The 72,089-nt window shown below is 43.6% G+C and overlaps 1 long non-coding RNA gene across 1 annotated transcript; it reads left to right on the top strand.

Moving 5' to 3' along the window:
- The first annotated feature begins 37,281 nt into the window (after positions 1 to 37,281).
- Positions 37,282 to 63,644, top strand: LOC309651563. Its single transcript, XR_014258241.1, has 2 exons — positions 37,282 to 43,055; positions 43,347 to 63,644. It is a non-coding gene; the product is annotated as an uncharacterized lncRNA (long non-coding RNA).
- Positions 63,645 to 72,089: the final 8,445 nt, after the last annotated feature.

Raw genomic sequence — 72,089 nt, 5'->3', positions numbered from 1 at the left:
TGTCATTATATTAAAATCTAATTGCAAGACAACTCTCCTCACCTAAGTCATCAACAAAGCCCAATTATTTCTAATGCGTGCAGAAGAGGGGAAAAGTGCCAACAATAAAAAGGCAGGCAGTAACCTAAGCCTTTTTCACAGTCAGGCTTCAAGTTCACATGTGAATTTACGCCAGTTTTGACATTAGCCGAAAAAATTAACAGTTCTCAAAAATGAAACTCTCACAAAAGGGGTTTTGTGTTTCAAGCAGAATAAATTATAGTGTGATGTTATTAAAACACTTAGTTGTTAAGTTGCCAAGAAAATCCAGTATATTCACACAGACTCGAGGACCTGTCTCCATGCAAAGTAATTAAATTAGATTTATGGGCTGCATTACATCAGTGTTTGATAGTTCATTTTTCCTTTCTTCATATTTTGCCCTGCTTTATTAGAGCATGTGACAGATGGTAAAAATAGTGTGAAGTTTCTTGGGCCTGTGCTAAACCCCCTTTCGGTAGTATATCTCTCTTCTGTCAGTTCTCCCCAGTGATGATAAATTAACCTCTCTCTTCGTATCCCAAGTGTGGCAGTAAAGCTCTCTTTGACACAGCACCATCACTTTATCTTAATCTGTGCTGTTTCGAGGAGAGAGGGAGATGATGCAATCACCACCAGGAGTTTAAAGAGAAGATTTATGGTGTCAGAAAAAGGGAGGTTGATTAATATAATATGCATCATTATATTTTTCATTTTGTCTCATTTGTCGCCTTCTTCACATCCAAGGCAGGGAGTTCGCCGGGGTGGGCCGTCCCCTGGACAGACTTTCACCTCAGGCTCTGTTTAGAGGGCTGAGCGTGGGGGCCGGAGGTGGACGGTGGCCGGTCCTCCTCCTTGCTACCCAGCATCCTCAAGACCTCCATGAAAGGGGTGAGGTTTTTCTCTCTGGTGACCAGAGGCAGCTTCCTGTCTTTCCCAAAGGGAGGTGGTGGCACCTGGGTCTGACGGGCACAAGGCTCCCCTTTGGGAAGGGGACGTAAATAAGGTTTCAGGGCCCTATGTGAGGTGGATCAAGTCCAAGTACGCCCTGAGACTAAACAGGAGCTGGGGTCATCCAGCCCCTAAGAGACCTGCTGGCAGAACCAGAAGAAGCAGTGCCATATATAATGTTTTTGCAGGAAAGGACTTATGCCTATTTCCCTCGCTTACAATAAAGCTATATTTTCCTTCAGCTACTCCTTGGCTAGGAATTACTTATATCTGGAAACTGGCTTTATTCATGCAGCTCAGTAAGTGTTCATCAGCATGGCCGGGTGACCAGCACTGAGTCAGACACTGGACAGGTACAAAGGAGCCGAGGGCCTATCCCTGCCCTGGGGAAGCTCACGCTCTAGCCGGTGGGCAGCCATTGGCCAAACGCCATGAGCATCACTTCCTCCCAGGTCCTGCCAGCAGTGAGGGTGCCAGGGGAGGGATCCTGGATCCCGCTGAAGGAAGGTCCCCAAATCAAGGGAAGCAGACACAGTACAGAGGAGATGAGCATGATTAGAGGCATAATGGGAAAAATATTTGAAGTGGAAAGGAATCCTGGTACATCTCCCCCAAAGTGAATAATCCCCTTTATGAAGTGAGTGATCACAATGCAATTCCTCTGCTTTAAAAATCTGCATTTTTCAATATTCGTGGAAAGTGAGGTAGCCCCCTAGAACCCCAGCCAACTCAAATATTTTCACGCGATTTTCCTCAAAGACTGGAAGAATCGAATGGCAGGAGGCCTGTCTTAGCCCATTTTATTCACTTACCCGATCAATTCTTTCCTCCTTTTCTAGAGCTGCTCCACCCACCCCCCACCCACAGGAGGGGCACCAGCAGCTCTGTTTTCTCTTGTGCTATGTGAACCCTCCCACCCCATCATAATTGATTGGACCAGACCTAGACCACTTGGGTTCTCTCTCTCCCAGGAATTTGGAATTGAGGCAGAATAACAGCCAGTAGGCTGCAAGGGAATTAGAAAAGATGCTGAGGGCAGCGATTATCTGCCCCAAGAATGCAAAAACAAATTCAGAGAACTGGAGACCAGAGGCACAATAAGAGCCTCCTGGGTCCTGGTACGATTTTCCTTGCACCCGTGAGTCCTTCGGTCCCATGAGACTCCCTCATAGCCTTAAAACAAATTCCCGGGGCTTCCCTGGTGGCGCAGTGGTTGAGAATCTGCCTGTCAATACAGGGGACACGGGTTCGAGCCCTGGTCTGGGAGGATCCCACATGCCGCGGAGCAACTGGGCCCGTGAGCCACAATTGCTGAGCCTGCGCATCTGGAGCCTGTGCTCCGCAACAAGAAAGGCCACGGTAGTGAGAGGCCCGCGCACAGCGATGAAGAGTGGGCCCCGCTTGCCACAACTGGAGAAAGCCCTCACACAGAAACGAAGACCCAACACAGCCAAAATAAAATAAATAAATAAACAAATGTGGGGTTAAAAAAAAAAAAAAAAGAAAAACCCAAAGCCAAAAAAAAACTATATTAAGATGTATTTAAAAAAAAAAAAAAAATTCCCTTCCTTTCTTTTCTTTTTTTTCTAAACTTATAAGGTGATTGGGCACCATTTGGGGAGCTTAAGCAGAAGAGTGACAAACTCAAAGCTCTCTTTTGATGTAAAGTATAAACAAGTGGGGATCCTACAATTAAATCATTATAATTTTAGAGTCAACTTGCTAACAAGCTCAGCTCACAATGAAATGGGATGACTTACAAAGCAATGAGCTCCCAATTGTTCAAACAAAGGCTGAATTTCAATACCATGTAAAGGAAGTCTTGTGTTGACTACAAGATAAGATGCTTGCAGTATTTTCCTAATATATTAAAAGAGTAGGAAATACCAGTTAGTCAGCAGAAGGAGAAAGAAAGAAAACATAATGGTACAAAATGTGTTATCCAAATGGGTCTCTTTCTTGAGATTTAAAGAAATATAAAAAAATAAGTTAGGAAAGATGGAGAAGTAAAATTATAAGGATAAAAATATACCATAAACTATATTAATATGTCCAAGTTCAAATTGCGGTGAGCTGGACTCTTCTTGTCTCGGGTCCCAGGAGACTCCCTTGTAGTCTTAAAATAAATTCCCCTTTTTTCTTAAAGTAGATCAGATTGTTTTCTGTTGCTTGCAACCAAAAGAGTCTTAGCACACCTGTATTTCCGACAACTCCCTTCCACAGTACTGCTCTTTCAGATAGGCTGACTTCTCTTGTCTACACCTGCTCATTTCTACACATTTGTTCCGGTTGACTCTTTCACCAGAAACACCCCCCACACACACACTTCCCACGATCTAGCCTGCTCCTAACTCAGATGCTTCCTCCATCATGAAGACAAACCCCGTCCTCACAGATGGTCGCTCCCTGGAGTTTCTCCTTAGAGTCTATGCCACCCCATTCGGCAATTAATTTTATTCTATGATGTGTGTTATACTGCCACGCTAATCTTGTCTCTCCAAAGAGACTCTGAGCTCTTTGAAGGCAGCAGCATATCTTTGGAGTCTTGATTGTATCTCTTTTGGTGCCCGCCCCTGGTTTTACTGGGTCCCCTTTCCCCAGCTAGGCCCCTCACTGTCTGGCCAGGCTTGGTAGAGGGACTAAAGAATGGAGGAGCCTTGGTTGAGACAGAGCTGCTCTGTTTGTTGTCTTCTTCTCCCCAACACAGAGGCGTTTCTTCTCCACCATCTTCAGCAGGGCTCGTGACCTCGCTTCGGCAGGATGAGAGAGTAAAAACATCACCCTGGGGTATGGAAAAGGTTACAAGAAAATCAAATTTATCGCTGCCAGAAAAAAAGTAGGGTCAATTAGCAGAGATATGGGGTGATGTGTATAAAGCCCAAACTTTGGATGAACTAAAGCATCATTTCAACTTAATTTTGGAAATCTAAATATATGAAATGCATTAGCTGATTTTATTTTTGGCAGCAGACTTAACCATTCTAATGGTGTTTTGCTCCAGCGAATTTTAAAATTACTTTGCATTTCCTAAGCACACATCAGCGGGGTGAGGGCTGAGGGAAGGAGAGCAGGGAGAGGGGGTGCTAGGAGAGAGCCCGTTTTGGATTAAAAATTTCCCAGAAGATGCTTCATCAGGTGGATAATCCCCATGCAGGTACGTGAAAGCTAAGGAGTTGAGTCCTTGGCCTTGAAAAATCTGGCTGTTGTAGTGCAAATAGACACCTGCCCACCTCCCCAAGTTAATTATAAATAAGATGCCAAGTAGAGGGGGTGGGGGAAGGCTATTTATTTACTGTCTGCATACCTTCTGGCCAAAGAGGAAATTTTGCAAAACAAAATTTCTGGGTGATGGTAAATTTTTCCCTAATTATTTGTAGGCTTGATTAATCTATTATCTTTGCTAACATGTTAGCATTAAATGACAATAAAATCCATGTTTCTTTTGAGGGTTCAGTGTGCTTTGACAGTGGTTTCTTTATCCTCAGTCAGATCTGGAAGGTGGGGACGGACCAGGGTCTCTACTTATTAGGTGGTTGACATGCGTCAAAAACTTTTCCCAAAGTCTACCCTCAAGCTCAGGCATATAGAAATAGCAATTACCATTTGTGGGACCCTTGCTATGCCCTAGGAAATTCACATTCTATTTGATATCTTCACCACAACCCTGCAGGTTTGGTTGAATTAGCATCCCCATTTTACAGGTGAGGAAACTGAGTCACAGAGAGGTTAAGTAACCTGGATATAGTCACACAGCCAGTAGTTGAGTGGAGACTGAAATCCAGTGTTTTGTCCCCAGAGTCTGTATCCTTTCAACAGTGTCTGTACCTCTCAAGAAATACAGACTATGCTTTGGGCTGGAGAATTGAACAGTTAGATGTCACTCTTCAATCCCCTTTTAGGCAGGATGGAGATGAAAGAACGCCAAAGGCAGCACACTCACCAGTGCTCCTGGGACATCTGTGCTAATCTCAGCCAGACTAAAGGACTGTCCTTAACGGACACCCATTCCTTGCTGGGAGCACAGCTCTCTGGGATCTAAGGAAGGGCCGACAGAGGAGTTCATGGAGCTGCTTTGGCCTTGAGACTGACAGCAGCCATTGGCATTGACCCACTGACCGGCAGCCAGTTCGAAGGGAAAAAAGACACCACGCAAGCTAATACATTCCAGCCTTCACCTCCATTAGAGCCTGTACAGCCTTTGGGAATCTGTGGACCAACCGTAGGTAGAAGTTCTTGGAGGGCTGAGAAAAGATAACCAAAGAGGAGTCTAGTGACAGTAAGGACAGAAGAGGCTATAAAGAAATGATGCATGATAAAACCAACATTAAATTAAGGACTGTTTAAAAGAAAAAAGTTTAGTAGGTGAATCAGTGCAGGTTCTCCAAAGAAACAGAGCCAATGGGAAATACTTGTGTGTGTGTGCATTTCTCATAGATATATATATGAAATAATATATAATATGTAAAAATATAATATATATAATAAAATATCATATATGAATATATATTAAATAATATAAATAATAATAATATATATGAAATAAAGAAGTATATTTTAAGGAATTGGTTCACACAACTGCGGAGGCTGGCAAGTCTGAAATCTATAAGGCTGGCCAGCAGGCTGGAAAGTCAGGCAGGGGTCAATGCTACAATTTTGAAGCAAAGCTTCTCTGGGAAACCTCAGTTTTTGCTCCTAAGGCCTTCAACTGATTGGATGAGGCCCGCCCACATTATCAAGGATCATCTCCTTTACATAAATTCAAATAATCTTACATGTTAATCACATCTACAAAATACCTCCACAGCAGTCCCACCATTAGTGTTTGATGAAATCACCAGATGTGAGAACCTGACCAAGTAAACGCATAAAACTAACCATCACAGAAGGATTACCCTAACACAAAGATTTTCACTGTTTTGTGTTCTCTTCCAATAATTATATATATATTTTTACATAGTTGTAAAAAACTGTATTACAAGAATTTACTACTTTTATTATACATATAATACGCGTTCATTATACAAAATTTGGATATATAAAAATTTGCCATTCTCATTTCTTCTGTAATTTGTAAACACTGTTTCATGTTTATAAGGCCATCTCTTCCATGGGATTATAGGCACCGTAAGAGCAAGGAACCAAGCCCCATTTGTCTTTTTATGCCAATCATTAATTACGGTGCCCAGCACCTACTAGGCGCTCAATATATATTGGTTGAAAGAATAGATTTTGTTCCATAATGCCAACATTTATTATTTGTAATAGCTACATAGTAGTCAAAATAATACACTAAAATTCTCTTAGCTCATCACGTATTATTAAACATTTAGATTGATTTCAGGTGTTTTTTCTTTTCCTACAGTAAGGTTTACTGCTAAAAACTTCTTTGTACACCTGCGTTTTTCTTTCATTGGAGTCATTCAAAACTTATTTGTACGTGTCCTCCTTTAGAGTACCTTGGCCTTAAATAATCACACTGATTAGTCAAACTACTGATTAATTTAGAGGAAAGTATGGGTTGAAGTGATTATTTGAAAGATCCATTGAGACTAGAATAAGAGCCTCATAATAATAATTAGTAATCGTGAAGATCTTTACAAAACTGAACCCAAACAAAACTGAGCTTTATGTGTGGAAGCTTTTTTGCTTATTATCTCTCAGTCCCACAACTGCCCTCTAGGATAATGGGGCTGGAAGTCTGCAAACTACATTTCCCAGGTTCCTTTGGCTGTGGGCTTCCTGTTAGGTTTTGCCAAACTGACAGGAAAATCAAGATATGAAGAGAGAGGAAATGTCTTTGTTTCCCATTTCCTGTCTCTCTCTCTCTCTCTCTCTCTCTCCCCTCTCCCCCACACCCCACTCCCCTTTCTTTCCTTCCTTCCTCTGATACTGTTTCTTCTAATATTCCAGCTTCTGAAGCTGTGATTCACCCTCTATGATCTTAGGTTCTGGAAATCTAATCTCTGACTTACCTTCAGCTCTCCTTTTTTGCTCTTTGATTTTCTAAGATCTTTGTAATCTATGCCCTGTATTAAATATCCTCTTTTGAAATACCTAGGTTGGTTTCTGTTTTCCTGACAAGACCCTGATTGATACAATAAAGACAGAATTCTTTATGAGGAACTGCTCACCTGGTTTTGCCCACCTTGGTCTCCAAAATATTGACTTTAGGAGTCAATCTGGGTACACCCTTCTGAAATATCTCTACATAACTATATTAATCATGGTTTTGATTTTCTGTATTTCATGATGTTTTGACATCTTAAAAAGCAGGGAGGGCCTGCTCCTCCCAGAGCTAGCCTTTCCTTAGAGATAGTAAAGGGCTCAACAAGAGCACATCTCCCATATTCTAACCAGCCAATCCTGAGATAGTGACCAATTCTTATATCACTTGTGTCTTAGCAAGGACTTCCTACTTTGCAAGCCTCATTCTTATTTCATTTCTATGTAGATATGTAGAAATGCTCATCTATAGCAACACTTCAAAAAGTTCTTCTAGTGTCTTCATAAAGAAGATGTTAAAAGCCTGTTAGTAATGACTGAACTTATACTTTGTAGTAAAAACCGAACACTACGCAAAATAGCTGACATATTGATATGCAACTGACTATAAAGGTTGTGGGATTATCAGATTTCAGTTCCTCTCTTTCCCTAAAGATTACTCTTAACCACCTAAGGGGATGGGTATCGTCCAGGCAGTATTTTCTTCTGCACCTACACTTGCTGTCAGGGGAGACTGTCAAGCTCCTTCTTTGACGACCACTATTATAAATCTCAGATTTGACTTATTCACTTTAAGTAAGAAATAGCTTTATTTTTCTTTCTTTTCTCAGGAGATTAAATAGAGGTTAGTGGTAAGAATACATGCAGAACCTTAAAAGGAAGTTCATGCAAACTTAAGGAGCTGGGCAAGCATCACAGGAACAGAGTATGAGAAAGACATCATGAATTAAGTGTTTCTCTCTCTCTCTCTCTCTCTTTCTCTATCTATCTATCTATCATCTATCTATCTATCATCTATCTATCTTTCCCTTTCTGTCTGTCTCTCTTTGTCTCCCTCTGTCTCCCTTGATCACCCCCTCCCTCCTTCTCATACTGTATCTGCTTCTTTCTGAGGTTGCTTTCCTTTCCTCTCCCCACTGCCCGGCTCTGTGTGACCCCAGCGTACACATGACCTACTTGACTCTCCAGCCTCAGTGTAGTCTAATTCCCATCTGCCATCCCCAGTTGCCCCGTCTCTCGATGTTACTGTCACTTGATTTCTGTGGGTGGTTTCACTTCCCCCGTGCTCAGCCAAATGCTGACTGTGAACTTAGTGATAGTACAACTCTTCTTCTCAAACTTGAAAGCTGCATTTTCTCTCTGAGCAAAAATATTCTGAACACTGGGCTATGGGAGAAGAGTTTTCAAGCTCTTTTAACCATAAGATATTTTTTCCTACCTTCCTGACTAAAGTTTGCTTCAAGTCCAAACTTAAAATGGCTCCTTGTTGGCATGATCTGCTACCCCCTCTGCCTGTCCCCAACGGTGGCTCCTCCAAGGCCCTTGCTCTCTCTCAGGCCCACCCACCTGGCCTGCCTTCATTCTCTTCTATTGGTGCATCTGCAAGGCTGCCCCCTCCACTGGGAACTCTCACCCTCCCTTTTTGCCTGTTTAGATCCCACTGATCCTTGAGATCTCAGCTCAGTTGTTACTTCCTTGGGGAAGCTTTTTCTAATCTCCCTGATTAAGTAAAACCCCATCCCAACCCATCACGGGCTCTGGTAACATCATATTCAGTTTTAAATCTCTCTTGTTAATGAGTCCATAGACATGTCTGCTTTCATTCATCTTTGTACCCCAGCACCCAGCACCTGGTGATCCCTTAATAAATATTTATCTATATCCATTCTGCTCAACAGCAATCATTTGTTCATTTCTAAGCTCTCCTCATGGTCTTTTGTTTAAAAAATGTGTTTGTTTCATAATTTCCTGTTCTTGTTTCATTGATATAACATCCTCTTTTGTCTCCTTAAGGATATCAAATATAATTGTTTTAAAGGCCTGCACTGATGGCTCTATTATTTACGTTTCCTTTTAGGTAAGAACTTATTTTATCATCTCTCTCTCATTTTGATGGCTCTCCTCAAGTGTTTGGTAATATTTCAACGAGTGTTGGTCATCTATTGCAGAGGTTTCTCACATGTAGCCAGAGAGGTAGCTCCCCTCTGCAGTCTTACCTTCCCTCACTCACTGAGGCCATCTCTTCTTTTGCCTTTCCCTACAATGTCATGGCCAAGGAATTGCCCTTTGTGGTCCAGGCATGAGTCTCTTTATTAAGCCAGCCTAGGCATCACTGTGCCAGCAGGAGACCCATTGTTTTGAGAAAGGCAAATCATAAATGTGCTTAAAGAGAGTTTCCTTTCTTCTGTTTGTGCATCTCATTCTCCAAGAGCTTGGTAGTTGGAAAAGAATTTACCTGCTTGAGTTTTTTTGATAGGTTAAGTGAACAGAATTGACAGCTCTGCCACAGACACAAATAAATATGGACAGTGCACCCACAACACACCCCAAGGGGAGGAGCTGCCAGCCTGAGGTGAGGGGGAATATCAGATTTCCTTCCTTCTCAGATCCTGCTTTTATTGGAATGGAACTCAGAAGTAGAGCCTCAATTTTCAAATCTATAAAATGGGGATAATAATGTTTACTTTACACAGCTGTTATAAAGACTAAAGAAATATGTAAGGGACTTATCAAACTTAGGCATTCAATACAAACAAATCCACTTCCCATCCGTTTCCTCATTTGACAGAGAAAAAAAGAAAGAAAAGAATAAACTCCCCACCATTACAGGGACAGGATCAAATGGCATCCTATATGGGAGAGTGTTGTATAAACTGCATAATAGCGTCCCTGTGGGAGGTCTAATGGTGATAATTTTTACTTGTTTACTTATTTGCTAACTAACAAATAGTTAGATAGCACTTACCACATGCCACTGTTCTAAGCACATTCGAAATATTAATTTATTTAATTCCTACCAAAAGCCCCGAGGTAAGTTCATTTCTTAGGCCATTTTTACGAATGGGGAAACCAGCACAGAAAGCTCAAGTGATTTGCCCAAGGTCACATGGTTGGCAAGACGCAGAGCTGGGATTCAAACCCAGGCTGCCAGGCTCCCAGAGTCTGTCTCCAGCCCGAAACTCGATACTGCCCTTGACTATGTGGCTGATGTTATCCTCTGGGGACTGAGAGCTGCCAAAGCTCCTGGGCTTCCCTCCCTCCTTCTCCACCAGCACCAGAAAGTCTCCATGTGTGGAAACGTGACAGCTTAATCCAGCGGTCTGAGGACCCATAGAAAGTCTGGAGATGAAGGTCACTTCTTCAAGGAAGACCTTGTCCTCACTCACCCTTATGTCCCGGCCCTGCACCTCCACCCTCAGGTGTGCTGCGTGACATCACAGCAAGACGGGCTGCCTGGGCAGCAGCAGGAGAGAGCAAGGGCTGAAGGAAAGTGTGGGGTGTGCACCCGCCAGCCCTGCCTCTTCCCTCCTCAGCCAGAGTGCAGCCTCCCAACACCCGGACCTTAACGAAAAAGCAGGGCATTTGTCCCAGGCAGCCAGATCATCACTTTTTACTGCTGCCGAAGACGGCATCCCCAGCCACTGGGCATGCAAGTAGGGAGGGCAGAGTGGCAATATGTGCTGTTATTCTGCTTGTTACTTACCTCTGTGCAAAGGTGTGAGCTCCTACACACACAGGGGGCTGTGCAGCTGCAAGAAGAGGAACTAATTCAAGAGGAGGACAGGGAAGCCCAACTGGAAATGGACATGGAGTCAGAACTGGGCTTCGTTTATTCCTTCTGCAAAGATGTATTGAGTCTCTACTCCATGCCGGGCCCTCATCTCAACCCTATGGACGTGGCAGTTAACAAAACATACTCCTTGCCTTCCGGAGTTTATATTCTTAAACGTCGAAGGAAATTTCAGATAGAGGTAAGTAATGTGAAGTGAGTAAAGCAGAGCATTGGACAGGAAGTAACTGGAGAGGTGCTGGGTGCTTCTTTACTGAGGGAGGGGTCCATGTGGGGACCTGGAGGGAAGAGTGTGCCAGGCAGAGGGGATGCAGTGCAAAAGCCCTGGGGTGGAAGAGCAAGGTGTGTTACCCTGGATGTGGAAGAACTAGGAGAGACTATGGTTAGTGTAACTGTAGTTTAATGAACAAGGGGGAAAGTCAAAGGCAGCACAATCAAATGTCCACTTAGAGAAGGCATCAGAGGACTTTTGGTAAATTACTTATACTGAATTACTTATACTGAAATTACTTATACTGAAAAATAAGAGAAAACAGTTGTCCCCAATCCTGAAGCTATGTAGTAGAGTAGAGAGAATTCCAAACCGGGAGTCAGGAGACCCCAAGTTATCTGGTCAGATGAGTTAATTTCTTTGAGCCTTCCTTTCCACTTCAGTAAAATCAAAAATGATACCTACTTTAAGGGTTTTGATGAGAATTAAATGTGACAGTGTACATAAAAGTACCAGCATGTTGTTTGGCACATTGGGTGCTCAAACACTGGGAGCTACCACAATGAGACACACTACACCCCTATGAGAATGGCCCTAATCCAGAACACTGACACCACCAAATGATGGTGAGAATGTGGAGCAACAGGAACTTCTGTTCGCTGCCGGTGGGAATACAGAATGGGACAGCCATTTTGGAAGCGAGTTTGGTAATTTCTAACAAAACTAAACATACTCTGACCATACAATCCAGGAATCATGCTCTTTGGTATCTACCCAAAGGAGCTGAAAAGTTATGTCCACAAAAAAAACCAGGATGTTTTCAGTAGCTTTATTCATAAATGCCAAAACCTGGAAGCAACCAAGATGTCCTTTAGTATGTGAATGATCAATAAACTCTGGTGCATCCAGACAATGGAATATTACTCAGCACTAAAAAGAAATGAGCTATCAAGCAATGAAAATACACGGAGGAGGCTTAGACGCATATTACTAAGTGAGAGAAAATCTGAAAAGGCAGCACACTGTATGATTCCAACTATATGACATTCTGGGACAGAAAAAACTAGGAGACGGTAAAATGATCAGTGGTTGCCAGGGGTTGGGGCAGGGAAGGATGAACATACAGAGCACAGAGGATTTTTAGGGCAGTGAAACTACTCTGTGTGATACTATAATGATGGATACATGTCATTATACATTTGTCCAAACCCATAGAATGCACAACACCAAGAGTGAACTGTAGTGTAAACTATGGACTTCGGGTGATAATAACATGTCAATGTAGATTACCAGTTATAACACGTGTACCACTCTGGTGGGGGACGTTGATGATGGGGAAGTGTGCATGTGAGGGGGCAGAGGGTCAATGGGAAATCTTTGTACCTTCCTCGCAATTTTGCTGTGAACCTAACACTGCCCTAAAGAAAGTCTTAAAAAATAATAAAAAGCCTGGCCATTATGGGATCTTGGGCAAGTTACTCAAATAAAAGAGAAAACTATCATTTATTGAGTACCAGCCTATGGCAGGCCCTGCGCTGGGCATTGTTTGTGGGTTTTATCTGCTTCCCCATTTGTGCAGCGAGGGGGCAGGACCAGGTGATACCCAAGATCCCTCCAGCTTGGACCATTAAGAGGGGCTGTGGTGAGACCACCGAGGCAGGGAGACGAAGATCATTCCAAGGAGACTCAGGACAAGAGCAGAGCCACAGAGGGCCTGAGACACAGGGCCCTGCAAGCATTCCCCAGAAATCCACAGGACCCTTTGGGGTCTTTCAGAGATTCCTGGAGCGCAGCACTACGTCATGGTCCATGGTGCCGTGTCCTGAGCTGAGATCTGCCTTGTCTGATAATATGGGGCTCCCGGAATTTACTTTTCCATCTCCCTCCACGAAGGCATTAGGACCAGATGGCAAAGATCCAGGGGAATTAGCACCATGAGTGCCCTTCCCTCCCCATGCTGTCACCGTCATGCCATACCCATGTCTCTTTCACCCCAGAGGAAGCAGCTACCGTGAACACCAGTGCGGAGCTTGCTGATGAGGACAGCAGGTGACCTGACGTGCAAGAAGCCTCCTTTCGCTCCAGTGTCCACATTGTTCCATCCTCCTGACATCAAAAATGAGTCTTTCATGGACTTCCCACGTGTATGGAATCTAGGGAGACCTTGCCTTGGCAGGGAGATGGCACTGTCAATGACCTGAGGATTCAGAGACCTTGCAAGGTCATTTAAATTCTTCTCACGTGATTTCTTTGATTTCCCCATGGGCTTGTGGGCACGTGCTGATTTGCAGGCCGTGCCCAGGACAAGAAGCTCTTCTCATACTTGCAACAGTAGAAGTAGCAATGGTCATGGTTCTCATTTTCCGAGCATGTAACAGGTCTCGAGCCCTATGCAATGTTTAATTCTCACACATGTTATTCTCGTTGAAGCTTCCTACCATAACCATGGGCAGATGAGGAACCTGAGACGGGGAGCAGTCCGTCCAAGGTCATCAGGCATATAAATATTGGAGCAAAAACTGGAACCCAGGCCTGTCTGAATCCACAGCCCAGATTCTTTCTGCTGTGCCCCTGCTGCCTCTCAAAATACAATTAAAAGCTTTCACCAAGCTCGAAGCCGTGGAGGTGGGCTTATTTCCCAAGATGTTGCAGAGCAAGAAGGAGCAGGCAGAGGCCAAGCTGGCCCTGCAGGAAGACTTTGTGTCAAGTCCCTCATGGGAACGTGCCTCAAGCCCACAACTGAGCCCCCTGAACTGAGAAACAGAGACCTTGACCTTACTCCCCGAGCAAAATATTTCCTGAGTGTCAAAAACTGGTATTAGTTCAGCCAACTCCAATTAGCCTTCATCTGTCTTTGTCTTTCTTGTTTAGGGCAAGGCCCGGGTGGGGAATCCCAGGAGCTTTCTCACCAGGAGAAATCACCTTCCTTCCTCTGTCCTGTCCCTTTCTTCCCACAGAAAGTGTCCCGGCTTCATTTCCATGGGAAACCGGGGGGCAGGGGCGGGGGGCAGGAAGGAAGTTCCTTCACTCCTTCCGCCTTCCCCAAACCCAGGGAAAGTGATGTTTCTCCCCTACCCCAGGCCCCAGGGCTTCTCCCCTGCTCTTTGCTTCCCCAGCTTCCCCAAAAGAAGCTGTGGGTGAAGGTTTTTCCATTTAATTTCATTTTTCATCATCTTTACCCCTTTTGGATGGTTCACATCTGAGGGTCTCGATGGATTAACTGGCCAATCAGATTTCATTATGAGCCCAAATAGTTCTTATCATTAAATCTGTAATTTATTTCTTCTGTGTTTCATAAAATGTGAACTATTACCATTCTCCAGGAGCTTGAAGAGAGTAGGGATGCCCCATTAAGTCCAACACTGCTCCTCCAGAAGAGGCCGTAATTATATGCAGACTTTTTTTTTCTAACAGCTAAGTTGCTACTTGCGGATGCTAACAAAAGAAATAAGCTTTTAATCCAAACATAATTAATATGAATTACCTCTCCAGTACACCCTGGCTTTGCACCATTAAACTTAATTTTTGTTTTGCATGATAATTGTGTTATCATTACCGTTTATAGGAGAACTCAGGAACCCTCACTGTGTTTTCAGTCAAGACTAAAGGGACTGGAAAGGACTTCCCTCCCCTCTGCCAGCCAGGAGGCTGTTGGCCAGCCTTCCTGACCCGTCCCGTGGCTTAGGGAGCCTGGGGTCATGGCGATATAGCCAGTGGGATAGCAGGATAACTCCCCCCAACAGTAAAAGGAAACAGATTCCTACTGACCCCGTGGAGGATTTGCCACCTAGGAGACAGGCTCAGTCGAGGCTGCTAATTATTAGATTGTTGTCGTAACCATAAGCATCAGTATCATGGCCATCACCATCATCATTATTATCATAATTGTTATTATTGCTCTGAACTGTAATGAGTACCACTCAATTGCTTGGCAGCATGCTCCGGCTACTCTGCTATTGGTTATTTCTCCCAAAGATCTGGGGATCCGGGGCTGAATTCTTTAAGTGAAACCCCACAAAATTGCAGACTGAGCACCAGAGTCCTGGGTTTCATGCAAATTTCCATTCAAGACTCTGTGCAAAGCCATCTTCCTCCCTCTCTCCTCCCCATGTGCCTCAGTCTCCCTCGCCCACTCTATAAGGAAGATTCGTATTTTTATACATCTGAGAAGGAAGCTAATACCTTGGGAGCAAGGCCATACATTTATATGTTGTCATCCCATCATTAATCGTAGAGTCATTGCATATCTATTATGGACTAGGTACTATGAGAAATAATGCGTACACACACACACACGCGTGCACGCGCGCACACACAAACGGACCCCTGCCATCAAAGAATTTACAATCTCGTTGAGGGAGGGATATAGATGCCCAACTGTTTTAAAAAGGAGAGGAAATAAATAACAGCACAAAACAACAGTATCAAAGATGGCAAATGGAGCACCTGCCAACGTGAGCATCGCTAATGGTGCAAAGCGGTGAGAGACAGCAAAGGTGTTCAGGGAAGACTCAGTGTAGGAACAAGAGCCTGGGCTGGCCTTTGGACGTGGGGCAGGACTTGTAGAGGTGACGTCATGGAGCAGAAGCAGGCAGAGGGCAGTGGGCGCAGTCCTGGAGGGAGGACCACACAGAGCATCGTCCAGGACAGTCAGGGAATCAAACTCGCCACGGCAGGGGATCGCCGTGGAGGAGCAGGAAGGCTGGAAAGGTCATTCGGAGTCAGAATGTGGAGACTCCTGAACACCAGACCAGGTCATGGGGAGACGCAGAATCCGTTTTCAATGGGAAGACGGGGTGGGTTCAAAGGAAGTGGCATCTTCAGATGGTCAGTCTGGGGGCACCTGCAGGAGGGTCAGACGAGGGAGGGTCTGAGGCCAAGGAGGCCATAGAACCATGGCTACGGTGAGCAGCGGGGAGAGGCTCTGCTCGGATAGGGCAGAAAGAACCGGAAGGGAGAAATGCCTAAGAGAGAACCATGGGACTGGGTAAGAGAAAAAAAGAGAGAGAATAGCGGATGGAATCCATGGAAGCTCACAAGATTTACCAGAAATAATCACTCTAGGTCTACCACAGAGCGCTCAAAACATAACACACAGTGCCTGGCACAGGGCAAGCGCTCGTGACTACTGGCTTTTGTTAACCATGATTAGCATTAGTATTTTTACTAATTTTAGTCTTATTTTTACTAATTTTAGTCTTATTTGATCGTCCCAGAGTCCCTGTGGCATTGCCCAGGGTAGCTCTGTTACATATATTACGTAGCTGGGCAAGCAAAGTCCCTGAGAGATGAAGGACTTCTCAAAACCTTGTCTTTTTTTCCAGCGGCCAAAGCAACAACCGTTGCTTTAGACTCTTTCCTCAACCGTATTATTTTTTTGAAAAATCACAGTGACGATAAAAAACAGCGCCCAGGCCAGACCCTCCAAGCGGTGACAAAACCAAAAGTGTTGTCACACGCAGACGCCACACCAGGAAATGGTGGCCCTTAATTATCAACATGCTTTCTTTTCTCAGGGGGTTGGGGGGAGTGGAGCTTTGAAATACTGTTCTTTAAGGACACTGGATCACCATGATATGGGCCCCGTTTTTCTTGTCAGTCTAACAATTTGGATATTGTATTGCTCGCAGAGAAGTCTTGTTCTCAGGAAGACTTTTCTACGAAGGGTCCTTATCAAACACACCAATGGCCCAGGAGCTATAAATAGCGGATGAATTTTAAATTCACATAAAGTTTGATTTGACAAACTGGGTACTCGGTGCAAAACAGATCAAATGAAGTTCATGAGTAGTCAGTGTAAAGATTTAAACCTATGAGAAGGGTTGGGGGAATGACACCCTTAAATAAGTGGGGAAGAATTTAAAAAATGGAAAAAAGGATGAAAGAATAAAATCTCATAGGGATAGATCAGCCCATGCAGAGTGAATAACAAGGTAGATGTGAATTGCAGAAAAAGTCTAATGCTTTGCTGTGTGCTGGGACTATGCCCGCCATGTTATGTATCTATTGGAAACAGTAAGTATGAAAGTAAGATGAGAAAATATGGGTAAAACAACATTGGTCCAGCAAGGAACCATCTAAAGAGACTCTGGACCCAGCCCCAGCTGGGCATCACGTCCTGTTTGCAGCTGAGCAGCTAAAGGGAAATGTGGAAGGAAAAGTGGTAGAAAGGGCAAGAGAGCAAGACCTGTGAAAAGACTTCAAGCCCCAGAATTATTTCTTCCAGAGCAGAAAAGTCTAGAAGGAAGGGGATGAGTGGAGCTGAGTTGATTTAACAATGGGCTTCAAGCCAATGAGAGGCTCTTACTCTCAGAGAATGGTGCCCAGCTGGTCCTCTCTGTGTCCTAGGAGGAGAAAAGGGCAAGGAACTGGTTTGACTCACTGTGGTAAGGACCCACTAACCCCAAATATGTCGCCTTGGAACGGTTGGCTTTAAAACCCGTGTAGAACAGGTTTCTTTTCTCCTGTTTCCTCACCTCTGTCTCTCCCATCCAGGAGAGCACTGGATTCTAGATGGTGAGTCTCGTCAGCCAGATCTCCCTGAGACCTGCTATCCAAAATGCCCTGGAATACAGAGAATGGAAGTGACCCTGAATGGTCCTTCAGGCCATCCCTCTGTCTCTGGGCATCTCGACCATTTGAAACAGGCCTCTAAACTTAGTCGATATGGGCATCGCAACCCACCTGTGGTGGATTCCAAAATATTTTTGGAATATTTTGGGCTTCCCTGGCGGTGCAGTGGTTAAGAATCTGCCTGCCAATGCAGGCGACACGGGTTCGAGCCCTGGTCCGGGAAGATCCCACATGCCGCGGAGCAACTAAGCCCGTGCGCCACAACTACTGAGCCTGCGCTCTAGAGCCCGCAAACCACAACTACTGAGCCCACATGCCACAACTACTGAGCCCGCGTGCCACAACTACTGAAGTCCGTGCACCGCAACGAAGAGTAGCCCCCGCTCGCCGCAGCTAGAGAAAACCCGCACTCAGCAAAGAGGTAAAAATCCAAAAATATCAGCACAAAGAGACACGCGATCATGTCCTAACACCTTTTAAAAGAAAAATCTTAAACTAAAGTCAGTGGGGTGGAAGATGGATGAGAAGGAAGATGCAGGATCCTTCCCAGAGGCCATAGGAAGAGCTACATGAGCCAGGGTAGCTCCTGGCCCTTGGGGACCAGAACTGGACACTCATCCTCCCTTTCTTCCTCTTGTCTGTATCTTCACATAGTTGTGGATATGACCAGAGGAAGTGAAGGGCCTACTTGGTCCCAGGTTACCAACCCAAGAGGAAAGGGCCCCCGTCCCTCTCATAGCAGGAGTGGTTTTGTGTCTAAGTTAAATCAGCGGCCGTGAAATCCTGTCTGTTGATGCAGTGTCATCACTGGTCCCTCAGCACCAGGCAGCTCTGGGTATTGATGAAGAATCTGGTTTCTGGAGACAGAGGGCTTGGAACCATGGGCAGGTCACCTAACCTCTTTGTGGCTCTGTTTACTTATCTGTAGAATGGGGACAAGCGTAGTACCTACCTTGTGGAGTTGCTGTGAGGATTAAATAAGTTAATATGTGGAAAAGGTTCTAATCGTGGCTGGCACACCTTTAACTATTAGGGAGGTATTTGCTCATTTTTTTAAGACTGTTTCTTTTTAGTGGTGAAGACCTAGACTGATCCCAGATCCACACTCACACTATGACTGTCATTGTGCTATAACAAATTGCAGCCATCAGATTCTTTACTTATCAAATATCCCACTGGATTATATGGACATTTTATCCACTACGCAGAAAGCACAAATTCCGAATCTTATATGTCATCAACTGCAGAAATACAAACTTGCTTGGAGAGAGGCTTTTATACAGTTCTTTAATAAAATATATGTATGTTAAAGGATTTCTGGCAAAGACACACCAAAAAAAAAAAAAAAGATTAAAAAAAATCTTTCACAATCATTGCTACCCTGGTCCCTACTTGCATTTTGTCATTTTTTTTCTTCCCTGTATTCTGATGGACACTTTAATGTAATTATAACTGTTCAGTGTGTCACTACTTCCCAAAACTCTGTTCTGCTGAGCCTTAATGCTTGAGGCTGGTAACAGATGTTGGTTGGATAAAGGACTCTGGGGTGAAATAAGTTCAAGAAGCAAAAGGTTAAACCACAGGACTTCCCAGAACCCTCGGCGTTGATGTGCACGCAGTCCTGAGAGGGGCACGGGATACCAAGCATTTCCCAAATACATTTGACGCTGGAGTCATATTCCAAAAGAGACACTTTGCAAAAATGCTACTCTACAACTTTGTATTCTGCTTATCATAAGCATTTCCATATTTTTCTTAAACTTTCTTCACATCCTTTTAAATCATTGCATAATAATCTATTAAGAAGATACACCTTAGATTCCTTAACCATTCTGCTACAGTTAGACATTTAGGTTAATTTCCACTTTTTACTAATCTAAATAAAGCTGCAACTAACATCTTTTTGCAGTGTAAGTTTTCCAAAACAATGGAAATGTGTTTAGGATTCATTTCTTAGGACAGATTCCCAGGAGGAGAATTACTGGGTCAAAAGATATTCATGTTTCAAGTTCACAGTGCAAGGTGCCAATTTGTTTTTCAACAAGCCTGTATCCATTTTCACTACCCAGCAGCGTGTGACAGTGCCCACACGCCACACCCAGAGCAAGGCGACTGGCCAAGATGCTAAAAGTGGGGCTGCCGACGACGGTTACTTTCATCAGCCTTCATGAGCACCACCTCTGGTGACAGCCTTTGAAGCTGTCAGATCTCATGCCAGCCCCTCTCCTCGCTCCGGCTTCTCTCTCTCCTCAAACAGATTCAGATGTGCCTCTGGTTGTGCCATTTCTGAGCTACCTGCACAGAATAAAGCCCACCCGAACACCCCTGCCCCCTGACACTAAGGAGGCGTCAAAGAGGTTCTCCTCCCAGTAGGTAAATGTTTAACAATCAGCTTTCCAGGAGGGAAAAAGCCCTGATTGGTAGCATTTGCCGCTTTCTGTGGTGTAAATACTCTCACCATGGTTGATTTCAAGTGAACGACCTCCTGACATAATGTCACTGGACTTGGAGTTGGGAAGTGATGGACACCGTGGGCTCTTGAGTCAGGAGGGCGGCTCCAGACACCCCTACCCAGCTGCAGTTGCTGGCGCCCTGAGTTGCTCTCCTCTCTCCCCCCAATGACTCCTCACCCGTGTCTGCATGCTCCTCCACATCCAACCGTACCCAGCAGCCTCCTAAGCCCTGTGCTCACAGCCCCTGAGCTGCAGTGACATCTACGCTCATCCTACACTGGGGCTCCAGCCTGATTCACTGCAGAGGTCCATAGGGTTCAACTGTCAGGAACCCCAGCCCATTGATACTTACCCCTAAGCCATCAACTCACACTGACCCCACTGTGCAGCCGTCCCCCAAACCCCACCCTTTGGGCTCTGGACACAGAGTCTTGGACTATCTTTCCTCAAGCCACACCCATCCCCAGCTCCTGACCTCTCCTCCACTTCCATACTAATCAATTTCCTGACCTCCTTCTCTGCTTCCAGTTTTCCACCCAGGATTTACTCCATGGATCTGATGACAAATTCAGTTTGCACGTTCATGAACCAAATTGGATGAGATTTTTAAATCATTCCCTCTCTCGCTCTGGCTGTTGCAGAAACTCCCTCTGCCCTCCCACTGGCCTCTGTGCCATGAACATGCATTTACCCACCGAGGATAGAATGGTCCCTGAACCTCATGGGAATTCCCTGGTACCCTCCCAGCCCTCCACCCCCAGGACCTGACGCTGTCCACCATGTCCTCAACTGAGTATGGTCAGAGAGTCTTAACTTCCAGGCTGGAGGCTAAACTGAATTCTGAGCTGCAACACCTTGCTGTGTGCTCCATCCATCTGACTGGATAGCCCATGACTGTCTATTCCAACATTACACCTGGAAATCACTTCGTCCCCAGCTGCTGCCCAAGCCATGCCAAGAGGGACAAGTGGGGCTGCCATTCCTAAAGCCTCTACAAGAAAACACTTTCCCCACCGCAGCGTGCACTTCATCCTCCTGGTGAAAGCCCCCTCTGGCCCTACTGTTTACTCTTCCTCCCGTGGTCCTCCATATGGAAACCCTGACCGTCCTCATGTAGCCTCAGCTAGGATGAGTAAGCTAGGATTGCAGAAGAAGACGGCAAAAGTGAAAAACGTAAGAGGAAAAGGAAAAGGGGAAGAAAATGACACGGCAAAATGGAAAGGAACCGTAGAAGGTACGTAGAAGGATGACAGAATGCAGAATGCATTACGTTCTCCAACATTCCATGGGATTTCCAGACCCTAGAAAACATAAATAATGCCTCCTACCTAAAAACAGAGAAATGGATGGATTACTTTGAAGATCCCTACCAGGACCCCCATTTCAGCCAACTGCACTGTTACCCCATCCAAACATGCGTATGAAATAGTTAACAGTAATCACCCTGAGAGGAAACAGGGAGGGTGCCTGACAGTGTTACAAAGAAGCATATAGATCCCCATATTTTCTCCAAAGGCAATCTATTCTAAGCTTGGATGCAATCTGGAAGTTACTCTTCCCCCAAAATGAGTCGAGCTCAAAGCCCTTCACCCTACCACAGTGCAGGGCACCCTGCTGAATACGGAAGCAGAAAGCAGGGACTAGGCAGTGAGAAACAGAAAGCAGGATCATTCAGATAGAAATCCCATATAAAGTAAAGCCAGTAGTTGGCATTTGGCTGATCATATTGGAGGAAGCACCCTTCCTAAGGGGTATCGCTGAGAAAGATTCTTAAGTGAACCTGGAGGAATTGCATAGACAGAGACAGAGGACCTTCTCTGGTTAGTAATAAGGACCTTAATATAAGAAACATGGGATCGCAACCCAAACCACTGGGGGACAAGTACGGCACAGAGCACAGGAGGAAAAAACAAAAATAGGGTAACCTGGAAAAAAGAAAAATAGAGGGTAAATCATAATAAAAACTATCCCCTCCTCCGCATTCCCAGCCACACACGGTTTGGTTAATTCCTTAATGAGGATGGATTGTAATTAATATCAGAACAACACCGTGTAATCATTGCCTATAATTGAGTTAACCATAGACTAAATCAAAGAGAGTTTGCATTCTATAGCGTGAGTTTTCAATTCATCTTTTTGGGAGTGGGGAGCGTGCTTCATAAAGTCTTTTGATAAAAAGCACCTCCAGGAACAAACATATATCAGATGGATCTTTGGATGTTACATTCAAGACAACGATGTTCAGAACTGCCAGAGCCCACAGCTGCATCCCTTACAGACTTCTGCTTTAAACAGACTTATTCCTACCCAGTCGTCCAGCCCAGAGGAGGCGCAGCTACTGGCTGATCCAAAACCTGACTTAGAGTTAAGGTCCTCTCTTGGTCCTCTGGTTGCTGGGCCCTCGCGTGGGCTCTATGGGCTGTTTCCGTGGGTCCCTGACCCCTCACTTCTAGAGGCTGCAAATCCTCAACCCGTATCTCTCTCGTTCTACTTTCTCCACCACATCCCCAGGGACCGAAAAGCTCTTTTCACTCCCTTCTTGGCTCTCAAAGTGCGAACCATGAACCACTGATGGTCATAGAGTTCAGCAGAGGAAGAATTACAGGTCTCCAACTGCTCCAACATGCAAATCGCACACAGTTCATGGAACTTGGACTTCTACATGATGCAGTCTTTGTTGGGGGCAGAGGGCAGAGAGATGGAGGTGGTAGGTGGGCTGCAGTGAACTGACACGGTTTGGGTTGTGGGGACGGCTGGCCACATGCAGGAGCCCTTCCTCCACCTCCCAGTTCTTCCCACCAGCCCTGGGAAGCCCTGGCTGCTGTCCTGGAACTGTTGTTCTTTCCTCCAGCCGCTGTTTTCTTTGCTGGCACCCCCCTCCCCTCACACTTTACTCCCCGGAGGGGCCAGCAGAATCCTTCCGAGGGGCACAGGGCTTTATCAAAGGCAAGGAGACTTCTTTAAATCCAAATTAATTCATTAATTTAGGAGAGACCTCTAACTCTCCCTTCTTAACTCAGCTTCCCTGGACCCTTTCCCTCTTTGCGCTCTAAGTTCCTCCTTCCCTCCCCATCCATCAGACTCACCATCCATTGACCTCTTTGCCCCGAATCCCTCCCTCCCCTCCTGGCCTCCCTGCAGCATGGGGTCCGGGCGGCTGAGGTTCAGAGCTCAGATTCCCGGAAACTGCTCATCGGTATCTAAACGGCAAACCCCTGACCCCGTCCCCTCCATCTTCATCACCCTCTGGAACAGTCTAAAGTTTAAACCCTTGACCTCCTTCAGGAACCACCAGGCAAGCAGCTAACCACGCCCCCCCACCCCACCCCCCACCCCCCAGCTCTAGAGGGAATCAAGAGCCTTAGAGAAAATGCTGGATGCATGGCTCCCCCGGGACCCAGGCATCCACCAACCTCTCACCCCGCCGAGCGTCCTCTAGCACCACCAGGCGGAATCTACCAGAAAGAGGCAGAAACACCCCCTTCTGCCCCCATCCCCAGCCTCCTGTCCCCTCTGCCAGCTTTCAAAGGCCACCCTTCGACAGAGTGAGTGACACTAAAAACAGCAGCTCTCCCCCTCCCGCTCCACCTCCCGCACGGGCTGCTCACTGATAGTAATGGGCCAAGACACTTTTATTATCATTATTAATTAGCACTTTCAAGCAATGGAATTAAATCAATATGGCAGACTGAAACTAATTTTAACAAGCCATTGAGATCAATCATTGGGACTTTTATCTACATAAATGCCACTAAACTCAGCTCGTTAGGGTAACATTAGCTGGAAAGAAAAAGAAGGGAGACTGGCGGGGTTTTAATTAGGAAGACATAAACCGAGCCACAATTTTTCTTCTTTGATTTGCTTTTAATCTCGTCTGCAGAGCTCTTCTGGTGTTGCCTAGGCTGATGTTTAGTCCCAGGCCACTTCCGCGGGAAGGGGAGGGGTGAGTGAGGAGAAGCCAAGGGCAAGCAGAGAGGGATGCTCGAATGGGATGGTCCCTTTCCTGGTCTCACCCCAGGAGGCGCCTGGGCCTCCCCCTGCAGCCCCTAAATCTGAAGTCTCAGATTCCCATCATCAGCACTGACCACCGCTCCCTCTGTGTTCACCTCTGCTTAGCATTTATTCATATCTGCATTATATGAAAATTATTTATGTCCAATAAATAATTGGATGAGAATGTGGATGGAAAGAAACAGACCAATGCCTCACACAGTTCTAAGCTCGAAGAGCAATTAATGATTATTCCAACTCGCCATCGTTTTCTTCATCCTTACAACAATTTGAACGGTACTTTATATTTTCAAAGCCCTTTCACATGTGTCGTCTTACTTTTCACTGACAACCTAACAGAGAAGGAAACTGGCAACAAACAGATACAGTCACTTTCTTAAGGTTGCAAATTACAAAGTTGGGACTCAAATCCAGGTCTTCTCCCGTAGTCTACTGTCCTTTCTTTATAAAATATCTCCCTATCTAAAAAACATCAGGCAAAGCCCCAAAAGCCTGCTATTTTGTTTAACTACACTTTACAACTATTTGTAAATTTTGAAATGTTGGCACATTCTCAAGTCCTTTCCACACCCCACCACTTACGGCCCTCACTAGTCATGCTAATAAGATGCCCTGATTTTTCAAAGCCCTGGATCAGAAAATGAACCCACTTTCTTGACGGTGACTGATAAAGACGGGCCAGAACTCTGAGAGCTGGCCACATTTTCTACATCCTTTGGGCCTTTCTGCCAGGTACCTTGCCCCGGGAGTGATCCATCACTACGGCATCTCCTAAAGTACAGGAGGAGGAGGCTGTGTTAGGATGGGCCTCAGACACCAAAGGCAGCATCGGGGGTACCTCCCTTTGCCTGTCTGTTCTTGTGTGGTATGGAGAGTTCTCAAGTCACAGAAGCTTGGGAAAAAACAAGTTTATGTGATAGTCCCAGATCTTGTTGCTATTACACCATGAAGTAGCTAAAACTGAGCAGTTTCCTCTCTGGAGACTCACCATATCTGGAGCCCCCCAAAAACAAGACAGTGGGAAGCGATAGGGTTTGAGGGTAGAATCCCTGACACAGGTTGATCTGTGTTACCCCCCAGCTCTCGAGTGAACTGTCCATAGTTCCAAGACCAACCCAGTCATTACTTCTCAGTTCCAACTTTTACCTCAGTGCTATATTTTGACTCAGAAACTAAACATTTCGATCGCCCTTGAGATTTCTCACTGAAACAAACTCATTGCCATCCCCTCCCCTCACTGTCTCCCTGACCTTATCAAAAATATCTTAACTTCCTCATGTTTAATCATGATCCCACCACTCTCAGCGTCTCTCAGACTCAAGACCCTGCAGTCGTTTGTAAAATTCCTTCACTGTAGTTCTCCAAATTCAAAGAGTTCTCCATTCAAAATGTAAGTGTAGACTAGGTACTAGGTATAGACATTAGTCAAGACTCTTCACATCTCAGGTTTGGAAATCTACAGCAGTTCCCAGATTGCCTCCCCAACAATGGAGTCCTCCCTAGTTAATCCTTCTAAGTCAGGGGTCAACAAATCTCTTCTGTAAAGGGCAAAATAGCAAATATTTTAGGCTTGGTGGGCCATAGAGTCTCTGATGCAATTACTCAACTATGCTGTTGTGGTACAAAATCAGCCACAGACAAATATAAATGATGGGCATGGCTGTGTTCTAATAAAACTTTATTTACAAGACAGGTGGCAGGCTGGATTTGGCTCACAGGCTGCAGTTTGCCAACCCCTGTTCTGCATTGTTCTTGTATTAATCTTCCTTAAACACCATAGTTCTTGTCATTTTTGCAGTGTTTTGCAGAAGACATGTAATTAGGTCCGGAAATAAGCCTTGAATTCTAGTCTTCTATAGCAGACACTGTTGATGACCTGTCCCATATTTCCTTACCCCTCTTCTGAGTTGACCTGCAACCTCAGGGGACAGTTGCCAGGAGCACTGATAGCTTCCCACCTGAGCCCACATCTCTTTGCTTCGCTGCCTGAGTGCTTTCTCTAGTGCCCTGGGAGCTTGCTTAGCTGTTTGAGAAGGACAGAAATGCTGGGAATTTAACACCCTCAAGAGCAACCCTCACCGATGGGGGATGTGAATTGTGAATAACTATTATATTTTCTCATCCCTTAGGAAGATAATTCCGAGGTGCATTCTGCATGGATGCACAGAGGGTCTCGGCAGGATTGCAAGCCAGTTGCCCACAGCAGTAACCCATTGATTCATGTCTCTTCGTTGGGTTTTCTCCCATTGCTGGCACATTTTCCCCACTCCCTATTGCTTCCTAGGGTCTGAATTCAGGAAACTAAACTAAGATGTCTTCTGACTCCTAGTCCAGGACTTTTTGTTTTAATTCCCTTCATAAGAGTCTGCAATGGCACTTTTGCTTCTGGCAACATGGCAGACTAAGCATTCTAAAAATATCTTCTGACCCTAACACTTAGGTACTGGACAAATAACGGCAAACACACTTTTAAATGTGTTTATGTGTTTTCAAGAAAGGAAAGTCTCCAAGGGCCACATACATTACTTACACAAACAAACAGAGTAAGCTGAGACGAGAGGGGTAAGTGATGTCCTGAGGGCAAATGCCAAAACCTAGAGTTTTAGAGATTCATGTGGCCTTGATGTGAATGGGAAATGGGAGGCCAGGCCTTGGCCTCCTGCAAGGTTGAGTAGCTAAACTCCATATAAAGCTACATCCTCATTTAAAGGGAAAACTGAAGAAAAATACAGCTTTCTTAGCAAAGGAAATCTACCTCTGTGGTGGCTTTATATATATTTCATATATAAAAATTACTCTTCCCTTAGAATTCATAACCTAGATCTGTTCTCACTGGAAGTCAGGAGCTGAATTCATACTACCCGCATGTAAGGGAAATCTCAAGCTGAGAAACTGAGTTAAAGTGATCCTAGTTTGGTAGTGCCCTCAATCCAAACGGAAGCAAATACACACAGTCTGGAATAAAATTCCTCAATCTGGACCCCACAGATTATGTCCAAGTAAACAAGAGCTCAAGTAAAAAGTTATCAAACACAAGGAGAAACGAGCTGCTGTAAGGCAGCATCAGCAGAAATGACAGATAACAAATGTATGCCCCCCAACGAGTTTGATTATAGAGTTATCAGGGAGTAAATGTAATATAACTAATGATGCAATTTTTGAAGAAAAGAGAGACAATTGGGAAAATGAACAAAGTGAAAGAGTAGAATCAAAAATAACCAGAAGAGTTTTTTTAATTAAAATTAAAAATGCAATCACTGAAATTAAAAGCTCAAAGAAAAGTTTTAACATCATGTTAGGCACCTCTGAAGAATAAATTAATGAAATGAAAGAGAGCTGATGAATTATGCAGAACCTAGCATAGAGAGATAGGAGATGGAAAATATGAATGAAAGAGAGGTCAAGAAACATGAAGGATGAAATTAGAAGGCATAGAGCATGTGTATTAACGTTATAGAAACAGAAAATGGAAGAGAGACAATATTCAAAGAGATAATGACTAAGAATTTTCCAGAATTTGTGAAAGATATAAATCTATACATAAAGGAAGTACAACTTTACAAAGCAGTATAAATAAAATAAAATGCATGCCTATACACCTTGTAGTGAAACTGCAGAACGGCAAAGACAATGAAAACATCTTTTTAAATATCCGAAAGAAAAGACTAATCACCAAAAATGGAAATACAAAAAGAAAGAAGAAAGAAAGAAAGAGAGAGAAAGAAAGAAAGAAAGAAAGAAAGAAAGAAAGAAAGAAAGAAAGAAAGAAAGAAAGAAAGAAAGAAAGAAAGAAAAAGAAAGAAAGAGAAAGAGAAAGAAAGAATTAGACCAGCAGCAGACTCCTCACTTGTGACAATGGAGGCCAGCATATAATGGAATAATATCTTCACTATGCTGGGAGAAAATAACTGTTAACCTTGGACAGTGTATCCAGAAAATTTGTATCTCAAGTTGCTTTCACTAAAAAAAAAAAAAAAAGAAGTATTTTTACTGCCATGATATCCTCACTAAAGGACTTACTTTAAGAAGTAAAATAATCCTAGAGAAAAAGCCTGCAATGCAAAAAGGAATTGTGAGTAATGAAAATGATAGCATGTATATAAAGCTATACAAATAAAATAAAAGTAATAATTTTGTGTGCTTAAAAACAAGAACTAAAATATGTGGGTAATCCTGGAGAGGGTGGGGTTGATGGGAGATAAAGCATTCCAAGATTCTCGTTCTTGAGGGAAGTGGGGTTAAGATGTTAATATATTTTTGATTGTTAAGTGCACAAAATAAAATTTAAAGGCTAATCTTTAAATGAATATAGAGTGAGTAATTTCCAAAACTAGTAAAGGGAAAACAAAGTTAAGAACAAACAATCCAAAAGAAGGCAAGGAATAAAGAGGCAGTGGGGGAGGAACATAGAAAAAGTGAGATTAATAGCATGAAATGACAAAGTAGAAGTTTAGATAGATAGATAAGTTAAAAATCAAATGAAGCTTAATATATATGTGACAAAATTAAACCCAAAGGCAAGGAGAATAATTAATATAAAATTCCAAATAATGATCACTCTTGGGGAATACCGAAGGTAACTACAGGGAAAGAGAACACAGAAGGGATTCAAGGGTATTTGTTGTGTTCTAATTCTTAAGTGGAATAAAGGGTACACAGATTTTGTTTCATTCTTTATACCTTTATACCTTATATAATATAAATATAACCTTTATACCATGTGTGTGTATTTATATAAATGAAATACTTCATTAAAAGTTTTTAAAAATTTTAAAGGATCTACAGTGGCTCTGTATTGCTCCATTAAGAGTAAACTGATCAGCCTGGCATTTTTAAGCCCTTCCTCAGCTGGCTACAACCTCTCTCTCACTGCTGCCCAACGTGGGTTTTTTCCTCTAGTGAGAATTCCTCATTGCCCTCCTTCTATTCTTTACTGCCACTACCAGATAATTTACGTCTCCAAGACTTTGTTCATTCTGTCCTCCTCATCTTTCCTTCTATCTATGATGCAAACTCTACACTTCCTGGGAGAAAAAAAAGAAATAAAGCATTTTCCCCTATATGAAGCCTTCTTGAGTTTATCCCAGGACACAAGGATCTCTCAATCATGTGAAATAGTTCCAGGACCAGTGAACTCCGTCTGCCACACGTTCTTGGTGTTCAGTGTGAGGGGAAGTCTTGTCTCTTAACTAGCCAGAGAGCTCCTTGAGAGCAAAGACAGAGTCTGATGTTTCCTTTTATAACTCACTACCTCTTGGGGAGCACTGAACTCATAAAATGCACTCAGTCAACCTGCACTGAAGAAAGGATAGCATGATATCAATTCTTAATTCTCATGGAACAGATTTTGTTTGAGAACCTGGAAAACTTTTCTGTCCTTGCTTCACTAGTCTTCCTGAGATCCAGGTGTAACCTGTCACACACCCCTTTTCTCCTTAAACCACTTTTATATTTAAACCTGTTCCATTTGGTTCCTGTTAGTTTTTAGCCTAACAGCCCTCATTCAGAAATCTGTGTCCAAGACTCAGGAAGCTCAGGTTCATCACTCAACAAAAATTTCAAATTACCACACACCATCGACCTTCAAGATTGCCCATGAACAATAAATCTGTGAATGCCAAGGGAACACTGAATTAAATTAGGCACTCAAGGTCCTCAACTAGTTCTCTACATGATCAGAACACAAACCTAAGTCTCTTGACACTGATTCCAGGCTCTTCTCACTCTCCAGCATGCTCATTGATGTTCTTGTAGAATTCACAAGTTCTTTTCTCTTCTAAGCCTCATAAAGAGGTTCCTGATAAAATAGCAATTAACCAATACCGCTGCCAATAGATAGCTGAGAACTATCTATTGGGATGTTCATTCATTCATCCATTTATTCATTCCACAAATGTTTATTGAGCGCCTACTATTTGACAGGCATTGTCCTCAGCTGTAGGAACATTTGAGTTAAGGGAATCTTGACAATAAAGTAAGTACGTCCCATATGTTTATGTCAAATGTTGACACATGCTACAGAGAAGAATATAGATGGAAGGGTGTTAGCAGTGTCACGAGGTCAGGGTGGAAATCTCAGGGCGGACAAAGAAAGTTTCCCTGAGAAGGGGACATTTAAACACCAGCACCCTGAGAATGGAAGCAGGAATAATGAAAGAATGAATGCAAATGAGTTGCCAGTAGCTCTTGGATAGCCTTCCAGATCTGATTCTTTGGTCTTTTCCTTGAACCAGGAAGATAATGAGGACAGAGTGCTGGCAAGGCTCTCCTCCAAGGCAAAGAAGTCACAGGGCTGGTGGGACCTGACATTAGCAAGCTGGGGTGGCAGCCAGCAAATCCTGCCTCTAAAGAAGTAAACTACAGACCAGGAAATCCCATTTTCATAGCAGACCTTTAAATCCCTTTGATTCTTTCTCTCTCATATAGATATCACACACTCACACGTATGAGCACATGCCCACACATCAGTTCCTAACAATTCTAACAAGACACTCTTTTACTGCTTTTGGAAGCTTTGAGGCAAACTCCTAGGACTTCTGTGATTCCACCAGATTACTTAGGGGTCAATCTATCAAGGCCAAAGAACTTCATTGGGAGGCTGAAGGAAGAGCTATTTGAACACAACCAGTGTGAAATCCTACCACTAAAACACACAAACAAAAGCCATGCAGGATAGACCTATGCAATGAGCTCACAATTCCCAGAGATTAATCAGTTACTGAAACTTAGCCAGGTCCCTCTGATGCCATTTAGGAAGACTTGAGACACTGATGTGACTGTGATATCCCACCTCTCACCCATCCTCCAAAGCAATGTGGGCTTCCTCCAGTATCTTCTATGGAAAGCATGGGTTTTGGAGTCAGATCTGTGTTCAAATCTCAGCTCTGTGTTTTATAGGAACTTGCTTTTTGGCCTAGTTTTCTTAACTTTTTTTTCTTCACTGTACAATCTTCTCTACCTACTCCATATTCCCAGGGAAAGATCCGGTTTTCTTGAGTATTTTATTCTGTTAGCCACTTCATGAGACCTCCTAGGGGAATTCTGGAGTAACAGTGGATGGTCCCAAACTGTTTTCTAAGGGCTTTCTGTTTCTCTATCTCATACAGCCTTTTAAAACCCTGTTATCCCAAGAAATTCAGCTCTGGCTCAATGCATACCATGTTCAGCAAAACAGAAGTTTCAATCTTTCTGCTTCACTATCCTAGCTAATGACTTCCATCCTCAAGGCCATCCCAGGGTCTCAGATGGCTTTGGGGTTCTAGCCATTACATCTGTGTTACAGGCCAGAAGGAGGAAAGGCAGGAGGACAAAAAGGGGACCCTCCAAGTGAGTCAGCTCTTTTCAAGGTGCCTTCTCAGAAGTCCCACAAATACCTCTGCTTACATCCCACTGACTAACACTTAGTCACAAGCCCACACATCACTGCAGGAGAGACAGCAATGTGCCTGGTTCAACATGAGAACCCCTTATTAAGGAGGAAGTGGAAAATAAATGCTTGGGTGGGCCACCAATGGTCTCTGCCAAAGTGCAGGATGCTACCATACTGGGGACATGGACGTGGGAGGTCATCCACATGTGGATCCCAGATTAAATGAGGATCTCATGCCTTTGCACTTTTGCACTTTTGCACCTTTGCACCTGCCTGGAGGCTCTTCTGCCCTTTTTACATGACTCTCCCTTTCTTTGAGACCCAACTGATATGACACTTCGAGAAAAATCTTCCTTACCCACCAGCCACTGCCCCACCCCTCACTTTCTGTTTTTCCTATTGCAGTGCTTTTCACATCCCTTGTAATTCTGTCTTTACTGAGCTTGTCAGAGTAAGAACCAGAATAAGAACACATCCCTGTGCTATACTAAGTGCTAGTCATTTATTTATTCCTATTATTTCTCTCTTTTTTCCCTTCATCTTTCTCACAGTCCATTTTCCATATTTTTCTTTTTCCCATTCCCTTGCCTGTTCCTTGGGGCTGCCGGGGGCATTGAAGGAAGGTCATCACTGAGTTCCACTGATGTTCTATAAGGTCAAAGAGTATCCTGACTTTGAATCTATTATATTAAAGCTTCAAAGCCAGAAATGGATTGCTAATGGGCCTCAAAAGTCAATACAGCTCCCAAGCTGTCTTAGGAAATAGTTTATGCTCTAGAAGAATCTGGTCAAACTATGCCATTTCAATGCTCTTGATCCTAAGAAATGACAGAGTTCCCCTTATACAATACCAGGACGAAGAGTGCGGCAAAGTACCAAAAAAAAAAAAAAAATGCTGCATCCTTTGCAGAGTGCATGAAGATTTCACATGAGTTGTGGGACTTCTCATGTCATATTGAGATAGTTTTTCTGAATGGGGCCTTCAAGGTCACACCCCCAAGAGATCATCAAGGAATGGGGAAGACTTCAGTCAGGAAACAGCAGTTGGGACACAGGCCTTCTGGGCTTCCATAAGCCCTTCTGGACCCAAAAGTCCCTGATTGTTTTCTTGGCTTTGCATCTTGGAGGTGGCCTATGGCAGGGTGAGGTCAGGGCAGTAAGTTTGTGGATGAGCTTCCCAGGTGATGAGAGCGGGCTGCCAGCATCTCATGAAGAAAGGCCAAAAGGCATGAAGGAAAAATTCTAAGAGCAAAGCCTGAAGCAACAAATGGCAAACCACTTCCTGCAAGGCAGATTACCAAATTTCCTATCAATTTCTACGTTTATCTCCCTTTTATTATACTCACTCCTTTCATAAGTCCTGCTTAAATGTTCCTTACTTATCTTTGTGGGCTTTACAGTATAAAGGGAGTGGTCTCAGGTCAATACTTGGCCCAGGGTGTAAAGTAACAGTAGTTGCTTCTTCCTCCTTCCCATCCCCCCAGGTCCAGGTAGTTGTTGAAATTATTATTGCTGAGGAGACAAGAAGTATTTACTTTTCCTAAGAAAGGTGATAGTCTGTAGTATAAGAAAAATAAGACAAAATTGCCTGCCAAAGAAACAACTGGGGTACAATGGAAAACACCTAATATTTCGAGTCAGAAAATCTTGGTTTGGACCCCTGTCCTGCCACTTCCAGAGTGACCCAGAACCAGCTACTTAACCTTTCTGAGCCTCAGTTTCCTCAACTTTAAAAAAGGGAGATAATAAAATCCACTTCACAGTGATGTCATAAAGATTAAATGAGATTTTAAACTGTAAATACAAACAGAATGTCTTGTATTAGAGCAGGTGTCTACAAATGGTTTTTTGAACCTGACTCAGACCCTGGAAGAGCAAATATCAGAACAAAAACTCTTACCTTCCTTTTCTAAAGCTAATATTTCCCCCTCCTTCTAGAATATTCTCTTCTATCCACCCCACAAGTTAACCATATACCTCCTAAATACTTCAAGATGTTGACTGGATTTCACAAAACTACCATCAATGCGTTCATATTGAGCACCTGATACTACAGCACTCTCCCAAGTATTTGGGGGCTACAGAGTAAACCAAGTGAGATTTACTATATTCAGAAGTTACAATTTATTTGGGGAGACAAGACTAAACCACTGGGAAAGAGTCAGCAAACAATAACCCTCATTCCAAGGGTCGGAGAGCCGATGTGGGATTTCAGCCAAATTCCTGAATATGTCTCTTCCATGTATATATTCAGGAACAGAGAGGAAAACTACAGAGGGTCCATGGGCCCTCTGAGCCCTCTGTAAGATGGATTTATGCCAAAACTTCCTTTATCACCTGGTCACCAGAAGTTCCCACTTTGACAAATGGATCACAGTAGCATTCGGGGACCCAGTTACTAGTGTCAGTTCAGAGCCAATTCAGTTTCTAGTAAGTCCCTGAAATGTCTGAAGATTTTCTTTCCCCACAGTGCAGAGTAAACTTAGTAAGTGGCCACAGGCCCCTTTGGAGAAGGCTTGGAGGAATATTTACAGAATGTGGTTGCAGCAGGGTTGCACAGAGCTGAGTATGCGTGCAGCCAGGTTGCACATCTTCAAGGGGGCCAGCCTCCCCATCAACCAAGGGGCTCAGGCTCTGTGATCTGGCTTATGCCTCAACACTAGGTAAGACACTAAGACTGTCCACTGTGTCCAGTCAAATTAAGTTCCTGGACATCAGATCTAGAGCGTTTTTGTTACATTGAGAAAGTAGTATTTTACTAGGCTTCCCATCTGCTTCATTCCTAAGAAAACAGTAATCAATTAGGTATGGCCAAAGAGCCCAGAAGGTCATTCTGTTTACCTCTTTGTCCCTTCTGCCCATTACAGTAGTTGTGTCTACCTTGTCTCTAGCAGTTAAAAGCTACTCCTTGGCCACTCGTTTTCCAGGATCTCCATGGAAACCAGACAGCACATCTAGTAGCTGCATCTCCTCATGTGTATAGAGGAAGCCATCATAATACTTTTCAAATATGTTAGTGCTCAAACCACTAATACGTTTCCCAACTTCTCTCCTTAATAAAGGGAAGAAATAAAGGCAACGTCTAGGGTCTCTTGGGGGATAGAGTGGGAGTGGGAAGGAAGGGTCTGCAGTTCACATCTGATAAATCCATTCCCATATTCCTATCTCATCAAATATTTGGAGTCAATCTTCCACAGGATGCTTCAACATCTCTGAATATAGGCCATTCAAAATTTCAGCCACCAATCAAGTAAACTGATTTTCAGAGCCACTTCTAACATTAGATCCATCATCTCTGGTAAGTGCACCTATATAATGGATTTGATTTGATCCAGTTTTATATTCCATTCTCCTTGTCCATCACATACATATTCCACCCAGATTTATGCTGATATAAATTAGCAACATCTTTCATTTATTTTGGAGTATGAACTATTTTTTTCGGGTCAGACAGAGACAACAGAGATGGGGGCTGGGAGACTTGAGAAGAATAAGCATCTTTTGCAAGGCACCTGCTCTAGGTGAGGTTATGACCCGGTCTTAGAAATAAAGGGAAAGCTGATCTTGTTGGCCCTAGAAGAGCAGGCTGCCTCCTCTAACAAGGGAGGCTTAAAGAGACTTGGAAATTCAAATCTCAGTTTCAAATGAGTCAACCCAGGTAGAAACTTGGTGGATCCATGACTTCATCCTACGTTATAATTCTACAGCCCACACAACTAAATTCCGAGTCTAATTTTCATCAAGATTCACCCTGTACACGGTAAGAGATTCTTCTAGGGTGTTGGTAAAAGCATGCTGGTTTTCTGAACATTTGAGCTGAGAGTTTAACTTTGTCATTGTCTATGTGTGAGTTCTCCAGTGCTCTTGGAAGCAGCTATTCCACATCTGGGTTCTTGTAGTTACCATTATCACCATATTAATCAAGCCTAGTAGCTACTTAATCCCCAAGGCACTGGTGCAGTAAGCGCTTTATCACAACCAGCCATAGGTGACAATTTTATCCTATTACCACCTCGTGCTATGGATGAGTAGTAACCCGTTTGCCATTGGCAAGGACTTCAGCATTGTGTTCAAGGCTAGGAAAAAAAACCAACCAGGCCCAGACATTTTTAAGGGTCCTGTGACCACTTCCATTACCAGCCAGTGTCCAATCAGGAAAATAGCCTACAGTAGATATAGCAACAGAAAGAAATTAATTGATCATGCAAGTACTGGAGGGCTGATAAAGGAAAAAGAAAACATTGATAGTAACTGGAGGAAGCAGCTAACACAGCTAAGGCTGGAGAAGAGGAAAGACGCTGAGGTTTTCAGACCTAGAAGCTTAAAGTAGGACCCCCAAGAAGCTGGGGCTCATGCTACTGAGAAGAGGGCATACTTGGATGCTGCTGGTTCCTTCTGCATTTGTAAGAGGAACTCAGACAGCTGGGACTTAGACCTCAGGTGAGGTTGGCTGCTGACCTTGCTCAGCTGCTGATGGTACCTCTGCAGGGTCACAGTGACGCTGCCTTCAAGGTAAGATGCTCTTGCTGAGCTTTGCTGATAGTACGGAAGTAAATAAGAAAGTGAAGTCCCTTCTTTCCTCCTGTCTCCCAATCTCCTTCCAGAATTCCCTACTGCAGAACTTAACAGGAACCCAGATGACAGAGGGGGAAGGTTGTTTGCAGAATCAAGTCCTAGCACTGGCATCACAGAGCAGAAACTACAATGGTGTCTTCGAAAGAAAAGGCAGCAGCTTAATAACCAGTACAAAAAGAGCTTACTAAAATGGATACAAGAAAAATAGAAAACCTGTATGTTCTGACGATTAAATAAATTTAAGCAGAAATCAAAAATCTTTCTACAAAGTAGCCTAAAAACCCAGATGGTCTCATCAGCAGGTTTAACCAATTAGTCAAGGAAAAAATAATTCCAATCATACACAACCTCTTCCTAACTCATTATATGAAGCTAGCATAACCTTTATATCAAACTCAACAAGATAGCACACAAGAAAAATTATCCTTCTATTGCATTCATGCACATAGGCGCAAACATTCTAAACAAAATACTAGTATAATGAATCAAGCAATATATTAAAAAGGATAATAAATCTTACCAAACTGGATTTATTCCAAGGACGCAAAGTTGATTAAATGTTAGAAAACCAATTAGTGTAATTCAACACATTAACATATTAAAGAAAACAACATTCAAACATCTCAATAGACAGAGAAAAATGTACTTGATAAAATTTAATGTCCATTCATAAGGAATAGAAGTAATTTATTTAAAGAGTTTATTTATTTAAAAATATAAATAATATAATATAGTACTTAAGGGTGGACTTTGAAAACTTTCCCTTTGAGATATGAACCAAATAAAAGATTCTTCCATAACCATTTTATTTCAACATTGTACTAGAGGTGCCAGCCAATACAGTAAGGCCAAATATGGAAATAAAAGGGATATTTAATGGAAAAGAAGAAACTGTAGGGTCACTATATGCAGCTAATAATTGTGTACATAAAAAATCTAGAAGAATCTACAGATGAATTCTTAGAATTAATTAAAAAAAATTTTAATCCCTTTTTATATGATCAACATACAAAAATCAATCGTAGTGGGGCTTCCCTGGTGGCGCAGTGGTTGAGAATCTGCCTGCCAACGCAGGGGACATGGGTTCGAGCCCTGGTCTGGGAGGATCCCACATGCCGCGGAGCAACTAGGCCCGTGAGCCACAACTACTGAGCCTGCGCGTCTGGAGCCTGTGCTCCGCAACAAGAGAGGCCGCGATAGTGAGAGGCCCGCGCACCGCGATGAAGAGTGGCCCCCGCTCGCCGCAACTAGAGAAAGCCCTCGCACAGAAACGAAGACCCAACACAGCCAAAAATAAATAAATAAATAAATAAATAAATTTATTAAAAAAAAAAAATCAATCGTAGAAACCACTCTGAGATTAGACAGCCATTTGTATTGGACTAACACTCTCACAGATAATACTTATACAATATTTTTTAAACCAACTACTTGAGGGTACTAGAGGGCGACCAAAAACAATCAGAAACTGATAGTCAAATTTTTTATATATATGTATGATTTTTTAAAGTTACTTTCCATTTACAGTTATTACAAAATATTGGCTCTATTCCCCATGTTGTACAGTACATCATTGAGCCTATCTTATACCCAATAGTTTGTACCTCCCACTCCCCCATTCCTATCTTGCCCCTCCCCACCTCCACTGGTAACCACTAGTTTGTTCTCTAAATCTGTGAGTCTGCTTAAAAGAGTCAAATCTTTTTTTTTTAATAAATTTATTTTATTTTATTTATTTTTGGCTGCGTTGGGTCTTCGTTGCTGTGTGTGGGTTTTTATTTGCAGCAAGCTGTGGCTACTCTTCGTTGTGGTGCATGGGCTTCTCATTGCGGTGGCTTCTCTTGCTGCGCAGCACAGACTCTAGGTGCACAGGCTTCAGTAGTTGTGGCACACGGGCTTCAGTAGTTGTGGCTCGCAGGATCTAGAGCGCAGGCTCAGTAGTTGTGATGCACGGGCTTAGTTGCCCCGTGGCATGTGGGATCTTCCCGGATCAGGGCTCGAACCCGTGTTCCCTGCATTGGCAGGCAGATTCTTAACCACTGTGCCACCAGCGAAGCCCCAGAAGAGTCAAATTTTGAAGGAAGGGAACTCCCTTGGGTCTGTTTTTGCCCAAGGATACTCTATTGTCCACAATGCATGAGACATCTAGATGTCAAACAGAAAGCTTCTGACTTACTGGCTTCAGGAGTCAGGAAATGGACTTTCAGAGGAGCTGAATAGTAAGAGGAGAAATCTTGAAAAAGAAAAAGTAAGGTATAAGAGATCCTCCAAATCTACATATAATTCCACCCAAATCCTTGACCAACCCTTGAATGGCACATGTATGGGAGCGATTCTAAGGAAATCAATGGGAAACAATAGCTGTCAGGCTGAAAGAATGAGCCAAGATTTCAACTCTTGCCTGCCCTGGGGGAAACAGTTTGGATTTTGAGCCCAGCCCAAGTAAACTACTTGCTAGGACAAAAATAAACATTCTTCAAAGGAAGATAACAGAATCCAAAGTCTTTACAATGTATCATCAACAAAGTCTAGTTTACAATTTTTTAAAAATTATTAGAAGGGGGGGGAGTGAGGGTGAGAATAAACAAACAAACAAAAAAATGTGACCTAGAGTCAAGGAAGAAAAATATTGTCTATATAAACCAATGTCTAGATGACCCAGATGTTAGCATTAGCAGACAAGAACTTAAAGAAACCATTATAAATATGTTCAAAGTCTTTAAGTAGCTAATGCCATAATGAAAAAAAACAGATAGAAATCTCAGTAGAGAAATAAAAACTATAGAAAAGAACCAAATGGAAAAATTTTAATTAAAAATTATAATATCAGAAATGAAAAGATGACTAGATAGCCTTAACAGCATACTGGAGACAGGAGAAGATAAGGTCAGTGAGCTTAGTGATAAATCGTTAGAAAGCATCCAACCTGAAGGGAAAAAAATAAAATGTTTTTGAGAAAGGAACAGAACCTCAGTAACCTTCAGGACAATATCAAGACGTCTAATATACATGTAATTAGTGTCCCAGAAGGCAAGGAGAGAAAAACCAGGGAAGAATAAATATTTAGAGACATACAGTCAAAAAATTTCCAAATTCACGTGAAAAACAAACCTGTACATCTAAAGAGGTCAGCAAATCCTAGGAAGGATAAATAGGGTGAAAAATTACACAGAGGTAAATTATAGTAAAAATGTTGAAAACTGGTGATAAATAGATAATCTTGAAAGTAATCAAAAAAAATAATATATTACATACAGAGGGACTTCCATGGTGGTCCAGTGGTAAACAATTCACCTTACAATGCAGGGGACACAGGTTCGATCCTTGGTCGGGGAACTAAGATCCCACATGCCGCAGGGCAACTAAGCCTGCGCACCACAACTACTGAGCTCTCAGGCCTCAACTAGAGAGGCTGTGTGCCATAAACTACAGAGCCCACGTGCTCTCGAGCCTGCACACCACAACTAGAGAGAAGCCCGCATGCCACAATAAAAAGTCCGTGCACCGCAATGAAAGATCCCTCATGCCTCAGCAAAGATCCTGCGCGCTGCAACTAAGATCCGATGCAGCCAAAAAATAAAATAAATTTCATATATATGTGCATGTGTAGATATATATATATATATATATATATATGACATACAGAGAACTAACAATAGGACTTATGGCTGAGTTTCAAATAAAAAACACTGAAAGCCAGAAGACCATGGAAAGACATCTTTAAAGGGTCAAAATGAAAAAAAAAATTATCCCAGAATTCTATAACAAATGAAAATATATTTTTGAAAGTGATGATGATATACAGACATTTTTAGAACAACAACAACAAAAAAAACTGAAAAAGAATTAATCAGCAATGAACCTGAACTACAAAAATGCAAAAAGAAGTTCTTCAGATTGGAGGGAAATGATAACAGATGGAAATTTGGTTTTACTGGGAAGAAAGAATAAAAAGCACCAAGTGGTTTACTGTGGGCAAATATAAAAGACTATATTTTGTTTCTCTCTTTCAATTTCTTTTGAAGGCATATAATTGTTTCAGAAAAATTATGACACTCTATTGTAAAATTCTTAACATATATAGATGTAATATATAAAACATCAATAGCACAAAGGATTCAGGAGAGAGAGTTAGTAGACCTGTATTCTTGCAAGATCCTTAAATTTTATGTGAAGTGATAAAATATTAATTCTAAAGATACTTTGATAAGTTGAGGAGGCATTTTGTAATCCTTAGAGAAACCTCTAAAAAATAATGCAAATGGTATCTCTTAAGAATCCAAAAGAAATAAAGCTGGGGGAGGGAGTCAGGAAGAAAGGGAAGGAGGAAGGGAATAAGGGAGGGAGAGAGGGAGAGAAGAAGGAAGGAAGGAAGGAAGGGAAGAAGGGATGAAGGAAGGGAGATTTGACTGATTTTCACAAAGGAAAGCAAAAAAGGAGAAAAAAAGGAAAGAAAAAGCAGAAGGGGTAAATAGAAAACAAGTGTCAAAATGGTAGATCTAAATCAAACCATATCAATAATTACATTACATGTTAATTGACTAAACACTCCAATTAAAAAGCAGAGATTGTCAGACTGGATTTTAAAACCAAGATCCTACTATCTGCTGTGCATAAGAGATGTATTGTAAATCAAAAGACACAGATGGGTTGAAAGTAAGATGACAGAAAAAGATGTACTATTGCAAACACTAATCATAAGGAAGCTGAAAAGGCTATATTAATACCAAACGAATGGATTTCAAGAGAAGAAGCATTACCAGAAATAGAGTGATTTTTCACAATGATTAAAAGATAAATTATCAGGAAGACATGACAATCATAATCCCTATGCACTTAATACAGAATTTCAAGCTACATGAAGTGAAAACTGACAAAATAAAGAAAGAAGTAGACATAGTCATGATAATTGAAGGTTAATACCATTCCCTAACTATAAAACAACTAAACAAAATACTAAAAATATAGAAGATCTGAACGACACTATCAACCATCTTCACCTAATTTTCATTTATAGAACACTCCACTCAATGATGGCATAATATTTCAAAGGCCACACAAAACATTCACCAAGATAGACTATATACAGGGCCAAAAATCAAGGCTCAATACACTTCAGAAAATGATAGGGGGATCTATGCAGCATACTTTCATGTCTACCACAAGAATGTGAATACAATATCATTGGATTGTAGCTTAATGCAATAATTTTTGACCATATGTATATGTATATATATACATACACACATACATATTTTAAAATATGTGTGTATTTTATTTGATAAAGCAAACAGGGCAAAATGTAAACAATGGGGAATCTGGTTTAAAGATATATGGGAGATCGTACAACTTGTCTGTAAGTTTGAAATTACAAAAACAATTTTTTGATACCATCTATAAAATAGATAAACAACAAGGATTTACTGTATAGCACAGGGAACTATATTCAATATCTTGTAATAACTATAATGGAAAAGAATCAAAAAAGAATAGAGATAGAGAACAAACATATGGACACCAAGGGGGAGGGTGGGACGAATTGGGAGATTGGGATTGACATATATACACTACTATGTATAAAATACGTAACTAGTGAGAACCTGCTGTATAGCCCAGGGAACTCTACTCAGTGTTCTGTGGTGACCTAAATGAGAAGGAAATCCAAAAAAGAGGGGATATGTGTATACATATAGCTGATTCACTTTGCTGTATAGAAGAAACTAACACAACATTGTAAAGCAACTATACCCCAATTTAAAAAAAAACAAAAAACAGCTCAAACTATAACAAGCGGTGAATACAGGTGCATCATACACTGTTTGGGAATGTAGGTATGGACTCAATGGAGGGCAATCTGGCATTACCCATCAATAGCTGAAATCCCATTTCTAAGAATGTGTCCTAAATATACACATTTGTGTGATGCAAATGTTTGTGAACAAGAATGTGTTTTGAAACATGGCTCCTTAATGGTAAATACAACAAACAAAAAATTTAAAAAAAAAACTAGAAATAACCTAAATGTTAGCCAAGAAAAGAGAAGTTAATATATAACTGATAATAGGTATAATGCAATCATTAAAAAGAATGAGAGTTCATACGCTTCCAAGAAATACTAATTGAAAAACATAATCAAGAAGAAAAAGAATATGAAAAAGAATATATATAATGTATAACTGAATCACTCTGCTGTACAGCAGAAAGTAATACAACACTGTAAGTCAACTATACTTCAACAAAAGATAAAAAAGAAAAAGAAAAAAAGGAATATAGGTATATACATATATATGTATAACCAAATCACTTTGTTTTACATCTGAAACTAGCATAATATGGTAAATCAACTATACCTCAATAAAAAAATTAATTAAAAATTAAGAAAAAATTTAGAAAGACAAGAAAAAATTTTTGAGTATCCCTATGTTCCAGAAAACAGGAAATGAAATATTTTAAAAGATACAATTTACAACAAAATACCTAAAAATAAGCCTTTATGGGGAGAATTATAAAACTTTGTTAAAAAACATCAAAGAAGACCTAAATAAACAGAGTTATACAATATTCATTAACTATAAGACTCAATATTGTAAAGTTTTAAATACTCCCCAAAGTTTTTTGTGGGGTTTTTTTTTGTTTGTGTGTGTGGGGGGGGTGTTTTTGTTTTTGATTTTTGTAGATTTGGTGCTATTGAAATAAAACCTCCAAGAGGATTTTTTTTTGGAACTTGATAAGTTGATTCTAAAATTCATATGGAGATGCAAAAGGCCAAGATTAAGCAAAATACTCTAGTAGAGGAATAAAAGGTAGGAGAACCAGCTCTACCAGACAGCAAGACATTATAAATCTATAGTAATTAAGATAATATAATAATGCTACAGAAGAGACCTCCATGTATACGGTTGCTTGACCTAAGACAGAGGTGCCACTGCAGATCATTGGGCAGGATTTGTCAACAGATGATGTGAAGTAACTGCGTATCCATTTGGAAAAAGTTGAATTGGATCTCTCACTCACACCATACACAAAAACCGAATCAGGAGGGACTAAAGACCTAACTATGAAAAGCAAAACAATAGAGATTTTCAATCAAGATATGGAACCGTGGGTCCCAAACTACTCACAAAGGTGCCCTAGGACACTGCATCAAACTCACAGTGGTGCCATGGGATATTTACCTTTTTGAGGGAAACACAGGTATACTTGACACTGTACAAATGACCAGCTCTAGATGGTTTCAACATTAGATCAAGCTACAGTCCCTTCAATGGCATCATATCTTTGCCAATCTGAGTTGTCAGCAGTTGCCGTAATTAAAAGCAAATGCTCCCTAAAAATCAGTATGAAACAGGAAACCTTATTCCGAGGTTTGAGAAGTTGGGCAATGCCAAACAGGCTCACATGTCCCCTTAGTAAGTGATTGCAATTATTTAAAAATGAAAAATACATTATCTCTTCTTTATATGTGTATTATCTTTTCAAATGACTACAAAGTAGCTAGAATATAAACGCTTGGTAAGTTGTTTGGACCTAACTACCTAATAAACGGAAGTGTTGGGTATTCTTTTGACTTAAGCATACAATGAAAAAATAACTGAGACATTAAAATGAACCATGAACTGAGAAAGTTCAGAACTTCTGATATAGAATAAAATGTGACCTCAGAGTAGAAAAGAATTTCTTAAGTGGGAGCCATAAAGCACTAATCATAAAGGAAATAAAACATAAATTCAAAATCCCTTAATATTAAGGACTTCTATTCATCAAATGACACCATAAAGATACTGAAAAGGCAGGTCACAGAGTGGGGGGAGATATAAATAATGAATAAACCTAACAAAAGACACTCTCCAGAATATATAAAAATTCCTACAAACCAATAAAATAAAGACAACTTTATAGAAAAATAGGGAAAAGGCTATTCACAAAATAGGAAATTCATATGGCAAACAAACTTATGAAAAAGTGTTCATTCTCACTACAAATCAGCAAAATACAAACTAATGCACAATGACAAGCTAAAACTATAAAACCTCGAGAAGAAAACATAAGAAAAATCTTTGTGATTTCAGGTAGGCAAAAAAATATTTTAGATAGGGTACAAAAAGCTCAAACTATTAAAAAATTGATAAACTGGACTTCATCAAAATTAAAAGCTTCTCTCCAAAAGATACACTTATGAAAATAAAATATTAGCTACGGACTGGGAGAAAGTATTTGCAAAACACGTATCTGTTAAGAATCTGTCCAGAATATACAAAGAACACTTAACAACTCCCTTGTAAGAAAACAACTAAATTTTTTTAATAGGTAAAAGATTTAAACAGAAGCTTTACCAAAGTCAACATAGAAATGACCAATAAGCATGTTAAAAGATGCTCAACATCATTGACCACCAGGGAAATATAAATTAAAATACAGTATCATCACACACACTAGAATAGCTCAGATTAAAAGGACAGAATATACCAAGTGTTGGCGAGGGTGGGAAGCAACCAGAACTCTCACAGACCCCTGGTATGTAAAGTGTATACTGGAAAAAACACTTTGCAAAACTCCTCGGTGGTTTCTTCTAAAGTCAAAATTACACCTACCCTACGACCCAGCAGTGCCACTCCTACATATTTGTCCAAGAGAAATAAAAGCCTACATCCACAAAGAGACTTCTACTAATACATTTCAAGAGCTTTATTCGTAATTGCCCCAAACTGGAAACATTCCAAATGCCCTTCAACAGGAGAATGGATCAATTGGGTTATATTCATACAACAGAATACTATGCAGCAGTAAAAAGGAACAAACTACTGATACATCCAACAGCACGATGCTCTCAAAAGCATTCTGCTAAGTAAAAGAAGCCAGACACAAAAAGAGTCTTTTCCGGATGATTCCATGTACTGAATATCTGGAAAAGGCAAACCTATAATGACAGAAACAGATGAGTGATGGGGTGGGTGATGGGGTGAAGAACTGACCACAGAGGGGCCTGAGGGAACTTTGGAGTGATGGAAACGCTCTATATCTTGGTTGTGAATACATGACGGTATACAGTTGTCAACAGTCATCCAACTGTACACTTCACAAGGAGGAACTTTATTGTATGTAGATTACACCTCAATAAATCTGATTTCTGAAATTTGAACAGAGGAAACGCACGCCGCAAGCACAATGAGAGATCCTTAAGTGACCAGATTGGCAAAATTTTAAGTCTGTCGATAGGAAATGCTGGCCAAGGAGGAAGAGTTGTAGGCGCACGCACAGACGGGGTGCTCCGGAAGCGGCTCTGAGCTGGAGCCTGGTGTGGCAGGAGTTTATGAGGGACCAGCCTCTAACACAGGGCTGTGGAGCCCATCAGCCTGGCCACGCCTTTGGTCCCCACCCAATGGTCATCAGATCCGGGTGGTCCCGGGAGGGTGTGTTCTAGGGCAAGAACAGCTCTGTGTGGAGCTGACCCCAAAGTGGCCGAGCTGGGCAGAAAGAATTTCTGGAAGGGGGATGCCTGCAACCCACCTTTGAGTCCCCCACAGGAACAAGCGCACCTCTTGATTGTGTTGTGACCTAAGACGATCATTTTGGACACTAGTTGGGTAAAGTTGGAGATGTGCCCACCCTGTGATGCAGCATTCCACTTCTAAGTCAGTATCCCAGTGATACACATACCCGTGTGTCCTGAGATAAATGCCCATTGCTGCCCTGTTTGTTTGTCATGACCCCAAACCAGAAACAGCTCAAAAGTCTGTCCTTGACAGAACAAACAAGTAAATTACAGTATATCCATATACTGGCATCATCAGTAAATGATTGTACATCAATAAAATTATATCCATAGATACACATAAAATGTATACAAAGAAAAATGAACAAGCTATGGCAACAAGATTCACATGGGTGAATCTCATCACCATAATGAAGGCGCAAAAGAGTACATACAGTCTGATTTCCTCCACGTCAAGATTTCAAGTTGGCAAAACTAAACCCTAGGGTTTGGGAATAAATAAATGAATAAATTATAATTCTATGACGAAAAGGGAGGAGATGGCTTTCACAGAAGTCAGGGTAGTTACTCCAGAGGGAGAGCGAGTTCTGATTAGGGCGGTAGCACCAGAGACAGTAACCCAAGTTTCAGCCATCTGTGGGTGTTCGCTTGATAATTATTATTCAAGCTGCATGTATGTGCGGGGGTACTTCTCTTTTTACTTACTCTATTTCGCAATAAAAACAAGGGGAAATGGCACACACATAATGGTCCACAGAACTGGGCAAGTTTGGCCTGAAAAAAAGAGAAGGCTTAAGGGTCGTATAAAGGTCACCTAGGATCTAAAATGCTGTCCCACTGAGCCCAGAAATAAGTTCAGCCATTCCCTGGGCCCGTGCAATCCCAGACCGGGCATGAGTAATCTGGAACAGAGGGCGGACCAGGTGACATCAACTTCTCTTCCAGCTCTGAGGTCAAAGGTACAAAGAACTAGGCCTTGGTAGGGAACTGGGAGGAGCCCAGGCTGCCCGAAGCCAGGAAGCCATTCCACATAAAGGAACAGAGGATGAATGAGCACATGTTTATTTTTAAAATAAATGTCAGTTAATGGACTCTCGCCATGTGAGTTGACTTAGTCTGCCATTTCTACTTGGGGAAACGCCTGCTTTTACACAGAGTGCAGTTTCCAGCTGAACCTGTTCTGCCTGTGTCCCCTCCAAGCTCTAGGTCCTGGGAGAGGCCCAACGCCTCCCTCCAAAGGTGAACAGCACTGGGGCTGCCCAAGGTGGTTCCAGCTGCCCTGAGCCCATCAGGGACCATGCAAGGCCTTGTCTTCTGAGCACTGCCCCATGCTGACCACCATCCAGGAAGATGCAGTGCAGGGAGACCCAGGCAAGGGATACCAATACCACTGCTGTAACAGGGAAGAACAAAGCTGACTCCATACTGGATCTGTTTCTTTTACTTTAACCTTTGTGTTCTATTGCTTTTGCTACAAGTATGTTGCTAATTACCTGAAATATACAAGATAGCCCATTCTCAAGGCTCTGACCTTTAAAGGTGTAACACTTTTCCATTCATATAGAGATAAAAAATTGCACAACAGAGAATAACATTTGTCTTGCTGGAGGTTTACAGGAACTTCAGTGACCCAACCTACTCGGACAGCTGCAAGAACAAAGGATTCTGACCCCAAGAGGTCTGCAACAACCAACCACACCCCCTTCCCTTTTTGCGTAAGAGAAGCCTGAATTCTAACTCGAGTAGGATGGTTCTTTGGGACACTAGACCACCATCTTCTTGGTCTGCTTGCTTTCTGAATAAAGCCACTATTCCTTGCCCTAACGACTCGTCTCTCCATTTATTGTCCTGTCGTGCAGCCAGCAGTTAGAGCTTGGACTCGATAACACCACCACTGATCATGATGGCCAGCACAGGCTGTGTGTTTTGCCTGCATTTTCTCATTTAAACAATCAAGCTCTGGGGCTTCCCTGGTGGCACAGTGGTTGAGAATCTGCCTGCCAATGCGGGGGACACGGATTCAAGCCCTGGTCTGGGAAGATCCCACATGCCGCAGAGCAACTGGGCCCGTGAGCCACAATTACTGAGCCTGCGCGTCTGGAGCCTGTGCTCCGCAACAAGAGAGGCCGCGATAGTGAGAGGCCCGCGCACCGCGATGAAGAGTGGTCCCCGCTCACCACAACTAGAGAAAGCCCTCGCACAGAAACGAAGACCCAACACAGCCAAAAATAAATAAATTAAATAAATAAATAAATAAATAAGTAATCAAGCTCTGTTATGCCTTCAACCCACACTGCCGTATTCACCATGACTCAGAAGATGGACCCACCCACATTTCCCATAGCAATCAGGAGTCGTCTGGCAGAAAGTGAGTACGCATCAGTTTGGACCATCCTTAGGGTGGGGGTGATATGGTCCTTATTCTGGACCAACAGGAGCAGCCCACTGTCTCCCACTGCCACCTCCTCTCATTTCCTTGGCTGCCATCTGCTTCACTTGTCAATAATAACCTTCCCCGCTGCCCACCATATCATAACCAACATTAAGGCAGCACCTCCTGGGGGTGAGATACAGAACTAGAAGCTTCTCGTGCGTATTTCACTTATTCATCCTACCACTGTTTTACTGGTGAGCAAACCAAAGCTCAGAGTAGTGAAGTAACCTAGACAAGGTCACACAGCTAGTGAACAGCAGGCGAGAGTTCAAATGGTTCAAATGACCTTATAGCCCCAGTGCTTCACTATATACTGAGTTCCCCTCCAACCACCCACTCCTACTCCATACCCTTCCTATATGGGGAAACTGACTTCCCATGTCCTCCAGCAAAGGCCCACCCAACCTTCCAAGTCTAAGTTCTTATCTTGGCTATTAATTGTCATCACCCTGCCTGACTTCCTTAATAAAACCAAGAGCTGTTCTCCATCGTACCCTGGAAGAAATATTTCCTACCCATTAAAAAATGGAATTCACGCCTTCTCTCCCTACTCTTTTTCCTTCTTAATTTTTGTGAAACCCTTGTTTGTGACAGAGTGTGGGTCTCTTTCCCACAAAGGTTCATTCTGTATCTGCACACTTGCTTAGGGAGCAACTGATGGAGCCGGTGGCTACGGGTGTTCTGTGGCCATACTGGTCAAGAGTGGGCAAAACCCATGAAAACTCAACGAGTCCAGTGACTCATGGGCGAAGACTATTCAAGAGCTCACAAGTACATGAGCTGACAGCTTCCTAGGAACCCACCAGGAGTGCCAAGAAAGGGTCATAGGTCAGTGGGCATGCTCGCAGCACTACACGTCAAGCTCTCTTGGGTCTGGAACATAACCCCGCCCCTTCCCCGCCCCCCCAAGCCCAGGTTCACTTTCACCGAGATCGCCACCACCCCAGTCCGGCGTGACTCACTTGTCAGCGGATTTCTCTGCAGAAAGCTCTTAGCAGTTAATTTCTGGCTAATATATTATCCTTCAGCTGAGCCCTACAGAGCCATTAGCTAGGAGCCTGACACGACTGAGTGAAATATTGTCTAATTTATTATCTTATTACTCCTCTGGAACAGGATCAATTAATTACCCATTAAAGTATTTCAGCTGTGGAGATTTATGAGGGGCCCTCTGCATTTTAACAAATGATTAGTTATACATGTTTGTTTGCTTGAAGAGCAGAGACCAGCAAATGAATAGAGGCGATGGAAAAGGAGAGAGGAGGCGAGGGAGAGGGTGCAGCAGAGGCAGCTAATGGATCGCCCCCGACTCGGAGAAAATGGAGCAGTCAATGACAAGAGTTATCGACTCGTTCACTTGCGGTTTTGAGATAACCATATGTACGGGGGAAGGGGAGGGGGCGCCGAAAAACCCTCACTCAACTGCTTTTTCCATTCAATAAATTCGCTTCGGAATATATTGGATTGGGGTTTGATGGCTATTTCGTGTTTTGCAGAGTGCTGACACTGGTATGATTCAGTAATTATTGTTTCTTTTAAGTTATTGCTGTAATTTTGCTCTCTAAGATCCCAATCAATTTCTGCCTCTCAAGGGCACGCTTGAAGAGCGATATTTGAAAACAGCCCTCTGATAGATTGTGCGGCTAGACAGTGGCTGAGACAAATAGCCTAATCTGGCACAAATTAGCTTGGCTTCCACAGATAGTTTTATACAGCGATGTAAATTACATTGTCAAGCCAAGTCACTTTTCTGCTTAGAGTACAGCTAACAAGGAACCATGGAGACGTTATCGGTGCAGCCGTGCACTCCCAGGGCTGCTGCAAAGCCATTTGTAAAGGGAAATAGAGAGAGAGGGAGAGAGAGACTTCGGGTAACAAAAGCAACGTGGTGCAGCAGAGTGAGCGGGAACAAGGAGGCGTGGGTGAAGCTCTGAGTTCTCTTGGTCAGGACTGAACTAATGGGCCCACTGGAACGGGAGACTACCGAGTGTGTGATGGGCTGGTCCAATCATGGGAGAGATGGGGGAGGCCGGGCAGGCTCTATTGCGAGGACTGGAAGCAGGAGAGAAAGTGCTCTGCTGGGAAACAGGGGCAGAGAGGAGGCCACCTGAACCCCAGCCTCCTTCCTGCCTGGGGAGAGGGTCTATGCTGGCCTGTAAGCAGAGGAGGGGCTGGAAGAGCGGCTGAGCTGAACTGAAGGGGAAGATGAGCTGAGTGAAGCTGGAGGAAAGTGTGCCGCGCTGACTAGAAGGCCAGGCTGCCATCCTTGGGAGGTGTTGACCTGCTGGACCAGGCTCCGGGAAGGGGGGCTGGAGCCAGGGACCACTCAGCGGGGATCCACCCCCAGCATCCCTCGGGAGGTGGGAGTTGGTCCAGCTGGGAAAGAAGCTCAGAGGTGCTCTTCCCGGGCTGGGCGTGGGAAGCATCCCCATCCTTTGTCTGATGTGGAACTTCTCTGCCAGGCCCTCTGGACTGGCTCCCCGTGCCTTGGCCATCACAGGCCCCATGTTCCTCATCCCCACCCTTCACCCCAGATAGATTCGTCCCCTGCACCATCCTCAGCAGTCCATTCCTCCTTCCCCTTCTTTCTCTCATGCCTAGCACCTGGGTCTTCTTGTACCAGAGAGATCTCCACTTCTCTGTTCCTCTTCGCAACCTGCACCCACTCCAGGATCCACTCAGAGCCTGGCCGTCATTTGGCTTCTGCCAAGTTGGATTCCAAGTTCTCAGAGGCCTGGCCCTGAGCACCTTGTGTGCTGGGGTAGGAGCAGGCCTAGTCCCGGGGACCGTAGAACCCACTCTGGTATGTCCAGGGGAGAGAGGGTCAGTGGGGGGCTGGCCAGGGTCATGCCAGGGTCCAGAAAGACAGCGGTGAGTGTGGAAACATCCCATCCACACACCACACTTAAGCCTCGGCCTGGATGGGCTGCAGAGGCCGCTGTTTCTTCCTGGCCCGAGTCCCCACACCAAAGGGATTGCAGGGTTTGGGTTTTGAGACTGTGCCCTGTGGTCCTCCACCCCCAGTTCTAAGCCGGCACTGACATCATGGCCAAAGGCCGAAGACCATCCTTCCTTGTCAAATGACTGACAGACCTCTCCCATAGACAGTGATGAGGACACTTACCGGGAAGACTTCTCAGGGAAAAGAGCGTCTCCACAAACATGCTGGGCTCTTTGTCTGATCATGGCCCAAGAACATTTGCTGCTTTAAGGAAAGATTTGGCTTTGAGTTTAATTTAGTTTCACCTACCTATCCGGTTATCATCTAATATTTCTGCACTGCCCTTAGCCAGATGCTTCCCCATTACTGCTTAGAACTTAACTTATTCCTCAGTGACTGCAGAGGGGGAGGTTAGTATTACTAACAGCTTGGTTTCTTTAGAAAAGGAGAGTCACATGCATAGGTGACAAAAATACAGCCTAAGCAAGAATGATGTTGACTCGTCTCATCCAACCTGATAAAAATATTTTTGACAAGCAGAAGGGCACATTTATTTATTTAACACTACCGTATGACAGATAACATAGATGAGACGCTTTGTGTAACTTGAGTTTTCTAAATGAATTAAGGTAATGCTTTAAAAATAAACCCCAAAATATATGATAGCCCCAACACAATAGAAGTCTGTTTCTCACTTAGACTAAGTCTAGAATGGCCTCCCTATTGTGTGGGGTCCTGCTCCTCCAAGCAGTGATTGAGGGGCCCAGCATCCTTCCACCTTGTGGCTCCACCACCTTCAATACATGGCTTCTAACTCCCTTTGCTCTTCTGCGTCAGGTCTGAAAGGGAAAAAACATGGAGGTTTATCCATGGGAGGTTTTCTTATGGGCCAGTTCTGGAAGCACATTGCAGGGCTTCTGCACACATCAAATGGATGAGAACCAATCAGAGATGCACTCCAGAGGCAACTGCTTGGTCCTAGCTGGACAGCTACTTACCATTTTATGCCCTTCATTCCTTCCTGAAGATTCACTTTTCCATCTGGTATTATTTCCTTTCAATCTAAAGAACTTCCTTAAGCATTTGGTATAGTGTGGGTCAGCAGGTGATGAACTCACCTAATTCTCATTGAGCTAAAAATGCCTTTGTTTTGCTTTCATTCTTGGAAGGTATTTCCACTGAATATAAATTTGGGTGGACAGGATTTTGTTGGGTTTTTTAACCACTCTATAAAGATGATCTTCCATTATTTTCTTGCCTTCACCAAGTCACTGTCTCCCTGTATATAATGAGTCCTCTTTCTCTATCTGCTTTCAAGATTGTCTCTTAATCCTTTGGTTTTTCATAATTTGACTATGATGGGCCAAGTCATGGTTTTCTTCATATTTATCCTGTTTGGGGTTTGCTGAGATTCTTGAATGTATCAATGTGTCTTTTATTGAATTTGGAATATATTTGCTCATTATTGTTTCAAATATTTCTTCTGCACTGTTCTCTCTCTTCTTTTGAAACTCTAATCAAAAATATATTAGATATTTTGATGTCTCACAGGTACCTGAAGTTCCACTCTTTTGGTTTGTTTTTTCCTCTCTGTTCTTAAGATTGAATAATTTATATTGATCTGTCTTCAAATTCACTGACTCTATCTCCATTCTGTTTTTAAGTCTATTCCATGAATTTGACTTCAGACATTTTACTTTTTACTTCTATTTGTTCCTTTTTAAATTTTCTAAATTTTTCCACTGAAATTTTATGTTTTTTCATTTATTTCAAGCATATTTTCTCTCAGGTAATGAGTATAGTTATAATAACTACTTTAAAATCCTTATCTACTAATTCCAACATTTGGGTCAAGTAGATGTCTGTCTTCATTGATGGCATTTTTCTCTTGAAAATAGGCCACATTTTTATAGCTCTTTCTGTGCTTAGTAGTTTCAGATTATATTCTGGATGTTGTGAATGTCGTGTTGTGGGTACTCTGAATTTTGTTACATTCTGCTGAAGAGTGGTAAGTTGCTATTATTGTTGTTGCTATAATAACAATTAAGGCAATAAAATTGCTTGGACTCAAATCGCAAATTCTATCTCTTGGGTGGCAGCTCAAATCTCAGTTCAGTTCTGCTATTTTTAGCTGAGCTGCTTGGATTCTACCCCATGCATGCTTGACCCAGAGATCTGAGTGGAGTTTATATTTAGCAGCTGTGGTTGCCCAAAACTCTGTCATCTAGTTCTTTAGGCCATAAAGACTTCAGGTTTTCTGTAGGTGCTTTAGTTGCGCCCTGTGACGCTGATTGCAACCAACGGCCATAATAAATGGGAGGCTTATCCCATCCTATTCCCTCCTTCCAAGTGTCAATTGTGCCTTCAGGAGGCTGGTTTCGTTGTTGTTGTTGTTGTTTTGTTTTGTTTTGTTTTTTGTCCAGGGTTTATGGCTATTGTCCGTTTGTAGAAGGTTAGTCTGATAGAAGCCTACTTGGCCATACCAGAGGTAGAACTCTCCCAATGTATTTTGAGAGGAAAAAAAAGCCAGCTGTTTCGATAAAGCCATCCCTCATAGTTCCTTGTCGTACTGCATTTCACAGAACTTCCCCAAACTTTCAAAGGTGAAACAGGAGTGTTTGTGGTGGGGATGAGGAAGGGACAGAATTCAACTATAAATGCAGACATTACTGGATCTTTAATATGTCAACAAGCATTTATTGAGCACCCACCATCTGCCAAACAGGGAATTTCAACCAGGGCTCGTAATGGTTAGTATATGTCAAAGTTCTTCCAACTCTGATTAATGTGAACATATTACAGGGTTATTCTGATCACCTGAGGTGTAATTAATAATAATCGACACTATTTTGAGTACCAAATTTATGCCATGCACTGGCTCTAATTTTACAAGGATTCATGGTTTTGGCATCTCTATTTTACATGAGCAGTGCTACGAAGTGGAAAAATAATCAGGTGTTAGATAGGCCTGGGTTTGAATGTTCACTTTGACACAGGCTAAATGACCACATCCCAGTGCAAATTGCCTAATGTCTATGAGCCTCAGTTAACTTACCCATAAACTGAGCATTCAAAGTTTTCATAATGATAAGAAATACCTGGCTCATAGTAGCTACTATTCTTTTTACAGAGGAGAAACTTAAGATCAGAAAGTTTCAATAACTTGCTCACCATCAGAAAGTTATTTTGCCACCTAATAAGTGTCATCACTGGGTTTTAACATCATGTCTCCTTACTTTCTTTGCAGTTGACTGCTTTATCTCCACAATAACCACCAATTATTGAGTACCTATTATGTCCAAAAACTATCCTAGGTATTTTACATACCTAGAGATAACCCTAAAACTAATCAAAAGATAATACAAGACCCTCAGATCAGGCAAATGCTTCCTCTTATGGAATCATCAGAATTATAGGTCTTGAAGATAGTTCTTACTAGCCAAGAGTTAAGGTCTTCCGTTAGGAAAAGCACCTCCCCCTGATGGAGCTGCCATCCATCCCAAAATGTCAGAGAAAGACACACCAGCTGTTCTCCTAGAGCACAGGTTCTGTAAATAGCTACCTGGTACCCACTTGATCCAAGAATACATTTTTTTAATTGAAGTATAGTTGATTTACAATGTCGTGTGAGTTCCTGGTGTACAGCAAAGTGACTCAATTATACATACATATACAATTCTTTTTTTATATTCTTTTCCATTATGATTTATAAATCCAAGAATACATTTAGATGGCTCAGAGGGGTGGGGGAGAGAATGGAACCTGGACAGAGGAATATTTAAAGCTCCCTCAAGCCAATGACAGAGCCAACAGCCCTCTGGTCCCTATTGTGCCTAGGAGAGTCAAGCTGGGTATTATTCATACATTTTATATCTTGCATTTCAATCAAATTCTGAGCTACAATAAAATTTCCTTTTTCAAGCCTGTCATTAGTGGGTTTAAGATTAGTGAGGAGTATATACAGACCTCCCACACCCACATAGTTATTCAAAGTGATCGTTGAATTCACTTAAAAGCAATTATCTAGTCTCTCAGACAGACTCCACTTTTCTCCTGTACAGCATAACATGTTCTATTGTTCCTATTTATTACCCCATAATTTTTGACCTACATGTTGGTGTTAAATCTTAGCCACATTGCCAGACCTACTGGTATATCTACTCATGCATTTGTCTGTTCAACAAATAATTACCAAATGCCTGCTTATGTCAGACAAAGAAATTAGAGATATGTATAGCTGTGTTTCATGATCTCCATCACAGCCTAATACAGCAGACAGGGCCCCGGCTCTGCAGTCAGGGATCTGGACTCAAGCTCTGCCTCCTTTATTTTCTAAATGGAAGACCCTAGTTAAATCATTTAACTTCACAGAATCTCAATTTGCACACCTGTAAAGTGGGGACAATTTACCTGACATCTCTAACTAACAGGGTCTTGCAAGGTTCAAATGAATTTACATAAACAAAAGCATTAAAATTATAAAATAGTATCTAATGTAAGCTAATAGTATTATAATTAAATATTCTGTATCATTTGTATTTATTGCTATTTGTTTCCTTCACTTTACATTCCTAATAATTTTCATAGGCAGAAGCTGCTGTTGCCATTATTGCAATAGGTAAGCAGGACATCCTTACACAAAGGCTTTGCATAGAGGAGTAGTGGGTGAAGGGGTAAAGGAATTATTTGAAGATAGCATGTTTTTGATGAATACTTTCATTAGTTTTACTCATCCAATAAAGGTAGCCCAGCCTTCTTGGAGCTTACAACATAATCACAAACCCAGATACTAGCCATTTAATTATTGGTTTGGTTAGTGTTAGGAAAGAAGAATTACAAGGTGCCATAGGAGCCCAGAACAAGGAGAGGGCCCGAGCAGAAAGGAGGAAGGCCCCACTGAGAAAATCATCCCCAAACTGAGCTCCAAGGAGAAATATTTAGCCAAGCATGGAAGGAAGCAGGAGGAGTGCTCCAACAAAGAGAGTAGTATGTCAGAAAGACCAGAATCAAGGGATAGCATAGCTGATTTCAGGAGCTGAAATAAATCCCATATTTCAGAACTGGAGAGAACCAAGACCAGAGAAGCATGAGATCAGCCTGGTGACACTGGCAGAGGTCACATCACGCTTGATCTCTTAGAGCACATTACAAATTAGGGTTCATGAAAAGCTACTGAAGGATTTTCAGCGTGAGTAATATTTTCATATTTCCATTTTCATATGTAACGTTGACATGGAATGGGAAATAGATCTGAAGACCAGTTAAGAGCCTATCGCAATGGTCCAAGAAAGAGATCATGGTCTGTTGCACTAAGCTAGTGGCAATGGGATAAACAGAAGTGTCTGGATCAAATATATTTAAGAGACAGAAAGGACTAGAGTTAAAGATTAGATGTGTGGCAACGAGAGAAGAGGGAAGTCAAGAATGATTCCTGGTTTCTGGTTGGAGCAACTGGGTCGGACAATGATACCTTCTGAGAGAGGAAATTGCAGAAGGAGCAGGTGTGAGGGGAAGATGACAAGGTGACTTTCGGGGATGTTAGGTTTGAGGTCTCTGTGGCAGACATTGCTAATTGCCCTCCCAATAGTCACTCGGGTGGTTGGGGGCGAGGGAGGTGAAGGTGCAAAGAAGCTGGATCTGACCAGTCACTTGGATAAACTTGGTCCTTGTGCCTCGGGTCATGTTAATTGATTTGCTTCGTTTCTTATCATTCTATGGTGGGTGGATGTAGCACCACATTCCTTAGCTTAGCTTGCGATGAGGCATGGCCACGTGAGTTGGGTGTGTCAGTGCCGTGTACAACCACTGTCTCACTTTCTGAAAAGGAAGCTGGTTGCCCTCTGCTTCCTCTTCCCCCTTCCTGCCTGCTGGATCACAGTGCTTTTGAGACATTGTCACCCTGTGGAAGAGGACAGTTACCCTAGACGGTGAAGTCACAGGATAGAAAGACAACTAAGTCAACATCATGGAACCACCTGCCCTCCCTGGAATGGCCGGAAACTCTGGACATGATGTGAAAGAGAAATAAATTTCAATCTTACTTGAGCCACTGGATTGTGTGTTCTGTTTGCTACAGCCGTGTAGCCGAGTGGAGCTGTCTGGTAGAAAGTTGGATAGAGTCTCAGAAGAGCTGGAGAGTCCTCTGAACATAAAAGTCTATTGAAGCTGTGGCCAAGAGAGAAAACAGGGTGAGAAAGCAGAGACTTGGTCAAAACTCTCAGGACCCCAACAGGAGGGTCAGGTACCAAAACCCAAGCTGATAAAGCAACCAGAAAGGTGAGCAGCCCCCAGGGGATTGTGATGTTGCAGAGGGAGTGTGGGCAATGCTGGGGCAGGTGGGGGGAAGCACTCAAGGTAAGCATCTGTTTGACTTAGTGTCTTGGAGCTCAATGGTGACCTTGGGAAGAAGCTTCAAGGGCATGGAGGAGAGCAGAAGCCATGCCCAAGCGGACTGAAAGGCAACGGAATTGACGAGTATACATAGCATGGACATTCAGAAAGTTGTGGCTAGAAAGAGAAAGAAAGAGGTGGCCAATCGAGAGATGACGGCAGAGGCAGCATTTTTTAAGATGGAAGAGATTTGGACATGCGTAAATGCTAAAGGTAAAGGAAAGCATGAATGTAAGTCATGGTTCTACATCACAAGAAAGTGAGAAATGATGGGATGAGCTGGAGTACGTGGCAGAGCTGAAGGCAGAGAAAAGGACAAAAATGTGGCTTCTATTTTAACAGAAGGGAAAGATTTTTTGATGCGACCACCCAGGTGTTCCACTAATCTGAGTCAAGGTTCACAATCCCTTTTTATCATCCCATTAGACAAGCCGGTCACCAGATCAGTCAAGCGCGACTAATAAGAGTTTTTGAAGAAACATTTATAATAATGATCTAAATTTTGCAGAGTTTTGAAGCCACCCTAATTAGTGGATGCTGGATGTTGAAAGTGTCTACATTTTATTATACGTATTAGTATGCATATACAAAAGATAGGCAAATCCCTATTAGAAAGTTAGAATAAAAGCCCCTTGAAGGCAGGAAGGTTATACAATTTTTGTCTGAATCCTCAGTCCTTAATGGGTGTTCAATGACTGTTTCAGGATTCAGTTAAGTTCAAATCAGACTTTACAAAAGAATTATTTTTCTTTACCAAAGGATTCACTACTAGGTACCTACAAATAGCCGTTAAGTCTGGTGTATTCAAAGTTTGAATAGAAACTTACATGGAAATGTTGCCTCTAAATACCTTTAACATTTTGAGTTATTATTACTGCAGACTCTAGCCACTCCAGTATTTTAGGGACATATCTATTAAGCAAAATCAAGAACCCAAATCCTCACAAATCAGTGAGAAGAGGTATAGCCCATGGAGTGAGGGAGGAAATACCAAGGACCCTAACCTGACTGGCCAGTTGGATAAACTTTGTCCCTGGGTCTCAGGTCATATTAATAGACTTAATTTCTTATGATTCTATCATGGGTTGACAAAGTCCAGGGCCTACCTATTTATCTTGCCCCTGAGGTCAGTTTCTCTTTGAGGCCAAGAAGTGATTATGGGAAGGAAATATGCAGCTCGACACCCTCTGGCGCCAGTGTTTACTAAAGCTCTCAAACTCCCACTACCATGTCCTTGGTTTCTGAATTGTTAGTCTATTCACCCTGTCTGCCCCCTGTCAGAAGATGTAAGTGGGACACATTGACAGTTCCTGGCGAGCTGTGTTTCCCTCTTCTGGGTCACTGCAGGTAACCCTCGAGAACATAGTTTGGATGATTTGGTTGATGAGAACCCCAGCCTTGGCTTTATCTGCCTTCAGGAACAGACTAGACAAGTGATGGGGAACCTAGAAACATCGAACTCTAGAGAGAGAGGATCCAGTCCAGTCTCTTCAATTTGTAGAGGAGGCTGTGAGCTAAGTTGGGAAAGCAATCTGCCTGAGGTCATGGTTAGCAGCGGGGCAGACACTGGGGTAACTTCTCCTGGCTCCTGGTCCCAGGTTCCCCTGAGCGACCTCCAAGTTGACACATTTGGTCTTCAAACATTTGGTCCCAGCCATTTCTCTCTTTTTGACACAGGTCAGAGAGGAAAAGAAGGTACACATCTCTGCCCACATACTTTAATTTTTCCTAAGGTAAGAATTCGTTTGGGAGAGGACCTGCCCCTGAATGACATATACTTTGCATTTTTCCATCCTGTTGTTTTATGCAAAAGCCTCCAGGAGGTCATGAAGACTTGAAAACTCACCCTAATTTAGCATCTTCATACCATCCTAAAAAAAAAATCATTCCCTGGGGACTTCCCTGGCGGTCCAAGTGGTTAAGACTCTGCACTTCCAATGCAGGGGGCATGGGTTCGAGCCCTGGTCGGGGAACTAAGATCCCACATGCCATGTGGCACAGCCAAAAAATAAATAAATTTAAAAAATAAAAACAATCGTTCCCCAGTAGCTAATCTCGCCTGGGCCCTCTATTCCATTTTGCAAATTCATCTTCTCATAGCAAGGCATCTAGGCCTTCCTTCAATGTCTGCTCAGTCCACCGACCTTGAAGACAGCCAGGGAGCCAAGTTAATCCTTCAAGAAAGAATCACACCTGAGGGACCCCTTTAACGTCTTCCAGGCATTTGCACACCTATATTTATATGTGCATACATACGCACACACAGGAAAACACACACACACACACACACACACACACACGTGGCAGCCAAGCGAGCCAAAAAGAAAATTTAAGAAAAGGCCCACGCAGGAGAGAAGAAAATGCCCCTTTATATCTGCAGGCCGCCTCCAGCAAAAGCATTCCTAAAGACGATCGGTTAAATATATTGCTGCCATTACACTCTACGAGAAACACATTCCATAAAAACGAAGGTGCTGTAAATTATACAAATATGATGCTAACAAGCCAGGAAACGCGCCGCTAATGAGGTCAGCGACAGAACTCCCGCAGCGCCGCAAGTCACGTGTCAATCCTGCACGGGAGGCCCTAGAACCGCATCGGGTCAGCATTTTCTGAGCGCATTTGTAACCTGCTGTTTGGTATATGGTTACACAGGTAGATAACAAGCCTCCACTTCTCCCCCCTACATTCTCCCCACCCCCGTCTTTGTTTACGTGTCAAATATCCAAGTCACCAGACAGGCGCGCTCTGCGTTAATGTACCTGACTATTACAGCCTATTGTTCTCCTGCTAAGAGGAGAGAATTAGTCACTCAGATGTGTAAATATTGGTTGCCGTTTTTGAAGCACTGCAAGCTCTGTGTTTCTATCAGGCCTGTTCCTGGAGGAATTATGCATGCTGTTGGCACCGGGTTTTGTACACACTGTATTTGTTAAAGCTCTAAAAATCAAATAAACATGTTCTCGGCTCCTGAATTATTAGTTCATTCACCATCTTTCTCCGTTGGGGGGGGGGAGCAATAAACACGCCGAAATGTGGCATTTAGGAACTGCAACACGATTTCTGCTTGGCATTTACAAGTTGGAGAACAACCCGAAACACCAATCCCCGTGCCTTTGTCACACGGCCTTCAGCTCAGAGAGCGCAGGCGTCTTCGTGATGGATCCTGACCTCTGGGCGATCCAGACCTTCCCCTGGGGTCGGTGGGCAGCCTTCACTTCCGGACACATGTCAGATGCGAGGCCTGGTGCCCCCAGAGCTCCAGAGCCGAGGGCAGAGTCAAGGGAAACCCACACTACACAAATTCGGAGGCCAGAGCCACATCTGGTAAGAGCAATCCAACTTCCCCCTCTGAATGTTCCCAACTCTCTCTCTAGTTCCTACTCTGCACCAGGATTACTACGACCGACCCCAAGATGGAGCTTGGGAGCATTGCTCAGAACGGTTCACCCCATATGATCCCGCAACCCAGCAGCCATTTGGAAGAGAAGAGAGGGCCGCCAATTTTATGGACCAAGCCCATAGTTTCTTTTTTTTTTTTTAATGTCTAAACAATAGTGCTTTATTGGTAAAAGGTTAGTTTCAGTGGATACAACATTGCTGTGTAAAATAAGTTTTCAAAATACATTTTTATAGGGAAAGCTTATCTCTTAGTAAAAGAGCAATTATCTATTAGCAAAAGTATTTAGATTTGGGCAGCAAGACAAAAGGGAATTTAAAAGTTTAACAGTGTAGGTCCACCCCCCCGGCCCCCCAGCCATAATCATTAGGTGGCAGCTAGCACTAAGTAGTAGTTTTACTATATAGAAGCCCATAGTTTCTGGACACATTTTTTTCCATTCCAGAATCCAGGGCAATTAAGGTTTAAAACCATTGAGGGTGGGTGAAGAGAAAAGTGAGAAGTTCAATGTGAGATGCATGAAAGAATGTAAGTGAACATTTAGCGGATAAATATGATCACAAAAATATCTCCTACATCCCCCAGCGTTAAGCAAAGCATTTATGGTTCAGATTCCGCTCAGAGCCAACAGCGGGGGTGGAAGGTAGTTTTGTTCTGAACCGCCTGGCCTAGCCCTAGTCTCAGACACCTGTTTATACTCTATCACGAAGGTTTTATTGAGTCTGTTCCCCCCGGTCTAGGGGCCCTGCTGTGGATCTATTTGTATACACACATCATAGGTTTTGGAAATAACTTCAGCACATAAATGCCATTATTTCCAACAGAGTTGGTGTAAACCATATTTACTACTCAAACGCTCGGCTCAAAATCGAGCTGCAAGGAAACAGTAGCAGCAGTGGTAACAACAAAGAAATCCGTGACAGCTACAAACCACAACCACAAATCAAACAAATTCACAAAGAGGCCTTGAGGTGAGACGCACAAAGCAGAGGCAAGATGGCAGGCTGGGCAGCGCTCAGTGCATTCGGAAGAAAATGGAATTAAAATCAAAGGAACTCCCTGCTCTAAATTAAATACAGAATACATGTGGGGTGCATACAGGGATGTAGAGAGAGGGGAAGGTACAGAGGGAGAGGACACAGTCAGAAGCACTACCATAAAAATCTCAATAGTCTGTGTGATCATAGGCATGGGAATCTCAGGGTCTGTACAGGGAGCTCCAGAGCTGTTACTGACACTCAACAGTTACCTAATATCCAGCATCGTCCAAACAAGAGGAAACATCTTATGGGCAGCGTTCCCACAAGTCAAGACTCTCCCTTCCCTTGGGGGTGGGAATGGTCTTGCAATCAAGAGAGAGAAAGCCAGCAAACTATTATATATAAGAGGGATAAACAACAAGGTCCTACTGTAGAGCACGGGGAACTATATTCAATATCCTGAGATAAACCATAATGGAAAAGAATATAAAAAAGAATGTATATATGTATGTATAACCGAGTCACTTTGCTGTACAGCAGAAATTAACACAACACTGTAAATCAACTGTACTTCAATTTGAAAAAAAGAAAAAGCCATCACACCAGAGCCACACCCACACCCCATGTGGGAACTTTCATTCATTCTTTTTTTGGTTTTCTGGTATTGTTTTTGTATTTAGTATATTTGATTTACAATATTATATTAGTTTCACTGTACAACACAGAGGTTCAATCTTTTTATAGATTACACTCCACTGAAAGTTATTACAACAAAATGGCTATATTTCCCTGTGCTGTATAATATATCCTTATTGTTTATTTTATTCATAGTAGTTTGTATCTCTTAATTCCCTACTCCTAGTAACACAACATTGTAAATCAACTAAACTTCAATAAAAAAAAAAGAAAGATCACACCAGAGCCACACCCACACCCCATGTGGGAACTTTGATTCATTCTTTTTCTTCTTTTTTTTTTGACAAGCATTTACTAGGCACCTACTATGTGTCTGGCTCTGGAAAAGATAGAAATATAGCTAAGACATTATCATCTAATTGGGTAATAGAAATGTTAAATAAGAAAATGATGGTTATACAGGAAAATGACAATAGCTTTTCAGAAAAAAAAGTCTAAAAGGAGCAGCATATGATTGATGACCAAGGGAGAGGGTAATAAGAGCTTTAGGTACTGACCAAGTCCCAAATGAAGACAGAGCACTACAGGCTGGGGTGCTCCAGGAAGGGCTTCAAGGAGGAGGTGGGCTTTGAAGGCAGACAGGACAGAGCTGGGCAGAACAGAGAGAAGCAGAATCGATGCAGAACAATTGTGTGCGGTAAAGGCCAGGAGGTGGGAACAAACTTGGCGTGTCTGGGGAGCCTAAAGTGACCATTCTGATCACTATGCAGATTTGTACAGGAGACTAGAGGCAGGTAACGTTGGAAAGGTTGATTGTTTCTATTGAGTGGCAACCACACTAATGTTAAAGATTTGGTCATGGTTGAAAAGGATCTGTAATGGACACAAGGCAGCCTTCAATAGAAGGGAAACCCATGTTCATACATTCTACATAAATTTGCATCTCGGGAGAGTGAGGCGATGCAGGAGTAGATGCATGGCTGTGTGGGGAAGAGGGGGATGCAGCCGTGTGTGTGCTCACTCTCCAACCCATGTGCACTGGGGTCCTTTACGCCCCCTCCCTCCTGGAAAGCCCTGGACCAGTGTAGTGTACTTACAAACAGCCCTGCCGCCTCTCAGGCAAATGTTCCTGTTTGGGGGCTTCCCTGGTGGCGCAGTGGTTGAGAATCTGCCTGCTAATGCAGGGGACACGGGTTCGAGCCCTGGTCTGGGAAGATCCCACATGCCGCAGAACAGCTGGGCCCGTGAGCCACAACTACTGAGCCTGCGCATCTGGAGCCTGTGCTCCGCAACAAGAGAGGCCGCGATAGTGAGAGGCCCGCGCACCGCGATGAAGAGTGGCCCCCACTTGCCACAACTAGAGAAAGCCCTAGCACAGAAACGAAGACCCAACACAGCCATAAATTAATTAATTAATTAATTATTTAAAAAAAAAAAAAAACTAGCTTTAAAAAAAAAAAAAATGTTCCTGTTTGGGGCAGGTGGGGGGAGAGTGGGAGACAGAGACAGGGATATGATTTCTCCAGACCAGCAGAAGGTACTTGAACTCTGTGGGAAGGTCAGTTGTTTGGAATGGGGATGAGTTCAGAATTGCCATAACCCAAAGCAGACAAAGTGTGAAATATGCATTTTTCTCTTTCATTTTACACCATTTTTACCAGACCTCTGTGTCGATGCAGCTAGCAAGAGCCCTTGGCTGGAGCCCTGCAGGGTTGGCAGATTTATTACGGAATTCGAAAAAAAAATGAAAACAGTTCAGCTGTCTGACCAGGTAGAAGGGATTATCTCTACTTGAAAGAAACCAGACCAAAAAAAAAAAAAAAAAGACTTGTGCTGACGAAGAGAAGAATTCTGCCCAAAGCGGTGTGCCCTGCTGCAGCCCAAATTGCTGCTAATTCTTAAAATGGTTCTTAATCCTGTCTCCAGCTGGGCTACGAGAGCCCAGCTGTCTTTCTCATGAGCATCGGGCCAGCTCTCTTTGTGGCAAACCCTCTCAAGTCCTGTCCCATCATCTCGAAATTGCCAGCCCGAAGCAGACTGGTGATTCTTGCCCCGGCCAAGGAGGGCCTGGGCCCGGGCCTGGAAAGCAGCCCCCCGCCCACAGGGGGCACCTGTAGGACCTGGGTCTCCAGCAGCCAATCGCCACCAGAGCTCCAGGCTCCCAGAGAAGCACCCCGTGGAGAACACTTGTACCTGGACCTTCCCCACCCAGGGCCCAGCCCAGGACCAGCCCAGCCTGGAGTCCAATACTTAACCCCATCTTCACAAATAATAAGGCCGTCAGGGAACCGAAAATGGGGCGTAGGGATTTACAAAACGCTCACACCATCTCGTTTGGCCGATTTTCCATTGTAACAGATTTTACTGGCCTCTTACCACATGCCAGGCACCGTGCAGGGCTCTGCGTATACGAAGATGGGGCCCTCGGGATGAACCTCACACCCCAATAGGCTGCCTCCTCTGGCCCCCACTCAGGGAAGTATTCATCTGCCCATTGGAAGGTTGAGGAAACTGGGACTCAAGGAAATTAAGCTCAAGGCCACAGAGCCAGCAAAGGAAAAACCCATACCTGCGAACTGTTCATCAGAAGCCGCAGGCTGCAGGCTCCACACCCCCTTGGGGGTGTCTCTGGGAGCCTGTGTCTCCTATAAACACACGTGCGTATCCGTCATCTTCTCCAGTGAACTGTGCTGCTTTTTTGCTTTTATCAAAGGCCATAAAAATGGCCTGAAGATCTCCTTCAGGTCAACCAGGCCCCTGCTCCCCAATACCTGGACCTTCAGTCTTGTTCCCAGCTCCTTGACACGCGCCTTGACCATGGAGAACTGGTTGGCTCTTCCTACCTCTTTCTACCCCCTAACCCTTGCCTGCGCCTAGAAACCGAGATCCGCAAGTTCGGGGCTGGAGCTTCTTGGCCAGACCCACTAGGAGTGCAGGAGGCACACCCTCCCCTGGTCTCCCATCAGCGCAGCCCCCAGCCTCACCTCTCCTGCAGGGTCCTGCCCTCCGGCCTGACCTCCCCTCTGGGCCTCGTGCTACCCGCCCCCTCCCCTCACTCCAGCCCACAAAGAAGTGCGGGATTAGTGTTTGCAAAGTGCCGTGATGGGGAGCAGAGCCAAGCGCTTCCCATCCAGAGGAAGGAAACAATTTTAATTGAAAAATGAAATCACAGATTACATGCAAATCTTTGTTGGCAAACTTCAATTACCACCAAATTAAATGCATAGCTACGCTAAGCATCTTTGGGACACTCCATTTAACGTTTTCCCGGGGTACGTCCGCAGTGTTCAGAGGCAGCCTGATAGATGTCCTGCAGAAGGAGCCCCCGGGAAGGATTCAGGGGATTTGGGCTCTAGCTGTCTGGGGCCCCCATCTACCGGCCTTACTTGTTTGGGAAGCAGTCAGGTAGGGCAGGAAGAGAGAGGCGTTCTGACCGGTTTTACCATTCAGCTTCCTGCCTTTCAAAAAACCAGGCAAAGGAAAAATTAGAAAATATTCTAGTAGCAACGATATTAAAAATTACCCCCCCCAAATTACCTCATCTGTCCCTATTAATTTATAAATGAGGGCACTGAGACTCAGAACATCTCTTGATCAAGCTGACACCGCACACAGGTTACATCAGGCCCAGGGCAGGATTTTGGTCCCAGATGGTCTAGTTAACCCTAAGGAGCAGAGTCCCCTCTGCTGGGGACAGGGGATGAGAGGCCCGCTTCCACGCTGCTGTGTATTGTTTCATTCTCATCGTCTACTTCGTGTTGGTGGCTGTGTCGGGGACTTTGCCTGCTGCCACATTCCATCTTGTACACTCAATACGCATGTGCCAGGCACCGTGCTAGGCACTGGACTCCAAAACCAGAAAGCCAAACTCTCCCGCGTTCCTCACCCGCAGGATCACATCCTGTCTCCCAGTGAGAGCGGGCCCTGCCACCACCGTGCCTGAGATGGGTTATAAAGCAGTCTCTGCAACAGGACTGTAAGCGCCTAAAGGAAAGGACGGCCATCATTAATCTGTGCATCTACCTCCAGGTCACCTGGCTTGAGAAACTCCCTTATTGTATATTAATGGAAGGAATACATATTTGAAAGGAGGCACTAATATCACAGCAGTTTTGCTCAGAGAAACTGGGGATAGCCATGGGATGTTTACCCTGAATTAGGAGGAGATGCTTCTAGGTGTCTTTCACCCAAGCGACATTGTGTTTCTTATCACAACGAGATGTCAGTTAAGCCAGAGTCACACCCATTGCAGCACCTGCCTGGCCCTGGGGCACCCCTGCTCTTGCCTGGGCTCAGACGCCAGGGCCTTCTGAACACGTGGTCGGGGGGACAGGTAGAGAGCCCCGGGAGGAGGTGACTCTGGGGCCTGTCCCCAGAGTGGGGACGGTTCTGTGAGTTGCAACCGCCAACGTAACCAGGGCCGCCAATCTGAGTCTGATGAGAAAAGCCAGGAAGAGTGTGACAGGCCCGGGCTTGGTGGGGAGGAAGTCCCCCCTCCACAGGGCCTGGGGCCCCAGCGAGGGGGGGCTCTCTCTCCGACTCCGCTTCTGCAGAGCATGTGGGTTCTGGCCTTATCTGCCAGATGGCTCCCGGAGGGGATGATTTATTAGGTGCAGAAAGCTCGCTGATAAATTTTACTGCAAGTCCCCGGCAGAAGACTGGGGGTACAACAGCCCAGCGCAGGCAGCTCTAATGGAAAGTGCCGTCACCAAAGAGCAAAGCATTATTTATGACTGTCTGTAATGCCGTTTGGGGGAAATTCATCATCGCCTCCCTGCTCTGTGCACACGGGGCCAGCAGCTGGGGGAGGGGGAGCGCAGGACAGGTGGGGAGCAGCTAGAGCTTCCCTGGGAATCTGCCAGTGGAAAGCAAGGCCATATTCCCCTGGGTGACCCAGCTCCCCTCGCCAAGCACTGACCTACCAGTCCCCTCACCGTCCCTCCCCCCCTCTAGCCCCACCCCCTCCCCTCCTCCCCCCACCAAAGCAGAGAGGAGAGAAGAAGAAGAGCATTTTCTTGTTCTCTGTGTGGACGGCAAATCCTTACCTGTCTGCACGGTTGAGGGCAGTCCCTTCCAGAAGCAGAGGTCTAGACCAAATGAGCACTCCGGTCCCCATCAAGCTCAGAGCAAGAAAAGAGATATTCTCCCATTTTGCAAAACTGCTCGAGAAATCATGCTTAGACAGGACGGTGACCCAGCTGTGGTCCCTCGGCAGTCAGGGTCAAGGAGCCCAGAGGCTGGAGTCTCTGGCGACCCCCATGTTCTTCTCTCGTGACACGCAGCATGGCCCTGTGGTCGAGTCTCTCTGCCCAGCTGTCCTGTGCACGCAGCTGGATGGAGACATTTGGGGTCACCCTCTCCGAGCCCGGCCCCCTCCCACCATGTCAACAGGGGAGGCCCCCATCACTGTTCTTCCTTTCGGTATATATAGAACATGGTACCCATGGATTACTAGCTGCCTTATATTTGAATTCTTTATGTCTAAGTCTGTCTCTGTGATCGAATCAAATGCTCCTTGAGGGCAGGGCCTGTATCCTATCCATTTTTATATTCAGCTCAGCCGTAAGCAGAGCCCCTGGCACATAGTAGCTTTGATAAATGCTTGATAAAAAAAATGACCCTGGCAGACTTCAAATCTGCTGGGGTCTCATGTAGTCTTACATGTCTGTCACCAGGCTGGTATTCATAGCATTTCAACTTAGCTGGTCCCCGCCTGCGGGTCCGTCACGGAGGCATCATGGAAAGAGCACTGGATTAGGAGTCAGGAGGGATGGGTTCTAGCGGGCAGCGATCCCAAACATTCTTTGAGCATGTAACATGGACCAAGTCAGATTTCACCATTAGTGCAACGATTAAACCGGGCAGCTCAGCTTACTTCTGCACGCCTTGGTGTGCTGGGGAAGAAAGGGATAATAAAGTCTAACACACAGGACATCTATGAGAACGTGAGAATGATAAGCAGCGGGAGATCTGAGTTCTAGGAAGGGAGGGAACAACTTGTATCAGATGGTTCTCTATGCCAACTATGCTCAGGTGCTTTGCATGTGTTATCTCGTTTACATACCTTCACACAAGCTCTGTGGGGTCAGTTTTATTATGACACTCACAGTATAAATTCGAAAACATGGTGTCGAATGGCTAGGTGTGCTTGAGTGGAGTCATTTTTCCTCCTGGGGCCCTTGATCTCATCCAGGAAATAAAAGAGTTGGACTAGAAATTCAGTAGGGTCCCATCAGCTTCATATCCCTGTGACTAACATAGGCACACTGTCACCCAAGCAGCCGAGGTGGTTCTAAGCCCATTGGAGGGGCGGGATGTGAATGGGTGATCAGTATTTTCAGGAACAAGAAATTACGCATGAAGGGGGCTACTTAAGTTTTTGCTTGAAGATCTGGGATTTCAATTCACCCCAACAGGAAATATTGAAGAATATGGCACCGGAACCCACTTGGACTGTCTCAAGAGGAGAGAAGAGTCTGGCAACTTCAGGCCCAGGAGGGAGCAGGCCAAAGAGGTCAGGGGGACAGGAGAAGACTCCGAAGACTGGCCCCCAGCATTGTGCACCCTCTGCCCGTCCTGGACCGGTGGGGACATTCATGATGACACCCCTGTCAAGGCCCATCCATCTCTGTGTCAGCTACATGGCTGACACTTTCTCCAGAATCATGACATTGTAGATGGAGAAGAGAGCTTTATGGGCTGTAGTCCAACAGATTTGCCTGGAAACTGAGGACCACTGGGGGAAAAAAAATGACCTGCCCAAGGTAACAGAGCCACCTGGAAAGAAAATCTCTTGACCACTGATCCATACCCTGGATGATGGGTCAGTCTACGTAGCACCGGGCGTGTCCTCTCCACGTGCAAGTCCCAGAATACACCCTACATGAGGTGCACCCACTGGTGGTCCTTTTATTTTTTTTAAATAACAATGGTAAAGAATAGCCTTTTAACTTTTCATAAATATGAATTTGGAGCATAAGAACAATCCTAATACAGTTCAACAAATTTTAGTCCTACTAAAAGAGGCAAATCAAAGAACTAGAACTCAACTTGATGACTTCTGATCAAACCAATGAGAATACCAGTGTTTAACAGACCACTGTCACTGGGTTTAGTAAGAAGGGCCCTTCTCAGTTCTGACCTGAGGTTTGGGCTCTTGGTTTGTGTTTCAGCATCTCACAGAACAGGATATTTCTTGGAAACAGCAGGTGGAGTGTCGTAAATAAGAATAAAAGACTTGGAGTTAGAGAGCCCTAGGGTCAAGACTCACATCCAAATCCTGCGTTACTCAAGGCAAGTTGTTTAACTTTTCTGAGCCTCAGATTCCTCTTTTGGGAACAATAATAACTTCCTCATAGGATTATTTTAAGGACTACATTCAACAATGCGTATATAGTCCTAATGAAGAGTCCAGTACAGAATAGATGGACAATATATGACATTTGTTATTTTGATGCTAACATTCAGAAAGTCAAGTAGAACCAAACACTGACCCCTTAACTAGAAATTTCAAGGTGATCTGTCTTCTTGGTCAATATAAACTACTTTCTTCTCTCCCAATTTCGCTTAAAACCAAGCCTGAATGATAATATGGATGCCTGATAATTCAGATATATCTCAAAAATTGATCTCCATAAAGCATGACCCATGCTCATCCAAATGACCAACCCCTTTGGAAACTGAGACTTCATTTCCATTTTCCAAATGACTATTGTTTTCCGCACCTGGGATGCCATGGAATTTAAGGTAGCTCAGCCATGGAAAATGAATATGGTATTTTTTGTCAACCACCTAATGACATAGACAAGGGCAAAAATTCCTATCATTTAAGTCTCCAGCTCTCAAACATAGCTTTGTGGGATGGTCTCAGGTGTCTTGCAGAAGAATTATTTAAAGTGTTTGGTAGACAAGCTGATTTCCAGGCTCCAAGACCAGAAATTCTAATTTAGTCTGAAAGGAGGCCCAGGAATCTGCATTACAAATAAGCAAGAGATTCAGATGTACATCCAGGTTGAGAACCATTGACCTCAGTCAAGGGTTATTTTTATATGTATATCTTACTATACTTTCTCACCTATCTTCTGTCTCTTTGAATTTAATATTTACACCATTACATTACAGGGAGATTGGGAGAAAAGACAGAAAATATCTTTATCCTGATCTCATAGCCCCATCAGCAACTTCCATTTATATTTTGGGATTCTTACTACACTAGATGCTATAAAAATTTCTCCCTGCTTTCAGACAGTTCTTGGGTTCCATAAAAATGCACTTAGAATTTAAGATAACAGTAAAGTTTTAATACTTTAAAACAGAAAAAGGCAAATAAGATTCATCTGGTGCAGTACAACCAGCTGATTGGCAGGGGCAGCCTGGAACACCAGGGCACTCTTAGGAGAAGCCCTGCTCAGGGAGAAGGTGTGCCGGGTTTGATTAGTGATGTCTGGCATGGGTACAGCCATCGAAAGTCAGAAAGAGCTACTTCTTCCAGCTCCACTTCAAAGTATATTACTGCCAGAGGAGGAAGAGTATTCAAAATTGATTAAAGGGTGATGTTTACATTTAAAGCTTCCATTCATACTTCAGTTGAGAGCTTGTTTTCCATTCTTGTTTTTTTGGGTTTTTTTTCCCTAACTAAATTAAAGGTGCATCCAGGAATCTGTGTGCTCATGGTCCAGATAAAGTAGGAAGGCATCTGAACTAAGAACAGAAAATTCTAAGAGGCACTAGACCCCGTGGAAGCATATACACCAAGCAGCACTTCCTTTCCCCCACCCCCGAATGGAGATGCTGGTTTTGTAGCGTCTCCCTGTGTGTGTGTCCTCAAGGATGGACTGCAAAGTGAATAAAAGAATCGCTCCTGGCATTCCCTTTCCCATCACCCTGCCTTCCCTAGAACTATTCCTTCTATCCTAAATGCCCTTCCCCACCCTCTACTGGGTTTTTACTGTAACCTGACCAATCATTTAAGGTCTAAATCAAGACCTACCTCCCAACAAAAGACTTGACACTCGCAGTTGTAATTATTTTTCCATAATATTTGGTGACTTTACGAAAGCACTTCTGGCCAGCTGTCTGTTATCCTCGATAATCGTGCAGTTTGTATACCCCTCACCCAAGCAGTGAGCCTCTGGGGAGTAGAGACAGAATCATATTCACCGTGAGAGCCTCACAGCAGCCAGTGTCATGAGCTGCCCTTGTAAGCATCATTGAATTAAACAGAAAAGGCAGCTGGGCTTTGTTTTGTTTTATAAACCCAAGAAAGAAAATAAGGTATGGGGTGAATCATGCCAGGGAAAGTCTCCTGTGTGTTTCACGCTCTTCCCCAGTGCATTTGTGTGCAGGGAAGCTTGCGTGAGAAAATGCCCTACCCGTTCCTCCTCTAAGATTCTCCCCTGCTTCTTCAGATGATGCCGAAGGAGCGCTAGCCTTGGGCAGCCCCTAAGTCAGGTTCTGCTGAGAGACAGGACCAGCAGGGATTAGCACAGCAGCTAATGACAGACTTTCAGGGGACAGTGCCTGCCTGGAGGTGTGGCCAGCAGATTGGCAGGGGCTCTGCGCCGTGCCTCCACCCTCAGCAGCCCTCCCAAGCCCCGAGGACTCCCCGCGGCTGGGCCTCTGTGCGTGGGGACGCTTGCTGCCTCAGTCCTGGCCCAGCACTCCTCTCTTCCCCCCATTACCAAGCCGGCAGATAGGGAGGAAGGAGTCCGGGCTTTACCAACAAGCCGGTGCTGAGTCTGAGGCAACAGCAGCCTTCTTAGAGCCCAAGCTCGCTAACCAGCCTTCCAGAGGTCATTAGTTTCCTCCCAGCCTATGTGCCCACAGCAAATCACCCGGGTTCCTTGACAACGACCCTGGGGC

This window comes from Balaenoptera physalus (assembly GCF_965194825.1).
Source record: "Balaenoptera physalus genome assembly, chromosome: 21".
Taxonomy (NCBI): Eukaryota; Metazoa; Chordata; class Mammalia; order Artiodactyla; family Balaenopteridae; genus Balaenoptera; species Balaenoptera physalus.
The sequence above is the reverse complement of the archived record's forward strand: the minus strand, read 5'-3'. Positions and strand labels throughout refer to the sequence as shown.